This window comes from Peromyscus californicus, unplaced genomic scaffold, assembly GCF_007827085.1.
Source record: "Peromyscus californicus insignis strain IS unplaced genomic scaffold, ASM782708v3 Scaffold_5__1_contigs__length_169319896, whole genome shotgun sequence".
NCBI classification, from domain to species: Eukaryota; Metazoa; Chordata; class Mammalia; order Rodentia; family Cricetidae; genus Peromyscus; species Peromyscus californicus.
In genome coordinates this window covers 154,781,355-154,832,779 of record NW_026294573.1, presented here as the reverse complement: position 1 = coordinate 154,832,779, position 51,425 = coordinate 154,781,355, and the positions used below count along the sequence as shown (strand labels likewise).

The following is a 51,425-nucleotide window of genomic DNA, read 5'->3' as shown; positions in this document are numbered from 1 at the left end:
GGAACCTTCAAAAGGTAGAGTCTTGCTGGCTGAAGTGAGTTGCTAGGGACCAGCTTTGAGGCTTTGTGGCATGATCTGGCTTCTGTTCATGGTCTGCTTCCCAGACAGAAGAATGTGACAGCCAGCATCTTGTTCCTGCCACCATGCCTTCCTGACCAAATGAGCCACACTCTTCTGTCACTGTAATGAAAATAGGCCCTTCCTCCTTTCAACTGCATGTGTCAGGGTATTTTATCACAACAATAGGGAAGGTAACTAACATAGTCCCTACTTCATTTGGCCACCTTGACTAGTTAAAACACTTTGGGTTTGAAGGTAAAAAAAACTTGGGAAATGTGTCTGTACTTGTTTTTCTGTGGCTGTGATAAAACACTGATCAAAATCGTCTTGGAGAAGAAAGAGGTTTATCTTAACTTGCAGATCATAGCCCATCATTAAGGAGGTAAGGCAGTAACAGAGGCAGAGGCTCTGGCTGCCAGTTCAGGACTAGGGAGGCCGAGACAACAGGAGCGCTGTGTGGAATTCAAGCCAGCATGGGCTACAAAGAGAGAACAGTCACAAAAAAATAATATTGAAAGAATTTTTCTTTACTTTCGACCACTAACTTTTATTATAAGAACACATTCAGTAGAAAATGGGTGAGATAAACAAACAGAAGAACGAGAAAGACATCATTAATATGTGAAGCTACACAAACTAGGAATTTTATTTTTTGTTAAAACAGAGGTTTCATTATAGGTAACACTTTCTTCTCTATTTTTCTCTTTTTTTAAAAATGTGCGTGGGTGTTTTGCCTACATGTATGTCTGTACACCATATGGATGCAGTGCCTGCAAAATCCAGAAGAGGGCATTGGATCCCCTGTGACTGAAGTTACAGATAGTTGCGAACTTCCATTTGAGGGCTCGGAATTGAACCCCAGTCCTCTGGAAAAGCAACTGGTGCCCTTAACAGCAGAGCCTTCTCCCCAACCCCTTTCTTTTCCATTTTAAAGCCAGGAACTTCCTGGGTACTTTTGTATGCACCATTTCAGTTTCAAGAGTTGCCACTACTACTATTCTAGCCTACACTTAACCTTTATCTGGAACATGGTGTGGTTATAAAAGGCTATTACTTTTCAATTTCCTACTTCTGACATTTGCTCATCAGACACATCAGGGATGCAAATATTAAACAGTAATTGCAGATAGCAAGTCAGCTTCTCAAACCAAACCAACTTCACTTTAAAGTGTATCAATGGCACGTAAAACAGCAGTCCACTGAGAAGGAAGAGGAGCACATAGATGTAATGCATCTTTGGAGATTTGACAAGGGGAATCAAGACCAAGCACAGGCTGATGGCCATTGCTATGAATACAAATGGTAAAAACACCTGAAAAGATAAAATTAAAGAAAGTGATTAGATATGTAAATTCACATGTGATAGCTGAATGTTCATGTAAGTAAAAATAATGTGACATTGATAATAAAAAATAGGCTAAACAAGCTTTTGAGTTAGATCAATATGCTCATGACTCATAATGCCACAATAAAAGGAAATGCTGGAGACTGTCATCAGAGAATGTTGGTTGGAGGGGATGAGAATGTAGCTTTGACTCTTCATGAGATGGTCATAAGCATATGCTGATTATTATGACCACCTGCAGGCATGAACTTATTCAGAAAGAGTTTCTAAGACTGCTGGGGGTCCTGGCAATCTTCCATAGAACATATTTCACGTCAGTAAGCAAGTCAAGAGAAAAACTATTTTTACCCTCTGTTAATCAAGTTAATATCAACAGTTAAATATTAGTACTACATAGGTCTCACAGATTAAGAAAGGAATATATTAAGACAAAAAATATTTTGTCTGAAACAATTCTATTTTTGTTTTGACAAAAGATTAAGAATTCATCCTTGGTACCTGGATTGTGTTAGGAATGTAAACATCCCACACTTAATATTGCTACATTTCCCTTGGTTTTTGTTTGTTTGATTGTTTGTTTGTTTCTCTTGAGAGTACCACCAGGTAGCTCACTTTGGCCTTGAACTCATCATTTTCTTGCCTCCATCTCCCAAAAGCCTCTAAATTAACTTGAATTATAGGTCTATACCACTTGGCTCTAGATAATCAAGTTTGAGATGTCTATAGAAGACATGAATCTATACTCTAATTGTATACTCTAGCTGGTTGAAATTATGGAAGTTTTTCACCGAGAGAGTCATTCATTTGAGTCTTAAATAACAGTCTCTTCTTAATTGTTTAAATGCTCTTTGTTGGGGAATATTATTTTAAGGCGTGCTACTTTTGTTTATGTTGCATTTGTTTAACTCTGTAAAGCTGTGCTACTGTGCCTGTCTAAAACACCCAAAGGTCTAATAAAGAACTGAATGGTCACTAGCAAGACAGGTGGGGCTGGCAGGCAGAGAGAATATATAGAAGGAGAAATCTGGGAGGAAACAAGTAGCCAGAGAAAGCAGAGGACTCCAGGGGCCAGCCACCCAGCTACACAGCAAGCCACAGAGTAAGAAATAAAGAAAGGTATACAGGAATAGAGCAGGAAAAGCCCAGAGGCCAAAGATAGACAGGTTAATTTAAAGTTAAGAAAAGCTGGCAAGAAACAAGCCAAGCTAAGGCTGGGCATTTATAATTAAGAATAAGCCTCTGTGTGTGATTTATTTGGGACCTGGGTGGTGCCCCCCAAAAAAAACAACAACAAAAATAGCCCTTAAGAAAGATAACTTCATATCTCACAGCTCAGATTTTTATCAAATAATTGAGTGAAAGATATTAACACTCCCGAGGGATGACAAAAAATACTTAACCATTTGTGCTTAAGGTTGCCCTTACCTTCCTTTTCGAGCAAATGTAAGTCAAATATAGTATGACAATAGCTATTAATGTTATACCCTGGATTTTTGAAATGCCTTTGCTGATATAATCCACCTAAGATTCTTAGGAGGCAAGTATTGACTGTGTCTATTGTAAATACAAAAGAAACTGAGGGTCGGTGGTGAAATAACCAGAGGAAGCTTAGATAAGGTGATAGGAAACTAGACCTGAGCCCAAACTATAACGATTACTTTGTGTTTCTTGATGTACTAACAATTCATAACTTCCCTTCAATTTACCTAGTCAGTGATATAAGCATGAGTCAGAAAACAGCAAAGAAGTAAATGATTTTAAAACATACAGATGTAAATTAGAAAAAGAGGACGACCTAAGGAGGTGCTCCTAGGGAGCTCATTGGCGTCAACCATACACTACACATCGAGGGCTTCTGTACTCACCCTCTGGGTGTCACTGCCAGTGCACCAGTTAGCATTCACTGAGTGTCCAGATAGATGATAACTTGTCTAAAACTGGGGGCCAAGTTGTAGTGGGTAGCTGTTTCAGCTTTGACCTGTAAGTACTAGCCCCACTGAGGCTTCCGGTAACTGTCAGACCTATGAGGCGGGGCTGAGAGAGGAACCCCTAAAACCCGAGATCCGGATGTGCCAGCTCTCTTGGTTCCTGGATCCTGGACGCTGGAGGTAGACCAAGCAGAGTTCTCCAGAGAACACCACTGGACTGCACTTCACCTTTCCCGGACCCTGTAACCTACCCCTTTACTTGTAAGTTACCCCACAAAATAAACCTCCCTTTTAACTACATGGAGTTGCCTTAATACTTCCACCAATACTAAGTCTCATGCATTTCTGTACTCAGAGAAGAGAACCTAGGAAGGCGCTTGAAACATAGTCACATGAGTTCTCAAATATCCAAGAGTTGTCAGATGACAGCTGAATGGAAGAAGTAGAAGCAAAGGTTGAAAAGAAAAGATAGTGGTAAATCAACAACATAGATGATGAGGACTGATGATGATGATTGTTTCCCCTCTCCCTAGGCTCTTATATTTTATGCTGAAAGTCAAACACTCCACAGAGACTGAGATCTGACTCGGCTTCATTCTGTGCTGTATGAGCTTAGACAAGCAACGTTCTCTTCTCTAATATGGTTATAATAGGAAGGGTAAATTTTGTACTACAGATGACCCTGTATTTGGACAGGCTACTAGCCAATCAAAACTATTCCATTATCCACATAGGTTCTCTCCTCTGATAATATCCTCATGTTGCCAAGTTTTTGCTTATTATCTTTCCTGTTATGAAATAATTTTCTCCTTTTACATGACATATTTCTCCACTTGACTAGCAGCAAGTTTACATAAAAATAATATAGTATTTGATAATAAAAATAATAAAGTTGAAAGGAAGGAATCTTTGAAGATCAAAATAAGCTGATATTTCAGAACAGTAAATACATTCATGACTTGACTTGACTTTCTGTCAATCATTTGCTAAATTTGCCCTTACTGTAGAAGATACAGCATGTATAAATAGCTATGTAAGTAAACCAAGTGACCTTAGGTCAAATGACTCCCAATGATCTGTTTCACCATCCGAAAATATCTGCCTTTCTCACTAACAAATCCTTAGATTGAACCTAAGAGATTTTTTTATTGAGTAAAGCCTATTCACCATGAACAGAATGAAAATGAAGACCAGATTGCTTGTATTTGTTTCACAGTTTGCTGAGTAGTAACACTTCTGCTTAGAGATCTTCTGAATATACTCCTCAAATACAGTCATATACCGTATTTCACATAGAACAAATTTACCCAGCCCACATTTACCTTATAAGGTCTGTGTAGATTGGGCTCCTGGTACCTCAATTTCAGGATTCCCATCATGGTTAACATAGTCCAAATGGAAGCAACAAAATAGAGATAATTTATCAGTTCAATTAAGTTTGTTAAGACAATTGCAATGGATCCTATACTGACATTTAGAAGCACAGCTATGAAGGGGGATGAGTGAATATTAAGGGTACTAAACATCAAGGGCAGCTGGCCATGCTCGCCTGCAGTATATGTCATTCTCGCTGTCTCAAGTACATTAATCATAATGTTGCTAAACAATGAGGCAGAAATAGCAAAGGGAACAGTCCATGTTAATTGGGGGATGACTCTGTCAGTCCATGTAAGAGCCACAGCATCTACAGAGGAAAAATAAATACAAAAAGAGTGTGTTAAAAAGAGAGTGAGAGAGAATCTAATGATAACCTTTATACAATATTTCACAGATAAAGCATAAATTCTAAAAAAAATCTATGAAGGGAATTTAACTTTGTTTTTCCTTTTTCATATTTAGATAGTATCTTAGAAATGTGCCCATTTCAGTTTATCACCCAGCATCATGAATGGTTGATTTTATGTCTTCCTCAAAGACCAGGAACTTTATGAGGGCAAAGACCCATCATATCTCTTCTGTAACATCAGCAATTTACTCCCTGACAGATACTGTAATACTGCGTTTTCAATAAATACTTGAGAAATGAATTAATTGTGTTGAGTGAATAACAAATGCATGCCTAAGAACTAAAACTAGCTAGAATGCTGATAGACTGAGCCAGTGTCAGAAAAGCAAAACACTCTACTGACAGAGTATAAAACTCACCCAAACCATAGCACAGTATAAAATGCAAAAAGCAAACATAAACTACACCCAGATGAAAAATATTTCTGATGCTTGAGACTTTTCTAAGCTATAGACCAATGGTTCTCAGCTAGAAGTGACTTTGCTCTTCAGGGATCACGTGGCAATGTCTGGAGAATTATTTGACTTCCCATAACTGGAGAGATAGGAGTTTGCAGTTGGCATCCTAGTGGATAGCACCCACAGATGCTGATAATCATTTTGTGATGCTCAGGACAGTTTCAGTGAACTGCATGATACAGGACTTGGACTATAGCTCAATGGCAAAGTACTTGCCTATTGTATGTGAGGTTGAGTTCAATACTGAGCACTCCAAAACAAAGGGGTCCAAAATGTTTATGGTGTTGAAATTCAGAAACCTTGCATTAAAGAACGCATTAGAGCATATTTTAGAGTTGTTATTTGTATTTTAAGGCCAAAACGACACTATGAACAGTAACTCAATATGTCAGTCAATATAAAAAATACAAATAGACAAATACAAGGGGATTTGGACGAGGGAAATGAGAGAGCAGACATGATCAAAATAACATTGCATACATGTACAAAAATCTCAAATAATAAAACATATTGTTTAAAGAAATCACCAGTAGACAAAAAATCCATCATCTTTTGAGTCCAATTTGTACTATGAAAATATATGGTAAGACAAATCATTCCACCCCTAAGTTCTGTTTTCAGTGATGTGAACAGAGCAGAGCTTAATGTCGCTTGGAGGTAGGTGTCCTCTGAAATCATGAATTTTTCCATAGGTAGCTAGTTTCCAGATGAGTCACCAATACGTCAGCATTCTGATGTATAACATAAGGCTCTTCGAATATAACTGAATTAAAATATTATCAACAGTTCTTGTCCTTAAGATCTTAATTTTTTGTTGAGATGGGGTTTCTCTGTCTAGCCCTTGCTGTCCTGGAACTGGCTCTATAAACCAGGCTGGCCTCAAACTCCCTGCCCCTGCCTCCTATGTGCTAGGTTTAAAGGCACGTGCCACCATGCCCAGCAAGATCTTAATTCCTAACCAATATTTGTTAGTTTAGAAACTAGATTTTCTGTATAGCCCAGGCTGATTTCAAACATACAGCCCTCTTGTTTGGGTTTCTAAATGCTGGAATTACAGACATGTGGTGCCATGCTCAGCTACTAACCCATTTTAAATAGTCCTACCTGTCACATCACCTTTCTTGTGAGTGTTAGTCTACAACAGTGGGTGGTACTTAAAAATGTCCCATTGCAGTTCTTACTTATTCCAAATAATGTCTTGTTGTTGGACACCCAGACCTCCACACACTGCACATTTTCAGATACGTTTTGAAATACTTCCTTCCTGTACTGCACAGGAAATCTTCAGTTTCTCGGTGGACATTCTACAATCATGATTCCAGAGGAAGACCATGCAGCTCTGCCCACAGAGTCTCAAAAATTAAATGTAATATTTCTGCACGATCTTTAGTTCTATTCTACAAGTGGTTTTTGTCTCCTTTTTTCTTCCTTCCTATGTTTTTTTTTATTTAAAGTTTTACTATATATTTACAGTTACATATATATACACATATATGTTTTTTAAAAAGTAAAATGAAGCTGGGCAGTGGTGGCGCACACCTTTAATCCGAGCACTCGGGAGACAGAGGCAGGCAGATCTCTGTGAGTTCAAGGCCAGCCTGGTCTACAGAGCGAGATCCAGGAAAGGCACAAAGCTACACAGAGAAACTCTGTCTCGAAAAACAAAACAAAACAAAAAAAAAAGTAAAATGAACAACACTGAAGCCTACAAAGTCAAAAAGTGCCTCTCCTCACCAAATTTTCATTCATGTGTTCCAAATGTAAGTGCTGCTAACATCTGTCTAATTCCCTTTTCAGAGTTTCTCTGTAATTACCCCTATCAGTCTGTGAGGACTGTACGCTTGAGTTCTGTGTGTGCACATGTGTGGGTGTGGAGGTGATTGTGTAATTGAATGCTTATGCTTGCTTTTGCTCACTTTCCAGTGTATCGTGGTCATATTAGTACACATACATACATATAATTATTTTAGTTACTTCTCAGTACTCTGTTAAATAACCATAAATTATCTCCTTTTCTACATTGATAGATTTCTTGGCTGTTTCCAATTTCTTATTAATGGAAATGTGCTTTAAAGCTGAACTTCATGGCAACATTCCTGTGATAGGAAGACTGAAGAGTGGATCAGAGTTTCCAAGCCAGCCTGGGCTATATAGCAAGATTACACATGCCCCTCAAAAGAAAAATGTACTTTAGTAAAAAGAGACTCATAAAAAATAATGTGAAATAATTTAATGCATGATATCCCTCATTGACCATAGCAAGAAATTATTTTAAAATGTCAAAAATCGCTCATGCAAATTCTTCCTTTCTTTTTGATTATTTATTCATTTATTTTTTAAATTTTGAGACAGGATCTCACTAGGTAGCTCTCTCTGGCTGATCTGGAACTACCCCTGTAGATCAGCCATGCCTGGCTTCCTTGCCTCCAATTCTTGATTTTTCTATACTTCTCTTCAGAGTACATTCTTAGAAGCAGGATTTGTGAGCATGCAATTCTTTCTTTCTAAATTTTGATTTTATTTATGTATTTCTATTGTGTGTATTGGAGAGAGAGAGAGAAAAGTTGGTCAGAAGACAACTTTGAGTTCAAGAGTCAGTTCTCTTCTCCCACGGTGGGTTCCAAGGATCCCGCTCAGGTCACCAGGGTGTCACAGCAAGTGCTATACCCACTGAGCATCTCACTGGCCCATAAGCATGTATGTTCTTAAATATGAGAAATACTGCAAAGTTATCATCCACAAATGATTATATCAATTTATGAGTAACTAATTCGAAAATTTCCACTTACAGTTCAAATTTCTTAACGCAGCTAGGTATTTGAGACAAACTTCCTATAGGCTGTCTGAACAAGGAAACTTTCTTAACAACATCTGTTTCCACATCACTTCTTAACAATTTAGATTATCTTGCCCTATGTTCATATCTCCTATCTTAAGTGTGGCTCAGAAACCTCTAGAATACCATGTGAGCACATTGTGAACACCCTTTCAGCAGGGTTTCTGAAACTCTGGTCTTCAGATTGAAAATGTTGGCACTAGTTATGTTACCACACTGTTTCCACCCTTCTTTTCTCATGTATACAACTTTCACAATGAAGACTTTTTTTTTGTTAGTTGTTTGTTTGGGTTTTTTGTTTTGTTTTGAGACAGGGTCTCTCTCTATGTAGCCCTGGCTGTCCTGTAACTTGCTGTGTTGATTGTAGACCACACAGACCTCCCTCCAACTCACAGAGATCCACCTATTTCTGCCTCAGGGGATGGAATTAAAGGCACCCAGCTTAAGAACTTTTTTTCTTAAGAGAACAATAAATGTTGTTGGAATTTATTAGCAATAAGTTGGAAGCAGGACAGAGTTCTGACATCTACAAATTAAACACATTACCTGTGACTACCTGTACTCTTTTCTATATAAACCACAAAAACTACTATTATCATAGATTCCAATGTGCCTCAAATTAAATGTAACATCAGTTCACATAATATTATAAAAATCCACATTCCTTTGGAAAACTTTCACATATTTGTATATGCTTGATTGATTTCTATATGAAAACATGCCTCCCACCCTTCCTAACTTATCAGGAGCTTATCTCTTGTTGGTAACTATCTCTGTAGTTATATAAATCATGCACCCCATAAGGCACACACACAAAAAAATCACTCACAACCTCATCCCAGCTGAGTATCATTTTTCATTGGTTCTTTCCTGTGTTACATGAAACTGTAGACTCTTTTTCCATCATTAACACATCATAACCATTGTCCTCTAGTGTCCATCAACAATATGACCTTTAAAAAAAACTCATAATGGAGCCAGTGTGGTGGCTCTGTAGGGAAATGTGCTTGCTGCCACACCTGAAGACCTGAGTTCCATCCCTGCACAACTCACATGGTAGGAGAGAACCAACTCCTGCAAATTGTCCCCTGACCTCCATATGTATAATATGGGCACACTTGCACACACACAAAAAATGTGAATAAATGTAATTTAAACATTTTTAAACAAGAACCCAGAATAGTCTATTATATGGACTTAGCTGAGTTATTTATTTCAAACGTATTGGATATTTTGGTGATCTTTAATTTTGTGCTACCATGATTGATGATAGCCTTCCCTAAATATATATATATATACATATATATATATATATGATTATTTTCTCAACTTGAATTTCTAATGCAGTAAAAGTACATGTATTCAAATTTTAAGGTAATAATTCTGACTTTAAATCAAGTCTGAATATTATAAGCCTGAAAAAGGCAGTGATAAAAAACAAATTATAGCCGGATGGTGGTGGTGCATGCCTTTAATCCCAGCACCACCTGGCAGAGCCAGGAGGATCTCTGTGAGTTCGAGGCCAGCCTGGTCTATAGAGCAAGCTCCAGGACAGGCACCAAAACTACACAGAGAAATCCTGTCTCAAAAAACAAAAACCAAAACAAAAAACAAATTACAAATAACAGTTAGATGATATAGATATGATAGGATGAAAGGGTAGATTATTGAATCTATTTTTAAAGAACAACTTGTTTAAAATGTTTTACATTGCTGTGGATTTTAGTTTATTAATACAAGTTTAAACTTAATTTTGTTATACTGTATATATATTTCTATTCTTGTTTGAGGTATTATGTTTATGTAACTCATTTAAATTGTAATGGATGATTAAGAAGTATAGATTAACAATTAGTCTTCTATGATAGTCAAACTTATAGCCATGTTAGTTAAGTTTTCTGGGTATACATAGATATAATTCAATTAGGTAGGTAATCTTCAAATACTTCAAAGACCTACAGAATATGGCATTTAAAATGTTTTAAAAATTTAGACTTTCTGGACAATGAGACATGTCTGCTCCTGGCAGCACCAATTTACTTCAGAGAGGAGGATGGGCATCGAAGACACTCTATATGGAGTTTATCTTCTTCTTGACAAAAATAGCCATTTGGGCAAGAAACTATTTTTGCCTGGACTGCTTGATTGACTGGACATGCAGGACCCATAGGAAGATGACCACTGAACTTTGCTTAGCAAAATGGTCCTTCAGGTTCCTGCTTCACAAAGGAAACTGCCAGACATTCTACAGGACACAGAGAGAAGTGACTGAGAGATTCTAGGCCTGTGGGCTGAAAACAGATGCCCCATCTTTACAAAAGAACATTAGGTGACTATCCAGGCTGCCAGCTGTCTCTTTCTATTCTCTCAAGACTCCCGAAAGTTGCTTGCATCCTTTTCCCCTTTCTCAGGTAATATCATATCCTTCTGGGGTCTTTGATGTAACTGAAGACTAGATAGTTATAATTTCCTTAGTTAAGATAAGAGATAAGTCAGATATGAAACCTTAGACTCACAAATATAGTATAGATAGGATATCTTCTTTAATTTTGCCAAATATGTGGAAGTTAAAACCTTCCTTTTTGAAAAAAAAAGAAAAGGGGAAGTGCTGTGAGATGTTCTGTATGTTAAATGTGTTGCTCTGATTGGTTAATAAATAAAACACTGATTGGCCAGTAGCCAGGCAGGAAGTATAGGTGGGACAAGCAGAGAAGAGAATTCTGGGAAGTGGAAGGCTGAGTCAGAGAGATGTTGCCAGGCACCGCCATGAAAAGTGAGAGATAAGGTACCGGTAAGCCATGAGCCACATGGCAACTTATAGACTAATAGATATGGGTTAATTTAAGATAGAAGAACTAGATAACAAGAAGCCTGCCACGGCCATACAGTTTGTAAACAAGATAAGTCTCTATGTGTTGGGTCTAAGCAGCTGCGGGACTGGCGGATGAGAGAGATTTGTCCTGACTGTGGGCCAGGCAGGACTGGAGAAAACTCCAGCTACAGTTGGAAGCTTCCTGAGTTCTCCACACAAGCTCAAACTTTTTTGCTTCCTATAAAATTATTACAGTTGTTATGATATGCCAGAGAAGATTTTACAATTCTTTAATAGTCAATATAGCCAAAGCACTGGCAGTAATAATGAATGCCAGCTTTAGTGAACCACGGCCTCAAGGCTCACTGGCCAGTGGCCCTGGCCACAACCATAGCTGACTTTTTAAATGAACCCTGACACAGCTGAGGTAGTTAATGATTCAGTGCCTGTATTTGCCCAGGGTTGCATTTGGTTTGTTCCCACAAAGGATTGATTCTATCTTGTCTCTCATGCCAATGATACCTAGACTCTTAATGAATCAACTCTACTGTGGCACACTACCTGGCAGTCTTCTGTGGAGTACTCATGTTGCAATTGAGGCAATTGAGGGGTTTTTATTCTAAACCTTCCCTGAAATTTGATATCTCCCCAAGTAAACAAATGATCATGTGGAAGAATTTGGAAATACTGAACACCCTGATTTTACCACTGTACACTGTATACAATATAATAAATTACCATATGATACTTTACAAATATGTATATAAAATACTTTATAAATATAATTTCAGGTCAGTAAGGAGACTTACCTCCAGTGACTCAAATACTCACCAAAACAAGAAAAGTTGCTCAATACTGCTTAGTCCAAAGCTACTGGGTGGCAGGTTTATCTCAGAAGGTAATCATTTGAGATGTGATGTGGATGTGAGAAAACAGCTAGTCTTCCATTTTTCCCTGTTTTTTCACTTTTTCCAAATTTCCTTTTTCCCCTTGTTTCTGATATTCCTCTTTAAATGACTGTTCTTTGAAAATTTCTTGTTCTCCTTTTTGAAAAGGGTCTCTCTAAATTAGATGTCCTCTAGCCTCAGCTTCCCAAGTGTTCTAGCAGGCTCTAGATCACAGGCACATACCATTATCCCTGGCATATTCTTTAATTCTCTATTCTTCAATTTGAGCTTTAATCAAAATCTCAATATATTTAGGATCCTTTGTCAGCATAAAATTTGGAGTTACTTAAGATGAAAAAATCTATTTCACATATTAATAATATTAATTATAGTCATCAACTGATCATTAGTGTTTACTCATCCAGCTGTTAATTTCCCTTATTTCAAATTTGTCATTCTTAGTGTCACACAGATTATTGAGGATCAAACATTTGCAAGTATTAATAGATATAATTACCAGTTATGTGGTGTTACTATGCCTGAGATCATGCAAACAGTAACTAATATTTTGAATCTGTGTCACCCATCTGCACTATATATACCTTTTCCACATTGTCAGAAAACGCATAGCTATGCTTGAAATGAATCTCCCTTCTAAATCAAATCAAACTCTCACCACCCTGTTATTAGTACATCATGAATTGTGAATTGAGACTCTGTATAGAATAATGACCAGGATGCAGTGATCTTGACTGCCAAAGTGATGCTTAACTGTACTGAAGGACTGTATTTTATTTACTGTTTTGCTGTTTGTGTACAAACCTGAAGCGAGAATTTCCCTGGGCGTCAGAACTGCCAAGTAGGAAATGTTAGCCAGTAAATACACCACAGTTACCAGAGGCAGTGCTGTAAATATGCATTTAGGAATTGTTTTGTTGGGTTTCTTCAGCTCCCCTATAATGCATAAAAGAGCAACATCAGATTTGGGAAAATATTACTTCTTAAACTTATGTTTAAAATTGTACTTGTGTCAAGTATTGGACTGCATTCTTTCCATTCATTCTGCTACCACACACACACACACACACACACACACACACACACACACACACACACACAGGCAAACTACTGCACACTTATCTATTTCTTAAGGCATTGGAGTTTGAGCTCATGGTACCTGTTCCATTTGCAACCTTCCCCAATCTCCACGCTCCTTGAGGAGGAATTAGGCACTGATTCAAACAGTAGGAATAGAATATTGAACAGAAACTTCGTAAGGTTTAACCTCAATAAGAAGAGCTCCACATTAAGCAATCACATAGACAAAAGATAAAGTCCTGAGTATAGTAAGTGACTATGAAGCAGAAACACATGCTGTAGGGACAGGTCATGTAACAGTTTGATGGACCCTTTTGCTACTTCTGTTTAATTGGTAGCCTGGCCTTTTAAAAAACACACCATTGCCCTTCTTGCTAAAGTCCCTGTTCTTTTGTATTAAATGTTGTTTCTTAGCTGCCAACTTGGCCACTGCTTCTCCTTCAAAACTCAACAAAACCATTACCTCTGAGAAATAAGAGGACACTCCCTGGCCAGCAAGATCATCTCATTAATATGATCTTAAGGCAAATACTGAAAAAGACTAAAGAGTCAGTTTCCCTCTCTGGTTTTTTTTAAATGATTTTTAAATGATTCAACTATTTTTTTATTCAAAAAAAAAAAAAAGAGCCGGGCGGTGGTGGTGCACGCCTTTAACCCCAGCACTCGGGAGGCAGAGCCAGGCGGATCTCTGTGAGTTCGAGGCCAGCCTGGGCTACCAAGTGAGTTCCAGGAAAGGTGCAAAGCTACACAGAGAAACCCTGTCTCGAAAAACCAAAAAAAAAAAAAAAAGAAAGAAAAGAACAAACAAAGAAGCTTGGAGATGTGGCTCACTAATCAAGTATTTGTCTAGCATGGAAACTAACTGGTACAAACTGATGAAGCATAAGAAGAATAAAGAATTAACAGAGATCTAATGTAACCCTGCCTGCCACTTACTGCTTGTGGGCTTTGACAACTATGGCTATTGGGGTTGCATATTGTTTAGCTCTATGTTGGAAGTGTCTTAGTCACAGTTCTATTGCTGTGAAGAGATACCATGACCAAGGAAAATCTTATAAAGGAAAGCATTTAATTGGGGGCTTGATCACAGTTTCAGAGGATTTGTCTCTTATCAAGTCAGGGAGCACTGTGCATACAGACAAGCATGGTGCTGGAGCAACCACCGAGAGCTTTATATCTTGATGCACAGGCAGAGAGAGAGAGAGAGAGAGAGAGAGAGAGAGAGAGAGAGAGAGAGAGAGAGAGAGAGAGAGAGAGATACTGGGCCTGGCATGGGCTTTTGAAACCTCAAAGCCAACCTAGATACACTTTCTCAAACAAGGACACACCTTCTAATCCTTCTAATTCTTTCAACCAGTTCCACTCCATGGTGACTGAGCATTCAAATATATGAACCTATGGGGACCATTCTTATTCAACCACCACAGGAAGAAATTATGAGACAATAAATTTCCACTCCCAGTGCCTTTAAAAATGGTATTGTTGGACTAGATTATATCACACTGGTACAACACTTGCCTAAAATGTGCAAAGGCCATATTTGGTGCCCAGCACACACCTATGCCTCCCCACTCACAGGCTCTTGTTAATGCCTATAGTTATTAGTTTAACCTTTGGGACAAGCAAGAAGGCAACTCTAAATTAGCTACACTTTCTCCTGGGCCTTTTACTTATTCTCATTACCTATTGGGTTTGTAGAAAGGTGACAGAGATTAGAATTTAACTTATAAGAGACTTATACAATAAGAGGTTATTATTATGACAATTTATAATAACATCCAGACAGGCAGTGAATATCCTTGGGCCTTGATAGTGAAAAACAAGTTGTTCTGACACCATTTATCAGATGCTGATAAATCACATTTTGTAAGTAAAAGTGCTATTTAGAAGTCTTAAATTTTATTTAGCAAATTAATTGCCACAGCACACATTGAAAGAATGCCACTTTAAGTCACAAACTTCAGGAGCTCTATCCCAGCCTTCTTTTCTTAGTTCTTTACTTTTTAGCTCAGTGTATACTAACTTTTTTCCACAAAGCTCATCAATATCTCACTTAACCAAGGAAGCACCTTCTGATCTCTTCTCAGACTCTTCAACTCTGGAACATTTAGCTTTGTGAATAGAGCCCCCTTTTTGGACACAGGAGGACTTATCTTTATGATTCTTTAAGCTTTTTCTACTTTCTTACTGGATCTACTTCTACCTACTGCAGGAAAGTTGACATCATCCAGTCATTCACCCCCAATCCCATGCTCTTCCTCTGTCCACTTGCTTTAACATTCTCATCCATCATCAAGGCCATTAGCCATCAAATGAAAGCAGTTTTATATTCCCACAGTGCATTACACAAACTCTTTGTGTTTCTGGTTTTCGTTCTTACTTCTCTGTGGCTGGGAAGGTTTTATTCTATTCAAATTGCTAGTCTGTTGTAGTTAGTAACAGTGGAAACTGGTCTTTTCTTCTACTGAACTTACACAGTAATAACATTGTTTCTTTATGGTCAGTTATAAATACCATATACAATTTTTACGACAAAGAAGTATACTGATCTTAAGACATGATAACCATTTAAGACATGATAACCATTTGAAAGATTAAAAGACAAAGTGTAGGTAGGAGAAAATACTTGCTATGGTTAGGAAGCAGGGAGAGAATTCATGAAATTAAAGGGAGGTTTTTTTTTTAAAGACTCAAGTCCATTCATATTTAACCTAAAAAAAAAGCAGAGCTGGTAAAGTAACATTTAAGTTGGGGGTGGGGGTAACATAAATGAGTGTGAAGAGACCCTGGCAGTAAGAAGGGAAGAGTACAGAGTTCAAGGTCAACTTTACAAATGAGAAGAGGAAGAGTATGTTATTGAAGGGGAAGGCATTAAATCTTTCCTGGGAGCCATCAAGACAGCTATGATTCTCTTGTGTTTAAAAACCCTAAAAAGCCCAGTGAATGAGCAAAGCAAAGTCCAGCCCTGATGTTCTTTCTGCTCTGAGATTCTGAGTGAGCAAGGAAGCAATGCTCCACAAGATACTAGCTACAGCAGCCCTGCACTTCCCAAGGTAAGCAAGAGCTCTTGAAGGTGCAAGGAGCCTGTCTGCTTCATGTATCCAGGAGGGCCAGGCTGAGGGGTGAGGAGACAGAAGCCTTTCAGGCTCCGGTGACCACTGGTACTGGTAATAATCCTAAACATTTTGTTTTGTTTTGGTTTGGTTTTGGCTTGTGCTAGGAATCAAATCTAGGGCCTCAGGACATATCTGCTGAGATAGGTCCCTATCCCATCACCCAATTGATTTATTATATGAACATTTAAGAATACATTCATTCATGAAAGCAGAAAATGTTATAATAAATATATGATTCCAAAATAAATAAATAGAAATAGTGAAGAGCCTACAGTGTATCATACCCACTCACAGCACCAACACAGTCTGCTTTTACATCATTCCTGGATCCACAGTTTCACAGGAGGAAATTGTTTCCACAATCTGAGTGTTCATGCATTAACAGAAAGAAAACTACATTAATCAGGAGCCTCATACTTCTGGCCCCCGGGAGGGGGGGGGAGATGAAAAGGAGTTTTTTGTTTGTTTTCATAGAGGTTTGAAATGGATTGAATCGGAAGAAGAATTAAGAGTAGTTGATTTAGGAAGTCAAAGCAGAAGGTCATTGAATTATTTATTTCATCTGATAGTTAATACACAATGAAAGATGTTCATTTCATACATGCAACATAGCAGCCATAGCTTGATTTTTTTCCCAGATTGATAGATACCTGCTACAGATGTAAGGCTTCCCCCGCCCGAAAATGCAAAGTATCCTTGGAAGACAGCTTCTATAATCTGAGAGATCTCTGGAAACTCAGCATCAAAAGGATTCTGAAGCCTTCCCACATTCTCCTTCTTCCCTCTCACCAGCATAAACACGCCACTGAGGGAAATGATGCCCAGTATGCCAATCTTCAGCACTGTACTCACTGTCTGAAGCCATGACAGCTCTTTCACACCACGAGAATTCAGAATTCCCACAATCCACAGCACTGCCAGGGCCAGACATTTCTTTGGTAGATTGGGAGCAGAACAGCTGGGATAGAAAGGCTGAATGCCATACTCGGCAAGTAGCAGTACTTGGCTAGCAGCTACTCCTGGGCCCAGAAACAAGGAGGTCCAAAGTCTCAGGAATGCTGTGGAAGGGCCGAAGCATCTCTTGATAAAATAGTAGTGAGCCCCAGTGTACGGGAAGACTGTCCCTATCTCTGCATAGCAGAGAGTGCTGGTCATGGACAGCACCGCACACACAGCCCAAATACACAAAGAGACTCCCACATTCATGCAAGAGTACTCCAGCACCCCCTTGGGGGACACAAAAATTCCTGCACCAATTATATTAATAATTAGAAAATTTGTCCCCCAGAAATATCCAAGTTGTCTCTTCAGCTGTATTTTCTTCTCTGTATCCATTGTCATTCAGAGAAATTTACATTCACTAAATTAAAATTTGTGAATGTTTCTGCCTATAGGTTCATGGATGCTCTGAAATATAATTGTTCTGCCTTTTTTGTTCCATTTCCATTAAATATGGTCTATTTTCAATAATTAACAAAGTATCTATGACACATTTAAGTGAAACAAAACAGATTACCTATAAGGGTTTAGTTTGACTTTTCTTTTAATAATTATCAGAATAAGGAATTTAATTGAAAAGGAGTTTTAAAGAAACCAGGGTTTTGGAAATGGAAATAAAGAGCTTTCTTGTTAAAGCTAAAAAAAAAAAAAAAAAAAAAAAAAAAAAAAAAAAAAAAAAAAAAAAAAAAAAAAAAAACTTGGCTATGTTGGGTACACCACATCCTAGGACAAAAGAAACCATCGAGATTAAGTGGGCAACTTAAAAGTCACAAAGAAAGACATGAAGCAGAAGAAATTTCAAAGCTGAGAAACTACTAAGTTTTTCTGTGGGTATTGTTTGTTTGTCTGTCTGTCTGTTTGTAACTGGGTCTTGATATATATGTATGTATGTATTAATATATACATATACATACTTATACATATACATATGGCAGGTCTAAACTTATAGCACTCTTCCTGCTACTGCCTTTACATTACAGAAGTTACCAGCATATATCACCATACCCAGCTTACACGACTACTTCAAACTCTGCAGTGAAATAAGAGGGGAGATTAAGAAAGAAACAGAATGAAAGTACATTGGAGAATACAGAGCCTTTTCAGTGAGACAAAATGTAAAGTGCCTATAATTGCAGCTACTCGGGAGGTTGATGCACAAGGACTGTTTCAGCAGAGTTCAAGGCACAGCACTCCTAGCTTCCCCAGGTGTGGCTCAAGTATGGGTCAAATGCTCATGAGTGCAATATGGCACTGTGACGTGCTCAGAAAGATACAAATGAGGACTCCTCGGTGATGTTCCCATAGTGATAATTCTGTCATGTATACAGAGTTTAAGAGCTGTGGGAACATGAACTCCCCCATCTAGACTACTCTGGGGACCAGGACAGAAGTGGAACCTCTGCAAAAAAGTCTTGCTGGATCAATTCCTTCCCAATATATGAGGTCGGAAACTCCAGACAGCCTCCACTATGTGATGGCTAGTTGAATCAAGAACCACAACCACGATCCCCCTAGACATGTGTCTAACGGAGCTATGCAAACAGGGCTACTGTACAGTAGGCCCTGTAGGTGGGACATGAGCCCAGGAACTTGATCTCCAGGTTGAAAACAATGGTTTCTCTCTTGGGTTTTGAGCATAACTGGTGCCACTTTTCCTTTGTGCTCTCCAGTTGTCTCTCTTTGTCTGGATTTATCTGCCCTATGCCTGTTCCAATACCGCATTTTGGAATTAGAAGGTTTATTTTTTCTCATTTCATAGTTTCAAAACAAAAGTGAATTTGTCCCAAGATGGTTCATGTCTTGACTGTGACCCATAATCAATTCACATGATCAATTTTTTGAGTTGGCACTAGAATGGGTTGATACTTTGTGGCTATTAGAATTGAATTAATGTGTTTGATCTGTGACTATGGCACATTTTGGGGGCAGAATGCTATGGTTTGAATGTAACCTTTAAGATTGTCATGTACTGGAAAATGAATTCCCAAAGTTACAGGTCAATGTTATTGGAGCAAACCTTTGGAAGTTAAGGTTAGGTAAGATCGTGAAGGAAGAGTCCCATGGCAGCGTTAGTGGCTTCATAAGAAGAGAAAGAGACACCCAGGATAGTTGCTTTGTCTTTCTTACCAGCTATGACAGAGTGAGAGTACCCTTGCTGAATGCTGAGCAGACACCGGAACCATGATTTTTATACTGCTTGGCGACCAGAACTAAGAGCCAAGTTCTTATAAATGACTTGGTTTTCATCATAGCAACAGTAAACAATCTAAGTTACTATATAAAACCCAGAAACTTCATTAACCAAGGAAGATTGAACTCATACTACAGATAGAGATTGAAAATTAAACACCTTCACACAGAGCCTGGAGGGATTTTGTCCCTGACCCCTGTATATTCCACCTACAAATCATTTACTACCCATGCAAAATTTGCCTACAGCTGCCTCACTCCCGTCTTCCCTATGTAAGAAAAAACATCTGAGTCTTCTTTGTGCTTCATGTTCTGTATGGCTCCTCTATCCACAAATCCATGTGGTTTTTCTCCTTTTAATCCATTTATTGCCTATTCGTTTCAGCAATCTCAGATTCAAACCTTCCCTAGGAGAGAACAACATAACCTTTGCCCTACCAATGTCCTGTTTCCTCCTTCCCTTCTTCCCTCCCTTCTAGTCTTCCCTTCTTGTTTTTACTTGTGTTTTGTTCTGGTGCTGGAGAGAGAACCCAGGGTTTTGTGTGTATGAAGCACCTGGTGCATCACCGAGCTCCACTCCAGCCCCTGTCTATACAAATAAGGAAAGAATCATTCCACATGAGAAGATCTGACAAGGAAATCTGGAAACTTATTTACCTATTTTAATAAATTACAGATTGAGAGCAAAGGTTTACTTTTTATAAAGAATTATTTTTGAATTAGGGCTCTTTCCACAATCTTGCCCTGATCTTTGGAATCTAGTTAAATAATGTGCCTTTAGATTTTTCAGACATCCACTTAAAAAGAAATATTGTTAAAATGCATTCCTTTAAGCTCTCTGTTGGAACTTTCCAGATTAAGAAAGAATGTTCTAGTTGTTTCTCTCATTTGCATACCACATAGGTGTCCCATCTTGTGGAGGAAGACATTGTAAATTTCCTTTTTTTTCCCCAGAAAAGGCTATTTCTCTTATTCAAGTAACTGCAAATAAGAAACCAGAGGGGTAATCCCAGGCCTGGACAAATACTGGCCACCCCTCCCCACCCAGAACAAGGAGAGAAGGTGATCCTATACTCTTCCCATCAAAGTAGGTCCCCCTCCTCACTCTGCTGCAGCATCCAAGGAGCAGACTCCATCTTCCCTGGCATGGGGTGGTTGGTAACCACCAGCCTGCTGTGCCCCAGCCCCCCTCCCCCAACAGTGTCTTGGGGAGAATGCAGGTAGAACTGGAGGATAAACTTTTGGCTCTGGTAGCAGCAGCTATGGTGGGTGTTTAAGAATGAACATTGATCTTCATTTACTATGGTCTCCTATTCCTTGTTCTCCCTCTCTGTTGTTGATCCAGCTGGGATCTCCCGCTCCCCCAAGCTCTCTTTCCCTTGACCCTCGCCTTTCACTACCCCCACTCATGTTCAGACTGTTCATGTAGATCTCATTCCATTTCTCTGTCATTGGGCGATCCCCGTGTCTTTCTTGGGGTCCTGTTTTCCAGGTAGCCTCCCTGGTGATGTGAGTAGCAGAAAAGTCATCCTTGTTCCACATCTAGTATCCTGCTATGAGTGAGTACATACCATGTTTGTCTTTCTGAGTCTGGGTTACCTCACTCAGGATGATTTTTTTCTAGATCCATCCATTTGTCTGCAAACCTCATGATGTCATTGTTTTTCTCTGCTGAGTAGTATTCCATTGTGTATATGTACCACATTTTGTTTATCCATTCTTCAGTTGAAGGGCATCTAGGTTGTTTCCATGTTCTGGCTATTACAAACAATGCTGATATGAACATAGCTGAACAAGTGCTCTTATGGTGTGGTTGAGCATTCCTTGGGTATATGCCCAAGAGTGGTATAGCTGGATCTTGGGGGAGATGGATTCCCAATTTTCTAAGAAAGCGCCATATTGAATAGGAAGAAGCAAAGTGCTAGAGAGGCCCACAGAAATCCACAAAGATACCCACACAACAGACTGCTGGCAATGGTCGAGAGACAGCCCGAACTGACCTACTCTGGTGATGGGATGGCCAAACACCCTAATTGTCGTGCTAGAAACCTCATCCAACTACTGAGGGATCTGGATGCAGAGATCCATGGCTAGGCCCTGGGTGGATCTCTGGGAGTCCAATTAGCGAGAATGAGGAGGGTTTATATGAGCGAGAATTGTTGAGACCAAGGTTGGATAAAGCACAGGGACAAATAGCCAAATGAATGGAAACACATGAACTATGAACCAATGGCTGAGGGGTCCACACTGGATCAGGCCCTCTGAATGGGTGAGACAGTTGATTGGCTTGATCTGTTTGGAAGGCATCCAGGCAGTGGGATCGGGTCCTGTGCTCATTGCATGAGTTGGCTGTTTGAAACCTGGGGCCTATGCAGGATTGCTTGGCTCGGCCTGGGAGGAGGGGACTGGACCTGCCTGGACTGAGTCTACCAGGTTGATCTCAGTCTGTGGGGAAGGCTTTGTCTTGGAGGAGATGGGAATGGGGGGGGGGGCTGGGGGAAGGTGAGGGGGACGGGAGGGGGGGAGAACAAGGGAATCCGTGGCTGATATGTAGAACTGAAGTGTATTGCAAAATAAAAAAAAAAAAAGAAGGAGATGAGGGGTGGGTCAGAGTGGGGAAGCAGGAAGAGGGGGATCTGTGGTTGGTATGTAAAATGAATAATTTTTAAAATAAAAAATAGAATATAAAAAAAAAAGAATGAACATTGAGCAAAAAAACAACACAGCTGTCCAGAGGTAGCTTGTGAACAGAGGGAGAGAGGGAACCAGAACCTTGGGGGTCACGCGGGAGCAAAAGGAGGGGGACAAGGCTGGCTCCTAGTGCCCCACTGGAGGGAGGGAAACAGCCCAGAATGGGAGACAGGGAGGTGAGTCTGAAAAACAAGGTGGAGTTAAGTAACAGTAACCATTTTCCCTAATCCCATCAGTTTAAAATATTTATTACATATCAAATTATGGTACTTAAGTCCACCTTACTTTTCAGACATTGGTGGGGACATATAATTCATCTGGTAGACATAATATTAAAATACAAAATGCTTTATACATATGAATTAAAAACATGAGTACATAATAAAATATTAACTGCTATCTGTATTTTTATATTTTTATTTATTTTTTTTTCAGTTTTTCAAGACAGGGTTGTTGCTGGAGTTTTCCTGCCTGGCCCACAGTCAGGACAAATCTCTCTCACCCGCCAGTCCCAAGCCGCTCAAACCCGATCAAGTAAACACAGAGACTTATATTGGTTACAAACTGTATGGCCGTGGCAGGCTTCTTGCTAACTGTTCTTACAGCTTAAATTAATCCATTTCTATTAATCTATACCTTGCCACATGGCTCATGGCTTACCGGCATCTTTACATGCTGTTTCTCATCATGGCGGCTGGCAGTGTCTCTCCTCCCAGCTTCCTGTTCTCTCAATTTTCCTCTCTGTTAGTCCCGCCTATACTTCCTGCCTGGCCACCGCCAATCAGTGATTTATTCATTGACCAATCAGCAACACATTTGACATACAGACCATCCCACAGCACCTCCCCTTTTCTTTTCTTAAAAAGGAAGGTTTTAACCTTTACACATCTCCAAAGTCAGCTTGGTATATTTGGGAATTTGGGCGTAGCTTCTCTTACTACTTCCTGCTGGAGGGGGGCGCTGTATCTTCTGGGGAAACAAAGAAAATTTTAGGATCATGGAGTAGTCCGTGAGGCTGTATCATCTGAGCCAGTTGCCTTGAAACGGTTCTGGATGTTGGATCATCTGGGCCATGGTGTCATCAGAGACCTTTCAGGTGGTCTTGGCTGGTCAAACCTGATGTGTCTTAATCTGGAACAAATCCATAGCCTCTTGCTTTCTGTAGAAACAAAAGAGACTCTTTTCCAAAGCAACATATCCTTACATCCAAATTTTGAAGTCAAAGTATCTTTAAAATATACATACTGGTTTAACTCAGCTTCCTTTACAATCAAATATCTCTCTGTAGTTAAAAATCCCAAAGACAACACAATCCAGACTCTCTGTGTAATAGTCATCTCTACGTGGCTTATTTTTTATATTAATTTTACTGTCTCTTTAAAGACTTTATTTTTTAAAAACCATGTATTTGTTTCTATACTGTATATATTACCTTTTTTTTTTGTCTCTTTCAAGCCTACGTATATTTTACACACATTTTAAACTATTACATCTGAATCTGTCTTATTATGAATCTGTTGCTTTAAGCTGCAGCAGCTGTGGCTGCTGGCTCCGCCCACCTCAGCTTCCCAACATGGCGGCGGCGGTATGCTTACCGCCAGCTCTGGGAGCCATTGTGGGTCTATGCTTTTATCAAAGCAGTGTGTAGCCCAGAAACCTCTTTTTTTTTGTTTTGTTTTGTTTTGTACTAGCAAAGGCTAAATTCACCACACAGCTTAATGTGCCACTTGCAGAGGCCTCATTCCCGCCATATAGCAGCAGGTCGAGCGCGCACGCCAGCAACCCGCCAGTAGCTCAAACTGGCAGCTGCCGCTCATTTGAGAGAGACAATTAGGAAGCTGTTTTTAGCTCCGTTTTAGAATCTTTTTTCTCAGTTTTTAGGTGGAAACTCTTGCCACCACGTTGGACGCCATTTGTTGCTGGAGTTTTCCTGCCTGGCCCACAGTCAGGACAAATCTCTCTCACCTGCCAGTCCCAAGCCGCTCAAAACCCGATCAAGTAAACACAGAGACTTATATTGGTTACAAACTGTATGGCCGTGGCAGGCTTCTTGCTAACTGTTCTTACAGCTTAAATTAATCCATTTCTATTAATCTATACCTTGCCACATGGCTCATGGCTTACCGGCATCTTTACATGCTGTTTCTCATCATGGCGGCTGGCAGTGTCTCTCCTCCCAGCTTCCTGTTCTCTCAATTTTCCTCTCTGTTAGTCCCGCCTATACTTCCTGCCTGGCCACCGCCAATCAGTGATTTATTCATTGACCAATCAGCAACACATTTGACATACAGACCATCCCACAGCACAGGGTTTCTCTGTGTAATAGCCTTGGCTGTCCTCAAACTTACTTTGTAGACCAGGCTGGACTTGAACTCACAGAGACCTGCCTGCCTCTGTGATTAAAGATGTGTGCCACCACAGCCCAGCTTGATTTGACTTTTAAAAGCTCCCTCTAAGCCCTATTTATTACGTTTTAAAATAAGGATGTGTTAATTAATCTTTTTAGGCTAGCATACATTGTATGGCATCATGTAACATCTCCATACACATGTGTCATTATATTTTGGTCCTATTTGCTCCCCTCCCACACTGTACTCCTCCGTACCCCTTGTCCTTCTCTGGCTATTTCCCTTCCTTTCCACTGGTAGTTATCTCTACTTTCATGTCACATATAGTCCATTACCTTCTCTTTTCTCTCCCTTAACAGATCCTCCTCCTCTTTGGAATTCCCTTTCTAGTTTCATGACCTAAAGGCCCACACATCCACACAAACATTTGCACTTATATATACAACTCATATATAATTTTAACTTTAGGTTCAAAGTATGATAGAAAATAAATGGGATTTGCCTTTCGAACTCTCATTTTGACTTCTAGTTCCACCTATTTTCTTGACAATGTAATTTTATTTTTCTTTTTGACCAAATAAATTTCCATAGTGAGTATTAATGTATTTTCTTTATCCATTCATCTGTTCATGGACATCTAGGCTGTTTCCATTTCTTAGTTATTGTGAATAGAGCAGCAATAGACATGGATGTGTAGGTATTTCTGTGACATATCAGCCTAGAGTACTTCAAGTATCTATTCAAGAGTGGTACAGCTGGGTTATATAGCATTTCTATTTTAAGTCTTTTGGGAAATACCCATACTGATTTCCATAGAGGCTGCATAAGCTTACGTTCCTGCCAGCAATGGATAAGTGGTCATCCTTTCCCACAGCCTTGCTGGAAATTGTTGTTATTTGTTTACCTAGTGCTAGTTATTCTGACTAGAGTGAAATGAATCTCAAAGTAGTTTTATCTTATATATTCTTGATGGCCAAGGATATTAAACACTTGGAAAAATATTTTTTGGCTACTTGTACTTCTTTTGAGAAGTGTCTATTCAGTTCACCGGCCCATTTATTCATTGGGTTATTTGATGTTTGTTCCATTTTTATTTTTGCAGTTAGTTCTTTGTATATGCTTGTTGGTCAAGATTTTTCCCTATTACATAGGCTATCTTGTAGCTTGAGTTTTCCTGCCTGGCCCACAGTCAGGACAAATCTCTGACACCCGCCAGTCCCACAGCCATCCAGACCCAACCAAATAAACACAGAGACTTATATTGGTTACAAACTGTATGGTCGTGGCAGGCTTCTTGCTAACTGTTCTTACAGCTTAAATTAATCCATTTCTATTAATCTATACCTTGCCACGTGGCTTGTGGCTTACCGGTACTTTACATCTTCCTTGTCCTGATGGCAGCTGGCAGTGTCTCCCTGACTCAGCCTTCCACTTCCCAGCTTTATTCTCCTCCTTGTCCCGCCTATACTTCCTGCCTAGCCACTGGCCAATCAGTGATTTATTTATTGACCAATCAGCAACACATTTGACATACAGACCATCCCACAGCACTTTCCCCCCCCCCTTTTTTTTTCAAAAAGGAAGGTTTTAACCTTAACAAAGTAAAATTACATATAATTTGGGAATTTGGGCATAGCTTCTCTTACTACTTCCTGCTAGAGGGGGGCGCTGTATCTTATGGGGACACAAAGAAAATTTTAGGATTATGGAATAGTCCATGAGGTTGTATTGTCTGAGCCAGTTCAAACCATTCTGGATGTTGGATCATCTGGGCCATGGTGTTATCAGAGACCTTTCAGGGGGTCTTGGCTGGTCAAACCTGATGTATCTTAATCTGGAACAAATCCATAGCCTCTGGCTTTCTGTGGAAACAAAAGCAGAGCCTCCTTTCCAAAGCAACATATCCTTACATCCAAATTTTGAAGTCAAGGTACCTTTAAAATATATATTTTGGCATAACTCAACAGCTTTTGTAATCAAATGTTTTTTTGTAGTTAAAAATCCCAAAGACAACACAATCCAGATTCTCTGTGTAATATTCATCTTTACGTGGCTTATTTTTTATATTAATTTTACTGTCTCTTTAAAGACTTTATTTTTTAAAACTATGTATTTGTTTCTATACTGTATATATCACCTTTTTTGTCTCTTTCAATTCTACGTATATTTTACATACATTGTAAACTATTACATCTGAATCTGTCTTATTGTGAATCTATTGTTTTAAGCTGCAGCAGCTGTGGCTGCTGGTTCTGCCCACCTCAGCTTCCCAACATGGCGTGGTACTTTACCACCAGCTCTGGGAGCTATTGTGGGTCTATGCTTTTATCCAAGCAGCGTGTAGCCCAGAAACCTCTTTTTTTTGTTTTGTACTAGCAAAGGCTAAATCCACAATGTAGCTTAATGTGCTACTTGCAGAGGCCTCATTCCCGCCATACGGCAGCAGGTCGAGCGCACACGCTAGGAACCCGCCAGTAGCTGAAACCGGTAGCTGCCACTCATTTGAGAGAGACAATTAGGAACTGTTTGTAGCTCCGTTTTAGACTCTTTTGTCAGTTTTTAGGTGGAAACTTTTGCCACCACGTTGGACGCCATTTGTAGCTTGAGTTTTCCTGCCTGGCCCACAGTCAGGACAAATCTCTGACACCCGCCAGTCCCACAGCCATCCAGACCCAACCAAATAAACACAGAGACTTATATTGGTTACAAACTGTATGGCCGTGGCAGGCTTCTTGCTAACTGTTCTTACAGCTTAAATTAATCCATTTCTATTAATCTATACCTTGCCACGTGGCTTGTGGCTTACCGGTACTTTACATCTTCCTTGTCCTGATGGCAGCTGGCAGTGTCTCCCTGACTCAGCCTTCCACTTCCCAGCTTTATTCTCCTCCTTGTCCCGCCTATACTTCCTGCCTAGCCACTGGCCAATCAGTGATTTATTTATTGACCAATCAGCAACACATTTGACATACAGACCATCCCACAGCACTATCTCTTCATTTGGGAAACTGTTTCCTTTGTTACACAGCTTTTAATTTCATATAATAGTATTTGTCTATTCTTAGAATTATTTTCCATACTGTTGGAATCCTTCATTTTCCAGAAGTATTTGCTTATGCCCATAAGTTTAAGTGTTTTGAAGAATTTTTCATTTATGTGAATGTATATACGTGAGTGTATGTCATGTATATACAAGTGACTGTGGAGGCCATAAAATGGCATTAGATCTCCTGGAGCTAGAGTTATAGGAAACTGTGAGCCACTCAACCTGGGTTTTGGGAACTTGGATCCTCCAGATGAAATCAATGAAATAGAAACAAAGAGAACAATACAAAGAATCAATGAAACAAATAGTTGGTTATTTGAAAAAATAAACAATATAGACAAGCTCCTATCCAAATTAACCAAAAGGCAGAGAGAGAGCATCCAAATTCACAGAATCAGAAATGAAAAGGGAGACATAACAACAGACAATGAGGAAATCCAAAGAATCATCATAAACCTGTCCTCCACAAAATTGGAAAATCTGGAAGAAATGGACAATTTTCTGGATAGATACCACATACCAAAGTTAAATCAAGACCAGATAAACTATTTAGATAGACCAATAACCCCTAAGGAAATATAAACAGTCATTAAAAGTCTCCCAACTAAAAAAAGCCCAGGACCAGATGGTTTCAGTGCAGAATTCTACCAGATTTTCAAAGAAGAGCTAATTCCAATACTCTTCAAATTGTTCCACACAATAGAAACAGAAGGAACATTACCAAACTCTTTTTATGAGGCTACAGTTACTCTGATACCCAAACCACACAAAGATGCAACAAGAAAGAGAATTACTGGCCAATATTCCTCATGAACATTGATGCAAAGATACTCAACAAAATATGAGCAAACCGAATCCAAGAACATATTAAAAAAAAAATTCCACTATGACCAAGTAGGCTTCATCTGAGGGATGCAAGGATGGTTCAACATAAGAAAATCTGTCAATGTAATACACCATATAAACAAACTGAAAGAAAAAAAACACATGATCATCTCATTAGATGCTGAGAAAGCCTTTGACAAAATCCAATACCCGTTCATGATAAAGGTCTTAGAGAGACCAGGAACATAAGGAACATACCTAAACATAATAAAGGCAATTTACAGCAAGCCAACAGCCACCATCAAAGTAAATGGAGAGAAACTCAAAGCGATTCCACTAAAATCAGGAATAAGACAAGGCTGTCCACTTTCCCCATATTTATTCAATATAGTACTTGAAGTTCTAGCTAGAGCAATAAGACAATAAAAGGAGATCAAAGGGATAGAAATTGGAAATGAAGAAGTCAAACTTTCACTATTTGCAAACAATATGATAGTATACATAAGTGATCCCAAAAATTCTACCAGGGAACTCCTACAGCTGATAAACTCCTTTAGTAAAGTGTCAGGATACAAGATCAACTCAAAAAAGTCAGTAACCCTCCTATACACAAATGATAAAAGGACTGAGAAAGAAATTAGAGAAACATCACTCTTTACAATAGCCACAAATGATATAAAATACCTTGGGGTAACACTAACTAAACAAGTGAAGGACCTGTATGATAAGAACTTTAAGTCTCTAAAGAAAGAAATTGAAAAAGATATCAGAAAATGGAAAGATCTCCCATATTCGTAGATAGGCAGGATTCAGGGTTATGGATGATGGTTATAGGGTTGGGGGTGGAAGAAAATATTAGACTCAGTATTCTCCTAAAAAAGGGAAAAGAAGAAATGGAATGGATAGGTATAAGATATTATGGTAGATTATTGTATATACTAGTTAACAAATTTAGTAAAATAGCAGCCTTAGATAATTTGCACTGTAATTTGCACTGTTATGGATTCTTATATGTTGATACAAATGTAAACTATTTTTATATTCCTGTTTAAGATAATTTGTATATTGATACAAATACGGAACTATATTTGTTATAATGTACATATATTTCTACTCTTATTTGAAATATTTGTATATTGATACAAATGTAAATTTATATCTGTCATACTTTATATATGTTCTACTTCTGTTTAGGATATTCTGTATATTGATATATATTTAAGATTATTGTCATATTGTATATTGCACTATATATTCCTACCTCTGTTATAAATATCTTGTGTATTGTCACAATTTTGAAGTCATCGTTCTTTACCATACATTTGCTTACAGACTGTTTACCTTGTTTACGTGAAGCCTTAGTCCTTAGGTTATTTCGGTAGATAAGACTTATAGATTTATAGTCACCTATTCTTGTCATCTCTATAGTTACATTAGTTAGGTTATCCAGATTTACAGATACATAGGTCAGATGGACAGGTAATCTTCAAACACTTCATAGACCTAGAGAATATGACATTTAAATAACTTAGAATTCTGTTGACGTGAGAGACACAATTGCTCCTGGCAGCACCAATTTGATCCCAAGAGAATGTTGGGCTTCTAAGACATTTCCATTTGGAAGTTTGTCTTCTTGGCACAAAATGGCCTACTGGGCAAAGAACTGCCCTTGCCTCGACTGCTGACAGTATGAATGCTGTCCTTTCTGGACAAGTGGGACACAAGGAAAGCGACCACTGTACTCTGCCAAGACAGGGTAAGATGGTCTTCAGAATTCCTGCTTCTGAAAATGGTCTGTCAGATACTCTAGGCCTGTAGCCAATTTGAATGCACCAACAATGCTGAGAAACATTAAGTGACTGTCCAGGCTGCCAGCTGTCTCGGTCTACTCTTGCAACATTCCCGAAAGTTGCTTACATCCATCTACCATTTCTCAAGTACCATTATATTCCTTCTCAGGTCTTTGATGGGATTGAAGACTAGCAGTTACAGTTACGACTTAATATATATATATATATATATATATATATATATATATATATATATATATATATATATATATCTTAGCTAGAACATATTTAAGTATTAGATTCAGGTTCTTTAGGATAGGACACCTTTTGGAATGATCTTTGTAACGTACCATTTACCTATGCTCTAGACTTCTCTGGATTTTAGTATGTGTTTCTTGCTTGATATTGTTCACGTTGGTTGTACTTTCATTTATCTAGGTCATTATCCCTCATTACTCCTGGACAATATTTTATAACTATGCCTTTGTATATAGTCTTGTATTAAGTTAGAACCTTCTTATTTAGACAAAAAGGGGGAGATGTAGTGGGTAGCCATTCCAGCTTTGGTCTGGAAGTTCCAACCCCCTTTGAGGCTTCGGTAACTATCACGCCTACAAGGTGGGGCCAAGGGAGGGCCCTGAAGACCCGAGATTGTAATGCACCATGCTCTCTTCCTGCTGGGAGCCTGGACACTAGAGGTGGACCGAGGAGAGTTCTCCAGAGAACACTGCCGGACTGCACTGCGTCTTTCCCAGAACCCTCAACCTATCTATCCCTTTATTTGTAAGTTACACCTTTAAATAAATCTCCCTTTTAACTATGTGGAGTGGCCTTAATAATTTTACCAATAGCAATCCTACCAAAAGCAATCTACAGATTCAATGCAATCCCCATCAAAATCCCAACACAATTCTTCACAGACTTGGAAAGAACAATACTCAACTTCATATGGAAAAACAAAAAAACAAGGATACTAAAAAAAATCCTGTACAATAAAGCAACCTCTGGAGGCATCACCATCCCTGACCTCAAGCTCTACTATAGAGCTACAGTAATAAAAATAGCTTGGTACTGGCATAAAAACAAACATACGGGCCAATGGAATTGAATTGAAGACCCTGACATTAATCCATACACATATGAACACCTGATTTTTGACAAAGAAGCCAAAACTATACAATGGAAAAAAAGCAAGTATCTTCAACAAATGATGCTGGCATAACTGGATGTCAACATGTAAAAGATTGCAAATAGATCCACATCTGTCACCATGCACAAAACTCAAGTCCAGGTGCATCAAAGACCTCAACATAAATCCAGTTACACTGAACTTGATAGAAGAGAAAGTAGGAAGTACTCTTGAACGCATTGGCACAGGAGATTATTCCTAAATATAACACCAGTAGCACAGACACTGAGAGAAACAATTAATAAATGGGACCTCTTGAAACTGAGAAGCTTTTGTAGGGCAAAAGACATGGACAATAAGACAAAAAGACAGCCGACAGAATGGGAAAAGATCTTCACCAACCCCACATCTGACAGAGGACTGATCTCCAAAGTATATAAAAAACTCCAGAAACTAGACATCAAAATATTAAACAATCCGATTAAAAAATGGGCTACAGAGCTAAACAGAGAATTCTCAAAAGAAGAATCTCAAATGGCTGAAAGGCATTTAAGGAAATGCTCAACATCATTAGTCATCAAAGAAATGCAAATCAAAATGACTCTGAGATACCACCTTACACCTGTCAGAATGGCTATGATCAAAAACACTAATGACAGTCTATGTTGGGAGGATGCAGAGCAAGGGGAATACTCTTCCCCTGTTGGTGGGAGTGCAAATTTGTGCAACCACAGTGGAAATCAGTATGGCAGTTTCTCAGAAAATTGGGAATCAATCTACCTCAAGAACCAGCCATACCACTCTTGGGCATATACCCAAGGAATGCTCAATCATACCACAAAGATACATGCTCAACTATGTTCATAGAAGCATTATTCGTAATAGCCAGACCTGGAAACAACCTAGATGCCCCTCAACTGAAGAATGGATTAAGAAAATGTGGTACATATACACAATGGAGTACTACTCAGCAGAGATAAACAATGACATCATGAAATTTGCAGGAAAATGGATGAAACTAGAAAATACTATCCTGAGTGAGGTAACCCAGACTCAGAAGGACAAACATGGTATGTACTCACTTATAAATGGATGCTAAATATAAAGCAAATAACAATCAGACTGCAACCCACAGATTCAGGGAGGCTACCTAGCAGGTGAACCCTAGGATGACTGTGGCTTATAATAAGTTTTTTTTTTCCAATCACTGAGCAAGCTTTAGTGAAACATTTCACTATTAAGATAAGAATTTGTGCTGTATTAAGCTGATGAAAGAAAATGCTGGCCGTACTTTCAGGAGGGGAGGCTAGAATCTTTTTAGATTATGGATTAGTCTTTAGAAAAATGTCTGCCATAAGTCAAACAGTGAAGGGGAAAATGAATAGGAATCTCACTTACACAACTTAAGTAAAACATAGCTCTCTGAACAGATGAAGATGGGTTTCTTCTGTATCCCAGAATCTAGTCAATATTTGCATGTATAATTCAGCTATCAGTTGGCTTAAAAAGGCTTATTGGGAAATGTTATCATTTTTACTATTTTCTACAGAGAAAATATTTTCCTGTTTAAAATAACCCTGGACTTTTAAATTATAGCCTGTTTTTATGTTCAAAAAATAAATAAATAAATGAAATGCATACTGAAGAAAAAAAAGAAATTCAAAAAAAAAGTTTTTAGGGTCTCAAGCATAGTATCATGATGTTTGCACATGTGAATAAATTCTATTTGTAATATTTTTATTTCTCTTGACTTAATTGCTATAATTAAGACTTTGAACAATATGTTATATAGTTAGCTACTTTGCAGAGATCCACAGCCGAGCACTGGGCTATGCTGTGGAAGTCCAGTTGAAGACAGGGATGAGGGATTATATGAGCAAAGATGGGTCAAGATCATGATGGGGAAACCCACAGAGACAGCTGACCCGGGTTGTGGGAGCTCACGTACTATAAACCAACAGCTAGGGAGCCTGCACAGGACCAACCTAATCCCTCTGCATGTGGGTGATAGTTGTGCAGCTTGGTCTGTTTGTGGCCCCTAGCAGTGGGACCAAGATCTGTCCCTGGCACATGAGCTGGCTTTTTGGAACCTATTCCCTATGGTAGGAGGCCTTACTCAGCCTTGATGCAGAGGGGAGGAGTTATAATATCTGTACAGAGGATCTGGTATAGACACATGTCTGCCCTGTGCTTGCTGTTTCAGTCTCTGTGAGCGCATATGCTCACAGAGCCTCAATTTATTCAGAACCTTAGTTTATTCAGAAGACTGTGTTCTAGTGTTCTCCATCCCCTCTGACTCTTAATCTTTCCACCTTCTCTTTTGGGAGGTTCCCTGAGGTCTTAGGTGAGGGATTTGATGGAGACCTTCAATTTAGACTCTCTCTGCATAATGTCTGGCTGTGTGTCTCTGCATCTGATCCCCTCTGCTGCTGGAGGAAGCCTCTCTGATGATGACTGGATAAGGCATGATCTATGACTATAGCAGACTATCTTTAGGAATCATTTTATTGATCTTTTTAGGCTAGTCATGTTTGGTTTTATCCTATGTCTCTGGGCTATCTAGTCTCTGATTTTTGGTTACCCAAGCAGTATTGGGTGTGGGTTCCTTCTTTTGGAGTTGGCCTTGGGTCAAATTAGACATTGGTTGGCTACTCCCTCAAGTTCTATGCCACCATTGCCCTAGCACATTATGCAGGCAAGACAGATTGTAGATTAAAGGTTTTATGCCTGGGTTGGTGTTCATATTTCTCTTTTGGTAGACTGTAGAGTATCTTCCTGCATCAAAGACACTAGAATATAGGGGTGAAGGTTCCATGTAGACACCAGCTTGACTTCTCCATGTCCAATGAGTTGTGTGGGTGTTGTCCTCTCCAATGGGGGCCCCCAATGCCAGTTTGCAGAGAACAACCTTTGGCCATAGCACCAGGCTGGTTGTTTGGAGATTTCCATGGGATTCCCTTGGCCAACAACTCAATTTCTTAAGTGGCAAATTATGCTAAAATTTGGCTCTCTAATTACTTGGAATGTACTCTAGCTTTATTAATTCACTTTTCACATGTCAAAATATTCCCATATAAGAACTAGTGAATACAGAAATCACCTCATAGAAATCACTTTTCTTCTTCCCTACTGACTTTACATACAAGTGTTGATCCTTTTCTTAAGGGGAAGTTTATTAAATAGATTTTAAAATGTTCAAATCAGACTTAATGGAAAGAAGAGAGCAGAGCCATCAGATTGTGTTTCTGGATGAATGTTCTGGGAAAGGCAGGATGTGATTCTAAGGCCCTGCTTTGCTGAGAGATTTGGTAGAAAAGGTGATTCTCCCAAATTCATGGAAACTCGTAGGCCTCCCAGGACTCTGTGCAGCCATCCTGTTTGATATTATGTAGATTGTTTCTGTTGTAGCTCATGAATAAGAATGGCATGAGTTTGTCTGCTTCTGCCTCCAGAGAGAGTCAATAGCAGAATGGCCTTCAAAGCTCAACCTCTGAGATCAGGAAAGGTCAAACACAAACCAAGAAACTATTTTTGATAACTTGGCCTTGAAAAGATCAGCTCGGTCCCTGAGAGCTATTTAAAACTAGCTCTTGATTCTCAGATGACACCAGCTCTTCCAATTACATGTTTGCAAGTCTCCTACTCAACAGCCAGGACAGCCGATGTCACAGCCAATGCCAGTCACTTTGAAAGGGAAGGCCACATAGAATAGAATATTCACCAGAATTGCTATGCATGAAGTTTTCTCTTTTTTTTTGTCTCATGTCATTAGGGAATGTATATGAAATCTGCTTCTAAATTTTATACAACACATTTTCAATGTACTCAAGGTTATCTGGATAAATTTGATTTACTGGAAATGAAATATTTAAAATATAAGATATCTCCTGAGGAGCTGTCTTGAGAAGAAAGTTCTTAAGTTCATGGGTTCCAGAACCAGACTGTCTGTGACATGTGGCACCATTTTCAATGTGGCTTGGTTCTTTAATTTGAAATGGCATTGATGATACTAAGCACACCAGAGATTTGCTGTGATAACAAAATGAGCTTCATAGTTTGTAATTGGTGAGACCCATTCTTTGGGACACTGAGAGTATGTCAGTAGGATTTGGCATCATTAGCGCAATGCAGGGAACCTGTTCCCCATGAAGATTTATTCTCACACATTTTAAAGAATGTAAAGCTACAACTTCTAATAAAAGAAAATTGACATTGCTGTTTTATGTCACCATTGATCTAATTCTTTTCTCTTGCTCTAGAATAATGAGGTCTCTATAAAACCTGGAATAGTGTGTATGAGGATTGGGACTGCAAATATTGGATGGACAAAATTTGTAAATAATTTCAGTCCACTACAACTGAAACTGCTTTTATTCTCTAACTCAAATTTCTCTCTGCGGTGAAAATTTATTCTCATCTGTTCAAGGTATCTTAGTCACTTACAGTTTATAAAACCCAGACTAAAGTCCTAACTCTCTTTTTTTCTCCCCATTTCATCATTTCTTCCTAAAACAAAAATCCCTGAGATTTTTTTAGGTTTTAGAGAGACATATTTGTGGGGGATGAAGGATCTATATTTCAGTGCTGTCTTTTTTCAGGCTTACTTGTATCTAAAGTGGAATCTTAGCTGCCTGAACTCAGTGGTCAGCCTCTTTCTTCATGCCTCCAGTAAATGACCCTAGTTGGTAAAAATAATCTATTACTTTGGTATGGGTTGTCCTATAATGAGTGGTTAGAAACTGCTCTGCAAAAAAGCATTGATCACTTGGATTCATAAGGTGACGAAGTGACAAAAGCCTGGCATTCATTTTGTATCCCTCTCCTTTGTCTTACTTTCCTTTTACAATGTCTTATTTCAGACCACCAAAAGCACCTAAAGTTCTCCTCTTTGTCCTTAAATCTCAAGCTACCATTGATTGCAGCAATAAGTCAGATTGATAGACATCTTTATGACAAGGGACAAAAGCTACCGTTAAGCCATGCCAGCCTCAAAGGACAACCACTACTCAAATGAAGTTAATTATCAAGGATGCCAATGCTATACTGTGGAACAGAAGTAATATTCTTATGGGAACCAGACTGCTCTCCTCAAACAGTAAGGACTTCTTCAAACTACCTTGCAGAATCAAAGCTGAGACAATGATCAACCAGATCAACACCTGACCAAGACTGCTCAATTATGCATACCTTTATCCCTGCCCAATTTTTCTCTGCGGAAGCCCAAAACTATGATCAGTGTCCTGAAAACAGACAGGCATGCAGACACTGAATCCTTTTATCTGTAATTCTCAGTGTGGCCATACTGAGTAAAGATCCTCTCTTTCTTTTACTATTAATCACCTCTTTAGTTGGCATATTGGGACATGTGGCCATGCCTAGCCTTTTGAAGCTTCTAAGAACAGAGCTTTTGTTCCCCCAAAGCTACCAAGACTCTGGCTTAAAGATCTTGTTATAGGATTCCATAAGTCTGGTGATGGGCTTCCCTGGCAAATCTTAATTCTTAGCCAGAAAGAGTTGGGGTGAGGGGCTGGCTAGTTCCTGCTCATCTTACTCAAGCATACACAACATTATTTCTACTAAAGCCACCTTTTGTTTGCACTGTTATTTTAATTATCTATTTCTGCATACATTAGCCTGACACCAGGAGTTTTAAATTATTAACATGGATTATCTATTTCTGCTACTCAGGAATTCAGAAGGAATTCAACTGAGTGGCTCTAGTTTAGGTCTTTTATGGGTTTTCAATTAAAATGTCAATCAAAACAATGGTTATTTGAAAGTCTGGATGCCACTGGAAGGTCAAGTTCCAAGCACACTCAGTCCTCACTGGCAACTGACCAAAGGTCTCAAATCCTCATGTGTGGAATTCTCTGAAGGCAGCTAGCTTCTTCCTGACAAGACGAACAGAATAAAGAAGTCATATTATCTTTCAAGAACAAGCTTTAGATGTTATCCACCACATATCATATCCACCACACTGATGCACTGTGCAAGAAGACACAAAGATATCAGCATCAGAAAGAGGACAACACCATGGACATCTTTGAGGCTAATTTTCATATGAATATTATCAAGTTTCTCTTCTTTCTGAATTCCAAATAATATTCAAAATATAAATTATTCTTTCTGACCCCCAAACCTATCAGAAATAGTATAGACTCTGGAATTTACTGTCTGAGTTCCTTTTCTGTTTCAAACTTATTAACTATATAACCTGGACAATTTAATGCTTCTACTTTAAACTCTTAATGTATAAAATGAAAATAATGATACCCACTACAAAGTTTTATGATAGGATTATACAGATGATTCACCTAAACTATTAGAAAGTCTTGTCACTGGCAACAGAAGATGCAGTTAGACATTGTGATGTATATGCAGCCCAAAGAGTTTGTTTCAGAGACCTCTACTCAAGTATAGCCAGAGCCTTGATTTATATGGCAGAAAAGCCTTAAAGGAGTAACTAATGTGAAACAAAGTTTGATTTTATTAAGAAAAGGGTATTACAAGCTTCAGTTTACTAATGGCATTAAGAAAAAGAGATGTTTAAGGAAGAAACATTAACACCTAGTCAAGAGAATGTATTGGTTGCTCAAGAGAATCACAGTCAGGTATCTTGACAACAGATCTATCTATGTGATTTTGTGACTTCTAATGTTACATTATTCAAAGGATGTAATCTATATCTAAGTATAAGACATGAAGTATCTTTATGTGGCAAGAACCTTTACCTTTCCCACTGAGCCACCTCTCTGGTTCTCAAAATCAAATGAAAACAATTGCCAGTGAGAATGTGGACAAACAGGAACCTAGCTTTGGTTCTTATTGCATAACTTAAATGGTTTGAATGTAAAATGTCTGTCTTAATCTCATATGTTTAAACAATTGTTTACCAGAAGATGCAACTATCTGGGGGGTTGTGGGACCTTTGAGATGAAGGGTAGGTGGCTGATGTGGGCCAGTTGGGTAAGCCTGTGCCTTATAGCCCAGTCCTGCTTCTAGCCCCAGGTCTCTGCTTCCAGCCTGCCAATGCAAAGTGACCATCTGTCTCACCCCCGCTGCAGCACTCAGGTGCCAGTTCCACCTCGTGCCTTCCCTCTTGTCTATGCCTACCATTGACTATCCTCTTTGAACAATGAGCCAAGGTAAATCCTTCATCCCTTCAGATGTTCTGGCAGGTATTTTGTCCTAGTGATGAGCAAAGTAGCACATCAGGCACTTTTCTTTCACAAGCACTTGGATCTCTAAACTCCACTTTGGAAATTAAACAAATAACAACTATAGCTAATCAAAGGGCTAAGTGTGAGTTGAAATTGGGAGCTTTACTAATTTGCTCGGTCATCACAGCAGATGCACAACACAGAGTAACATAATAAGAAGTGACTGTCTGGCTTGGGCCCCAGAGCTCCTAAAGACCGAGTGTTACAGATGAGAGAAGAAGCATGCTCGGTTATATTTGTACTGACACAAATGCTGGGATATCCTAAGCAACAGAAGTGAAAAGACCATCTCTTGTTTTTTTGTTTTTTTTTTTTTTTTTTAAATTTATTTTAGTTTATTTTGCAATACAATTCAGTTCTACATATCGGTCACGGATTCCCTTGTTCTCCCCCCTCCCGTCCCCCTCACCTTCCCCCCAACGCTGCCCCCCCCATTCCCATCTCCTCCAGGGCAAAGCCTTCCCCACAGACTGAGGTCAACCTGGTAGACTCAGTCCAGGTAGGTCTAGTCCCCTCCTCCCAGGCCGAGCCAAACAATCCTGCATAGGCCCCAGGTTTCAAACAGCCAACTCATGCAATGAGCACAAGATCTGGTTCCACTGCCTGGATGCCTCCCAAACAGATCAAGCCAATCAACTGTCTCACCCATTCGGAGGGCCTGATCCAGTGTGGACCCCTCAGCCATTGGTTCATAGTTCATGTGTTTCCATTCATTTGGCTATTTGTCCCTGTGCTTTATCCAACCTTGGTCTCAACAATTCTCGCTCATATAAACCCTCCTCATTCTCGTTAATTGGACTCCCAGAGATCCACCCAGGGCCTAGACATGGATCTCTGCATCCAGATCCCTCAGTAGTTGGATGAGGTTTCTAGCACAACAATTAGGGTGTTTGGCCATCCCATCACCAGAGTAGGTCAGTTCGGGCTGTCTCTCGACCATTGCCGGCAGTCTGTTGTGTGGGTATCTTTGTGGATTTCTGTGGGCCTCTCTAGCACTTTGCTTCTTCCTGTTCTCATGTGGTCTTCATTTACCATGGTCTCCTATTCCTTCTTCTCCCTCTCTGTTGTTGATCCAGCTGGGATCTCCTGCTCCCCCCAAGCTCTCTTTCCCTCGACCCTCGCCTTTCATTACCCCCACTCATGTCCAGGCTGTTCATGTAGATCTCATTCCATTTCTCTGTCATTGGGCGATCCCTGTGTCTTTCTTGGGGTCCTGTTTTCCGGGTAGCCTCCCTGGTGATGTGAGTAGCAGACAATTCATCCTTGTTTCATGTCTAGTATCCTGCTATGAGTGAGTACATACCATGTTTGTCTTTCTGAGTCTGGGTTACCTCACTCAGGATGATTTTTTCTAGATCCATCCATTTGTCTGCAAACCTCATGATGCCATTGTTTTTTTCTGCTGAGTAGTATTCCATTGTGTATATGTACCACATTTTGTTTATCCATTCTTCAGTTGAAGGGCATCTGGGTTGTTTCCATGTTCTGGCTATTACAAACAATGCTGATATGAACATAGCTGAACAAGTGCTCTTATGGTGTGGTTGAGCATTTCTTGGGTATATGCCCAAGAGTGGTATAGCTGGATCTTGGGGGAGATTGATTCCCAATTTTCTAAGAAAGCGCCATATTGATTTCCAAAGTGGTTGTACAAGCTTGCATTCCCACCAGCAGTGGAGGAGAGTTCCCCTAGCTCCACATCCTCTCCAGCATAAGGTGTCTTCAGTGTTTTTGATCTTAGCCATTCTGACAGGCGTAAGGTGGTATCTCAGAGTTGTTTTGATTTGCATTTCCCTGATGATTAGGGATGATGAGCAATTCCTTAAATGTCTTTCGGCCATTTGAGTTTCCTCTGTTGAGAATTCTCTGTTTAGTTCTATAGCCCATTTCTTAATTGGACTGTTGGGCATTTTGATGTCTAATTTCTTGAGTTCCTTATATATTCTGGATATCAGTCCTCTGTCAGATGTGGGGTTGGTGAAGATCTTTTCCCAATCTGTAGGCTGTCGCTTTGCCTTGTTGACCGTATCCTTTGCTCTACAAAAGCTTCTCAGTTTCAAAAGGTCCCATTGATTGATTGTTTCTCTCAGAGTCTGTGCTACTGGTGTTCTATTTAGGAAGTAGTCTCCAATGCCAATGCGTTCAAGACTACTTCCTACTTTCTCTTCTAGCAGGTTCAGAGTAGCTGGATTTATGTTGAGGTCCTTGATCCACTTGGACTTAAGTTTTGTGCACGGTGATAGATATGGATCTATTTGCAGCCTTCTACATGTTGATATCCAGTTTTGCCAGCACCATTTGTTGAAGATGCTTTCTTTTTTCCATTGTGCACTTTTGGCTTCTTTGTCAAAAATTATATGTTCATAGGTGTGCGGATTAATGTCAGGGTCTTCAATTCGATTCCATTGGTCCACATGTCGGTTTCTATGCCAGTACCAAGCTGTTTTTATTACTGTAGCTCTATAGTAGAGCTTGAAGTCAGGGATCGTGATGCCTCCAAAAGTTGTGTTATTGTACAGGATTCCTTTGGCTATCCTGGGTTTTTTGTTTTTCCATATGAATTTGAGTATTATTCTTTCCAGGTCTGTGAAGAATTGTGTTGGTATTTTGATGGGGATTGCATTGAATCTGTAGATTGCTTTTGGTAAGATTGCCATTTTTACTATGTTAGTCCTGCCTATCCATGAGCATGGGAGATCTTTCCATTTTCTGACATCTTCTTCAATTTCTTTTTTCAGGGACTTAAAGTTCTTGTCATATAGGTCCTTCACTTGCTTGGTTAGTGTTACCCCAAGGTATTTTATGCCATTTGTGGCTATAGTAAAGGGTGATGTATCTCTGATTTCCTTCTCCACTTCTTTGTCCATTGTATATAGGAGGGCTACTGATTTTTTTGAGTTGATCTTGTATCCTGCTATGTTGCTGAAGGTGTTTATAAGCTGTATCAGTTCCTTGGTGGAATCTTTGGGGTCGCTCAAGTATACTATCATGTCATCTGCAAATAGGGAAAGCTTGACTTCTTCCTTTCCAATTTGTATCCCCTTAATCTCCTTATGTTGTCTTATTGCTCTGGCTAGAACTTCAAGTACTATATTGAATAAGTATGGGGAGAGTGGACAGCCTTGCCTCGTTCCTGATTTTAGTGGAATTGCTTTGAGTTTCTCTCCATTTAATTTGATGTTGGCTGTTGGCTTGCTGTAAATTGCCTTTATTATGTTTAGGTATGTTCCCTGTATTCCTGATCGCTCTAATACCTTTATCATGAAGGGGTGTTGGATTTTGTCAAATGCCTTTTCTGCATCCAGTGAGATGATCATATGGTTTTTTTCTTTGAGTTTGTTTATATGGTGTATTATATTGACGGACTTTCGTATGTTGAACCACCCTTGCATCCCTGGAATGAATCCTACTTGATCATGGTGGATAATTGTTTTGATGTGTTCTTGGAGTCTGTTTGCCAGTATTTTATTGAGTATTTTTGCATCAATGTTCATGAGGGAGATCGGTCTGTAGTTCTCTTTCTTTGTTGTATCCTTGTTTGGTTTAGGAATTAGGGTAATTGTAGCCTCGTAGAAGGAGTTTGGTAATGTTCCTTCTGTTTCTATTGTGTGGAACAATTTAGAGAGTATTGGTATTAACTCTTCTTTGAAGATCTGGTAGAATTCTGCACTGAAACCATCTGGTCCTGGGCTTTTTTTGGTTGGGAGACTTTTAATGACTGTTTCTATTTCATTAGGGGTTATTGGACTATTTAAATAGTTTATCTGGTCTTGATTTAACTTAGGTATGTGGTACCTATCCAGAAAGTTATCCATTTCTTTTAGGTTTTCCAGTTTTGTCGAATAGAGGTTTTTGAAGTATGACCTGATGATTCTCTGGATTTCCTCAATGTCTGTTGTTATGTCCCCCTTTTCATTTCTGATTTTGTTGATTTGGATGCTCTCTCTCTGTCTTTTGGTTAGTTTGGATAAGGGCTTGTCTATCTTGTTGATTTTCTCAAAGAACCAACTCTTTGTTTCATTAATTTTTTGTATTGTTCTCTTTGTTTCTATTTTATTGATTTCAGCTCTCACTTTGATAATTTCCTGGCGTCTATTTTTCCTGGGAGACTGTGCTTCTTCTTGTTCTAGAGCTTTCAGGTATGCTGTTAAGTCTCTAGTGTGAGATTTCTCCAACTTATTTATGTGGGCATTTAGTGCTATGAATTTCCCTCTTAGTACTGCTTTCATAGTGTCCCATAAATTTGGATATGTGGTGTCTTCATTTTCATTGATCTCTAGGAAGTCTTTAATTTCTTTCTTTATTTCTTCCTTAACCCATTGGTGATTCAGTTGGGTATTATTCAGTTTCCATGAGATTGCAGGTTTTCTGTAGTTTTTGTTGTTGTTGAAATCCAACTTTAGACCATGGTGGTCTGATAGAACACAGGAGGTTATTCCAATTCTTTTGTATCTGTTTAGATTTGTTTTGTGGCCAAGTATGTGGTCAATTTTAGAGAAGGTTCCATGGGGTGCTGAGAAGAAGGTATATTCTTTTTTGTTAGGATGGAATGTTCTGTAGATATCGATTAAGTCCATTTGAGTCATGACATCAGTTAAGTCCTTTATTTCTCTGTTAAGTTTCAATTTGGGAGATCTGTCCAGTGGTGAAAGTGGGGTGTTGAGGTCTCCCACTATTAATGTGTGGGGTTTTATATGTGATTTAAGCTTTAGTAATGTTTCTTTTACATATGTGGGTGCCCTTGTGTTTGGGGCATAAATATTCAGAATTGAGACTTCATCTTGGTGGATCTTTCCTGCGATGAGTATGTAATGCCCTTCTTGATCTCTTTTGATTGATTTTAGTTTGAAGTCTATTTTGCTGGATATCAGGATGGCTACACCCGCTTGTTTCTTAAGACCGTTTGATTGGAAAGTCTTTTCCCAGCCTTTTATTTTTAGGTAGTGTCTATCTTCGAATTTGAGATGTGTTTCTTGTATGCAGCAGAAAGATGGGTCCTGCTTTCGTATCCATTCTGTAAGCCTATGTCTTTTTATAGGTGAATTAAGTCCATTGATATTGAGGGAAATTAATGACCAGTGATTGTTCATTCCTGTTATTTTTTGGTGGTGATGTGTGGGTACTTCTATACGTTGGGCTTTACTGCTGTGGCTTTATCTGTTGCCTGTGTTTTCGAGGGTGTATCTGACTTCCTTAGATTGGAATTTTCCTTCTAGTGCTTTCTGTAGGGCTGGGTTTGTGGATAAGTATTGTTTAAATCTGGCTTTGTCATGGAATGTCTTGTTCACTCCATCTATGGTGATTGAAAGTTTTGCTGGGTATATTAGTCTAGGCTGACATCCATGGTCTCTTAGTGTCTGCATTACATCTGTCCAGGTTCTTCTGGCTTTCAAAGTCTCCATTGAGAAATCGGGTGTTATTCTGATGGGTTTGCCTTTATATGTCACTCGGCCTTTTTCCTTTGCTGCTCTTAATATTCTTTCTTTATTCTGTACGTTTAGTTGTTTAACTATTATGTGGCGAGGGGACTTTTTTTGGGGGTCTAGTCTGTTTGGTGTTCTATAAGCTTCTTGTATCTTCATAGGCATTTCCTTCTTTAAGTTGGGAAAGTTTTCTTCTATGATCTTGTTGAATATATTTTCTGTGCCCTTGAGTTGGTATTCTTCTCCTTCTTCGACCCCTATTATTCTTAGGTTTGGTCTTTTCATGGTGTCCCAAATTTCTTGGACATTTTGGTTCATGACTTTGTTGGCTTTAGTGTTTTCTTTGACTGATGAATGTATTTCTTCTACTGTATCTTCAACGCTAGAGATCCTCTCTTCCATCTCTTGCATTCTGTTGATTATACTTGCATCTGAAGTTCCCAATCGTTTTCTCAGATTTTCTATTTCCAGCATTCCCTCTGTTTGTGTCTTCTTCATTTTTCCTATTTCCCTTTTCAGGTCTTGGACTGTTTCCTTCATTTGTTTCATTGATTTTTCTTGATTTTCTCTCAGTATTTTATTGTTTTCTTCCAGGACTTTATTGATTTCTTCTAATTTGTTTGCCCTTTCCTCTAGTTGTTTACAGCGTTCTTCACATTTTTTTGTCTTTTCCTCTACACAAGCCTCTAGCTTCTTCATGATGTCATTCATAAGGCTGTTTTCTTCTGCTTCTTCCAATTTCTGATGTTCAGGTCTAGGTGTTGGAGGAGGGCTAGGGCCTGGTGATGCTGTATTGCTATTCATTTTGTTGTATATGTTTCTGCCTTGACGTCTGCCCATCTCCTTGTGCTTCGTTACTGGCCTTATCCGCACACTTGGATCAGCCAGACCAGTGTTCCAAAAGGGAAGTCCGGAGCAAGATGGGAGCTGGGGGCCGGCCTCTAAGTCTCAGGGAGAGGCTTGGGGCTCAGGCGGATGGGCGTGGGGGCAGGGCGTGGAGACTGCAGGGCCTGCCAGGGGTCTTGGAGAAGGGGATCCTTCCCGGTGGGGCTAGCAGGGAACCTGCCGGGTGGCCAGAACCTGGGGCCAAGTTGGGCAGGTCTTCCCTGGAGTGGCTGGTGCCCAGGGATGGGGTCTGGGGCAAGGAAGGGTACTCACCAGTTTTCCAAAAGGGAAGTCCGGAGCAAGATGGGAGCTGGGGGCCGGCCTCTAAGTCTCAGGAAGAGGCTTGGGGCTCAGGCGGATGGGAGTGGGGGCAGGGCGTGGAGACTGCAGGGCCTGCCAGGGGTCTTGGAGAAGGGGATCCTTCCCGGTGGGGCTAGCAGGGAACCTGCCGGGTGGCCAGAACCTGGGGCCAAGTTGGGCAGGTCTTTCCTGGAGTGGCTGGTGCCCAGGGATGGGGTCCGGGGCAAGGAAGGGCACTCACCAGTTTTCCAAAAGGGAAGTCCGGAGCAAGATGGGAGCTGGGGGCCGGCCTCTAAGTCTCAGGAAGAGGCTTGGGGCTCAGGCCGATGGGCGTGGGGGCAGGGCGTGGAGACTGCAGGGTCTGCCAGGGGTCTTGGAAGAGGGGATCCTTCCCGGTGGGGCTAGCAGGGAACCTGCCCGGTGGCCAGAACCTGGGGCCAAGTTGGGCAGGTCTTCCCTGGAGTGGCTGGTGCCCAGGGATGGGGTCCGGGGCAAGGAAGGGTACTCACCAGTTTTCCAAAAGGGAAGTCCGGAGCAAGATGGGAGCTGGGGGCCAGCCTCTAAGTCTCAGGAAGAGGCTTGGGGCTCAGGGGGATGGGCGTGGGGGCAGGGCGTGGAGACTGCAGGGTCTGCCAGGGGTCTTGGAGAAGGGGATCCTTCCCGGTGGGGCTAGCAGGGAACCTGCCGGGTGGCCAGAACCTGGGGCCAAGTTGGGCAGGTCTTCCCTGGAGTGGCTGGTGCCCAGGGATGGGGTCCGGGGCAAGGAAGGGCACTCACCAGTTTTCCAAAAGGGAAGTCCGGAGCAAGATGGGGGCTGGGGGCCGGCCTCTAAGTCTCAGGAAGAGGCTTGGGGCTCAGGCGGATGGGAGTGGGGGCAGGGCGTGGAGACTGCAGGGTCTGCCAGGGGTCTTGGAGAAGGGGATCCTTCCCGGTGGGGCTAGCAGGGAACCTGCCCGGTGGCCAGAACCTGGGGCCAAGTTGGGCAGGTCTTCCCTGGAGTGGCTGGTGCCCAGGGATGGGGTCCGGGGCAAGGAAGGGCACTCACCAGTTTTCCAAAAGGGAAGTCCGGAGCAAGATGGGAGCTGGGGGCCGGCCTCTAAGTCTCAGGAAGAGGCTTGGGGCTCAGGCGGATGGGAGTGGGGGCAGGGCGTGGAGACTGCAGGGCCTGCCAGGGGTCTTGGAGAAGGGGATCCTTCCCGGTGGGGCTAGCAGGGAACCTGCCCGGTGGCCAGAACCTGGGGCCAAGTTGGGCAGGTCTTCCCTGGAGTGGCTGGTGCCCAGGGATGGGGTCTGGGGCAAGGAAGGGTACTCACCAGTTTTCCAAAAGGGAAGTCCGGAGCAAGATGGGAGCTGGGGGCCGGCCTCTAAGTCTCAGGCAGAGGCTTGGGGCTCAGGCGGATGGGAGTGGGGGCAGGGCGTGGAGACTGCAGGGCCTGCCAGGGGTCTTGGAGAAGGGGATCCTTCCCGGTGGGGCTAGCAGGGAACCTGCCGGGTGGCCAGAACCTGGGGCCAAGTTGGGCAGGTCTTCCCTGGAGTGGCTGGTGCCCAGGGATGGGGTCCGGGGCAAGGAAGGGCACTCACCAGTTTTCCAAAAGGGAAGTCCGGAGCAAGATGGGGGCTGGGGGCCGGCCTCTAAGTCTCAGGAAGAGGCTTGGGGCTCAGGCGGATGGGAGTGGGGGCAGGGCGTGGAGACTGCAGGGTCTGCCAGGGGTCTTGGAGAAGGGGATCCTTCCCGGTGGGGCTAGCAGGGAACCTGCCCGGTGGCCAGAACCTGGGGCCAAGTTGGGCAGGTCTTCCCTGGAGTGGCTGGTGCCCAGGGATGGGGTCCGGGGCAAGGAAGGGCACTCACCAGTTTTCCAAAAGGGAAGTCCGGAGCAAGATGGGAGCTGGGGGCCGGCCTCTAAGTCTCAGGAAGAGGCTTGGGGCTCAGGCGGATGGGAGTGGGGGCAGGGCGTGGAGACTGCAGGGCCTGCCAGGGGTCTTGGAGAAGGGGATCCTTCCCGGTGGGGCTAGCAGGGAACCTGCCCGGTGGCCAGAACCTGGGGCCAAGTTGGGCAGGTCTTCCCTGGAGTGGCTGGTGCCCAGGGATGGGGTCTGGGGCAAGGAAGGGTACTCACCAGTTTTCCAAAAGGGAAGTCCGGAGCAAGATGGGAGCTGGGGGCCGGCCTCTAAGTCTCAGGCAGAGGCTTGGGGCTCAGGCGGATGGGAGTGGGGGCAGGGCGTGGAGACTGCAGGGCCTGCCAGGGGTCTTGGAGAAGGGGATCCTTCCCGGTGGGGCTAGCAGGGAACCTGCCGGGTGGCCAGAACCTGGGGCCAAGTTGGGCAGGTCTTCCCTGGAGTGGCTGGTGCCCAGGGATGGGGTCCGGGGCAAGGAAGGGTACTCACCAGTTTTCCAAAAGGGAAGTCCGGAGCAAGATGGGAGCTGGGGGCCAGCCTCTAAGTCTCAGGAAGAGGCTTGGGGCTCAGGGGGATGGGCGTGGGGGCAGGGCGTGGAGACTGCAGGGTCTGCCAGGGGTCTTGGAGAAGGGGATCCTTCCCGGTGGGGCTAGCAGGGAACCTGCCGGGTGGCCAGAACCTGGGGCCAAGTTGGGCAGGTCTTCCCTGGAGTGGCTGGTGCCCAGGGATGGGGTCCGGGGCAAGGAAGGGCACTCACCAGTTTTCCAAAAGGGAAGTCCGGAGCAAGATGGGGGCTGGGGGCCGGCCTCTAAGTCTCAGGAAGAGGCTTGGGGCTCAGGCGGATGGGAGTGGGGGCAGGGCGTGGAGACTGCAGGGTCTGCCAGGGGTCTTGGAGAAGGGGATCCTTCCCGGTGGGGCTAGCAGGGAACCTGCCCGGTGGCCAGAACCTGGGGCCAAGTTGGGCAGGTCTTCCCTGGAGTGGCTGGTGCCCAGGGATGGGGTCCGGGGCAAGGAAGGGCACTCACCAGTTTTCCAAAAGGGAAGTCCGGAGCAAGATGGGAGCTGGGGGCCGGCCTCTAAGTCTCAGGAAGAGGCTTGGGGCTCAGGCGGATGGGAGTGGGGGCAGGGCGTGGAGACTGCAGGGCCTGCCAGGGGTCTTGGAGAAGGGGATCCTTCCCGGTGGGGCTAGCAGGGAACCTGCCCGGTGGCCAGAACCTGGGGCCAAGTTGGGCAGGTCTTCCCTGGAGTGGCTGGTGCCCAGGGATGGGGTCTGGGGCAAGGAAGGGTACTCACCAGTTTTCCAAAAGGGAAGTCCGGAGCAAGATGGGAGCTGGGGGCCGGCCTCTAAGTCTCAGGCAGAGGCTTGGGGCTCAGGCGGATGGGAGTGGGGGCAGGGCGTGGAGACTGCAGGGCCTGCCAGGGGTCTTGGAGAAGGGGATCCTTCCCGGTGGGGCTAGCAGGGAACCTGCCGGGTGGCCAGAACCTGGGGCCAAGTTGGGCAGGTCTTCCCTGGAGTGGCTGGTGCCCAGGGATGGGGTCCGGGGCAAGGAAGGGCACTCACCAGTTTTCCAAAAGGGAAGTCCGGAGCAAGATGGGGGCTGGGGGCCGGCCTCTAAGTCTCAGGAAGAGGCTTGGGGCTCAGGCGGATGGGAGTGGGGGCAGGGCGTGGAGACTGCAGGGTCTGCCAGGGGTCTTGGAGAAGGGGATCCTTCCCGGTGGGGCTAGCAGGGAACCTGCCCGGTGGCCAGAACCTGGGGCCAAGTTGGGCAGGTCTTCCCTGGAGTGGCTGGTGCCCAGGGATGGGGTCCGGGGCAAGGAAGGGCACTCACCAGTTTTCCAAAAGGGAAGTCCGGAGCAAGATGGGAGCTGGGGGCCGGCCTCTAAGTCTCAGGAAGAGGCTTGGGGCTCAGGCGGATGGGAGTGGGGGCAGGGCGTGGAGACTGCAGGGCCTGCCAGGGGTCTTGGAGAAGGGGATCCTTCCCGGTGGGGCTAGCAGGGAACCTGCCCGGTGGCCAGAACCTGGGGCCAAGTTGGGCAGGTCTTCCCTGGAGTGGCTGGTGCCCAGGGATGGGGTCTGGGGCAAGGAAGGGTACTCACCAGTTTTCCAAAAGGGAAGTCCGGAGCAAGATGGGAGCTGGGGGCCGGCCTCTAAGTCTCAGGCAGAGGCTTGGGGCTCAGGCGGATGGGAGTGGGGGCAGGGCGTGGAGACTGCAGGGCCTGCCAGGGGTCTTGGAGAAGGGGATCCTTCCCGGTGGGGCTAGCAGGGAACCTGCCGGGTGGCCAGAACCTGGGGCCAAGTTGGGCAGGTCTTCCCTGGAGTGGCTGGTGCCCAGGGATGGGGTCCGGGGCAAGGAAGGGCACTCACCAGTTTTCCAAAAGGGAAGTCCGGAGCCCATCTCTTGTTTTTTTAATAGCTCTTTTCAATCTTACCTGAATTCGTGCATACGAACGATTTGGAAGATAGAGCTGTTGACAGAGGAACTAATCATGTGATTAGAGGGCTGTCTGCTGAAAGGGCCCAGGAATTAGGAACAGTCTCCATCCTCAACACACTATTTTATGGGGGAAATAAATATACCATATACTATGAGACAAAAACTGCCTAATCCTAGGACAAGCTTAACCCTTTTTTATCTGCATTTATTTCATTTTTGCCTTTCATGACCATTGTTCAAGTTTCAAAGACTTCCAGAGGTTCACTAGTGCAGTATTTGGTTAACTTTTAACGACCCCACCCCACCCCGCAACGATCTCCGGCGTGATCCTAAACTCAAAACTTACATTTTCTTTCAAGTGACCCAGAAAGACCCCTTTGTTTGCTTTGCTTTTTCTCTCATTCCCTCTTGGTTGCTTTAGTACCTTATAACTATGATTTACAAGGCAGTTGGAACCATTAATATCTGCCAGAACATGTACCCTACCTTATAAAGAGCACATACCACCACGGCACTCAGGAAAACCACTAAAATCCTTGACTAAGTCCTGAGGTCCTTGATGAGTCAAAATCTTTTTAACTCTCCTATGAATGCAGTCCTATGTGCTCAATGAACTGGCCCTTATACACTGCCTCTCCCCATGCCTAGTTCTGTCAGTGATGGTCCACACTTGTATTGCCTTTCTTGTATTCATGGGGACTTCAATCCATAGTAACATATGGTGATATTTTATTTGTACTGAAATGTGATTTTAATTGTACATTAATAAATAAAGTTGCCCGGGGGTCAGAGCTATTAGAGCCATAGCAAAAGCTGGGCGTTGGTGGTGCATGCCTTTAATCTCAGAAATTGGTAGGCAGAGCTAGGTAGATCTCTGTGTGTTCAAGGATACAGCCAGCATTGGAGACACACAACTTTAATCTCAATACCAACCATAGAAGACCTGGAAATCTGTACAGACAGGAAATGACTAGGCAGTCATGTGGTTGGGCTTACAACCAATGAGAAGGCAGAACAGAAAGTCTATATAAAGACAGACAGAAAGTAGCTCTCTTTCGGAGAGATCTCTTGCCTGAAGAGGCTAGCTGCAACAGGCAAGTAAGGCTCTTAGCTCTGATCTCTTGGCTTTCTTCTTTGCATTGGTTCTGTGTTTCTTATTTAATAAGACAGTTGGTTACTTCTACAGTAACCAAGTGTTCTCAGTGGTCTGTGTGAGCCATCCCATCAGGGACTGATTTCCCTTGTATTCCCTCAGGTCACACACCCTTTCTCTCAAAGATGTATCTGGGTAGTTATATTGCTCAATTTCTTTGCTTCCAGGGTACTCAGATCAGCCCTACCTGCACTCATATCTCACAGTCTTAGGAGCAGGGCTGTGAGTGGCTCTTTCATTACTCATGGAAAAGTCTTCCCCAATTTAAGAAGTTCAGATACAGAATATACCTGCATTCAAAGTCGGAGGTGAGGAATATCATTCATATATATATATATATATATATATATATATATATATATATATATATATATCTTCCTCTTTTCTGACTCATTCTTCCCATGGTTTCTGAGGTGGTTTTCCCCCCCAGGTAGGGTTTTTTTCACAGAAACCAAAATTGTACTTTGCCTTGCATCCTTGCCAATGATAATGACGAGCTAATATTTACCTCCATCTCATCTTCCCCCTCTCTCACTTTTCATGCTAAATCAGAGGCTAATGAAGAAAACAGCATCTGCATGTCTTTTCCTCATTGTGTTCCTCCCTTTCATGAGCAAATTGAGACATCAAGGCCTCAGTATTGTCTTATTCCCACAGCAAAGTCCATGCAAGAGCCAACCCCTCCTGCTTACAACCCTATCACATATGTGCTACTTTCAGTATGTGTACATACTTTGAAATATGTCCATCGGTTGTTTGGAGAAGCATC

At 41.6% G+C, this 51,425-nt stretch overlaps 1 protein-coding gene across 1 annotated transcript; it reads right to left on the bottom strand.

Annotated features, from left to right (window-relative positions):
• Positions 1 to 648: 648 nt before the first annotated feature.
• On the bottom strand, positions 649 to 17,667 carry Slc7a13 (solute carrier family 7 member 13). Its single transcript, XM_052718452.1, has 4 exons — positions 16,977 to 17,667; positions 12,935 to 13,066; positions 4,656 to 5,017; positions 649 to 1,372 (listed from the first exon to the last, which is right to left on the bottom strand). The coding sequence occupies exons 1-4, from the start codon at positions 17,665 to 17,667 to the stop codon at positions 1,118 to 1,120; spliced, it is 1,440 nt and encodes a 479-aa protein (XP_052574412.1). The 3' UTR covers positions 649 to 1,117.
• Positions 17,668 to 51,425: the final 33,758 nt, after the last annotated feature.

What these genes read in the sequence shown, in the direction of transcription:
- Slc7a13 (XM_052718452.1), bottom strand. Translation starts at nt 17,667, where the DNA reads ATGACAATGGATACAGAGAAGAAAATACAGCTGAAGAGACAACTTGGA. An exon ending in AAGCCTTACATCTGTAGCAG is followed by an intron (nt 13,067 to 16,976) that starts GTATCTATCAAT and finishes TATGCATTATAG; the next exon opens with GGGAGCTGAAGAAACCCAAC. An exon ending in ATCTACACAGACCTTATAAG is followed by an intron (nt 1,373 to 4,655) that starts GTAAATGTGGGC and finishes TTATCTTTTCAG; the next exon opens with GTGTTTTTACCATTTGTATT.